Source organism: Lactuca virosa, chromosome 1, assembly GCF_052849685.1.
Source record: "Lactuca virosa cultivar CGN04683 chromosome 1, Lactuca_virosa_CGN04683_v6, whole genome shotgun sequence".
NCBI lineage: Eukaryota > Viridiplantae > Streptophyta > Magnoliopsida > Asterales > Asteraceae > Lactuca > Lactuca virosa.
In genome coordinates, this window is record NC_136426.1 from 267,234,811 (window position 1) to 267,306,899 (window position 72,089).

At 34.0% G+C, this 72,089-nt stretch overlaps 1 protein-coding gene across 1 annotated transcript; it reads right to left on the minus strand.

The window, feature by feature from the left end:
- Nucleotides 1-27,818: 27,818 nt before the first annotated feature.
- LOC145129648 (putative F-box protein At1g67623) lies at nucleotides 27,819-29,122 on the minus strand. Its single transcript, XM_079064425.1, has 4 exons — nucleotides 29,043-29,122; nucleotides 28,800-28,950; nucleotides 28,536-28,710; nucleotides 27,819-27,832 (listed from the first exon to the last, which is right to left on the minus strand). The coding sequence occupies exons 1-4, from the start codon at nucleotides 29,120-29,122 to the stop codon at nucleotides 27,819-27,821; spliced, it is 420 nt and encodes a 139-aa protein (XP_078920551.1).
- Nucleotides 29,123-72,089: the final 42,967 nt, after the last annotated feature.

Consider the following 72,089-nt stretch of genomic DNA (forward strand, 5'->3'; position numbering starts at 1 on the left):
TTGTCCAGACAGCTCCTACTCGTAGAGTCGGTCTTCCGACTCGTCGAGTAGGTCACTTAAACCCCCGATCAATAGTCGAGTCTAGTCGACGAGTTGGGCCTCCAACTCGCCGAGTCCCAGAGTAAATTTCAACATTTCTTGAATTTAAATACGTACAAGGAATCGGGTGTTACATATCACAACATAGATGGACTCTACACTTCGTAAGTCTTTTTCTAAAGTCCATGTTCGTAAATAAATCATCTAATACTTTTATAAAAAAATAAATAAACTTCTATATTTATTCATAATAATAAATATTAATAAATGAATATACTAATATTTGAAAAAATTACTATATTAATGTATGAATAACTAATACTATGTAACATATTTGAAATATATTAAAAAATGAATAAAGAAAAAGAAACCTTTACTTTTATTAAAATAATACATTGTTTTTCAACTTCTTCATTATATGTCACATAGATAATTGTTGCTTTGAATTAGGAAACATATTATCAATGACTTCTTTTATTACCGCATTTTGATCGGTTAAAACTAGTGTAAATGAGTTTTAAGAAACGCCTTAAGCAACCAAGAGTAGGACCCAATGCTTTCATTGGTTAGCAACCCCGCTCCAGCACTAACTGATTTTTTATTGTGGTAAATGGCAGTAAATGAAACAAAAACTATTGGATACCTATAAAACAAAACAAAATTGTTCATTAAAGTAAATGTTTGATGTATTCATAAGTTAATATAAAAATATTCATTTATCAATAGAGTTACAATATATAATAATAACAATAATAATAATAATAATAATAATAATACATGAATATATAATTATATTAATATAATTTCAAACGAGATAACATCACCAAATTCAGCATAATATGCATTCTCCCTTTCATTAGCCCAAAACATAGAGTCCAAAACATCATCTTGACATTTAATGTTAATTGAGTAATTTGGATAGTGAGCTCGACGGTCATTCATTGTGTTTACTATCAACTAGGTATCTTTATAACCTATAACCTTGTTGATATCTCTCCTTAAATTTTCTATAGCCAACTACTTTGGGCTTTACAAACTCATACTCACCTCTCAAACATGCCCTCAACTTATGAGCCATAGTTCGGCCTATTTTTTATGTGAAAGCACACACTAAAAGCGTTTTTTCTAAATATGACATTTGTCTTGCTTTTTTAAATCATTTATTTACTCAAGTGGATGGTTGTAAAGTTCATCAAACTGGAAAACTTTATAATATGGAGTTCAATACATAGATTCAAATATAATCTTTTCTTGACAACCAGTAACTCTGAAATTTGAATTTTGTTTCCTCCTAACACCATTTGTACCTAATGTGTCACAATATTTTCTTTTCTCCTTGCCACCACGATTACATATAACATATTTCTTATTTATAATCTTTTTATCAAACCATGATTGTGTGCTAAGTCTCATATCAAAACCACCAATTTCGGCATACTCAAAATACATTTTGATGCCCAACATTAACGATTTGAAGATTAAACCTTCAAATAGAATAAATTGAACAAGTACATCTGGCTTATACACATGTTCACCAATTAAGCTACTACAATATTATGCATCATCTACTAAACTCAAAGCTTCACTTGAAAAAAAATTATAAAATCTAAATCAATCTAGTGACATTTTATTATAATTAATAATAAGCACAAAAGCACTCTTTATTCATATATGAATAAACAAAAAAACAATGTTTATTCATCTATAAAAAAAAACAATCATATATGAATACATGAAATTCGCATGATTTAAAAAATATAAAATAAAAAATATATATATTTATATATGAATAAAACGAAAATTATAATAATTTCGAAATTAGAATTATCACATGTTTATTCATATATGAAAAATACAATTATTTATTCAAATTTACAGATTCATTATGAATACATGATAATCACCAAAATTAAAATAACATAAGAATTCAATTAGTAATACCTTCAATCAATGAGTACTCAACATCTTTTTCTTCATTCTCAAACATAGAAGAATAAAATTCAGCACCAATAACACTCGAATTTCACATAATAAACCAATTGACATGTAATAAACAACAAAAACAATCTTAATATCGATGAAAATCATGAAAAAATCAAATAGTAACTGAACGACAACAACAACATTAATATAGATGCATAATTAAAACAAAAAAAACATAAATATGAAAACCTGATCACTTTCGAATCTGTCTCACTTCAGAACGTGCCAGCGATCTGCTTGAAAATTAAATCTACTGCGAATAGAACTACACGTTCTGAATTTAAGATGTGATCCAATGATGCAATTGCAATACATATCTCAAACATCATGACAAAAATCTGATGAAACAATTACAATACAGATCTAAAACTTCACGACAAAGGGATAAAAGGATGCAAATTCAACGAATACGTGTAATTGCAAAATAATTATATAAAGAATGAAGCTTGATAATGAATTACGATATATCCGATTTAAACTAGAGAAAGATTAATGAATTCCGATTGAAAAAGAAGAAAGAATAATCGGATTAATATTCAATATCTGAGCAAATCAGAACGTGGATATGAATAAAAAAGAAGGATATTTAAAAAGTGGCAAATTTACATACATATCCTTAATGAATAAATCATTTGTGCATTTTTAAGGGTTACAACTTAGTTAAATGATTAGCTGAAAATGATTCCCTCATTCTCAATATTTTTTATTTTTTCAATTGAACATACTTTCTTTCTCTTTCTCTTTCTCTCTCTCTCTCTCTCTCTCTCTCTCTCTCTCTCTCTCTCTCTCTATATATATATATATATATATATATATATATATATATATATATATATATATATATATATATATATATTATAAATCATATTAGTTATATCTTTAATTTTAAGAGGTACAATATACAAAACTTTTTCTACAAATCAGTTATGCATAAACAAATCATTAATACTTGCCAAAAGTTTGAAGATGTGAATTAAGGAAGGTTATTAACAAATTTAAAATGGAACAAAATGACAATTTTAAAATATTAAATTTATCTATATAAATTAATTTACATTTCTTAAACTAGACACCAAAAATAATTAATTTACATAAAATATATAAATAGACAATATAAGTATAAGCTCTAAACATAAATATTTTATTTAAAAATGGTAATTTTTATTATATAATAACTAATAATAAAATCTAATAATTATTTCTCATAACAAAACTATTCGCCAAAATAGCTATTATCGTCGCTGCTTTGCGCAGTCACACATCTACTATATATATATATATATATATATATATATATATATATATATATATATATATATATATATATATATATATATATATATATATATATATATATATATATACTTGTCAAAAGTTTGAAGACTTGAATTAAGGAAGATTATTAACAAATTTAATATGGAGCAAAAATGACAATTTTAAAATATTAAATTTATTTATATAAATTAATTTACATAAATGGTTTCTTAAAATATAAGTTCTAAACATAAATATTTAATTTAAAAATTGTAATTTTTATTACATAATAACTAATAATAAAATCTAATAATTAATTCTCATAACAAAACTATTCACCAAAATAGTTATTATCGTCGCTGCTTTGCACGGACACACATCTAATATATATATATATATATATATATATATATATATATATATATATATATATATATATATATATATATATATATATATATATATATATATATAGGGAGAGGGAGAGAGAGAGAGAGAGAGAGAGAGAGAGAGAGAAAAGTTCCAAACACACAACCCTTCTAACCACTGCAACTCATCCTAAATAACTAATTTCCAGATTTAACTGCCAAACTTGACGGTTAACATACTCAATTAACGACCCATTAACCGCCTAACATTAAGACACAATGTAGTATAGTTTCTAGAACAAGTCTAGATTACAATTCTGACATTCCTCCTTAATCTAGACTTTAACCACTCTAAACTTGTCTTCATATTCATTAAACTCCTTTTTCATATCACTAACTTCTCAACCTGTGAAATTTTCTCACATTAAGCTCTTTTGAAGATAAAAAGGTCATTTTTATGATTTTCAAAATAAAAATCAGCGAATTTATATAAAAACATGCGATTTTTTCATAAAAAAAATTCAAAATTTTTTTTGTGATCTCTAAGTATTTTTTTATGCATTTTTATGATTTTTAGGGTTTTTTTTAGGGTTTTTTGTTTTCCATAGAACCTAAACATATATATATATATTATATATATATATATATATATATATATATATATATATATATATATATATATGGTGTGGTTCAATAGAGAACCATAATTAACAAGGAACCAAGGAAGCAATCGTGAGCATCGGAAATCATAATGATCAACGGCCAAGGAAATATATGTACACTTTTACATTTGACGCACACACACCGGATTATACCAAAAAATCCACCTCTTTATCAAAAAACTCACCTCTTTTTTTTGTTTAAAATTTTTTTAGGTCACATTTTTTATTAAAAAAAAACCGAATATACCGTTGTTCTCGATATTTAAGTTTATTTTTATCACATTTTTTAGGTCACATTTTTTATAAACCGATTATACCGTTGTTCTCGATATTTAAGTTTATTTTTTATCACATTTTTTTATAAAAAACTAACTTTTTTTTTTTCGAAAAAAAAAATCCACTTCATTTCGAAAAAAAAATCCACTTCAATATTTAAGTTTATTTTTATAAAAAAAAAACAAATTATACCAAAAATAATTTTTTTTACTCTATTAATAAACATCAACACCAATAATAAATAAATAAATAAATAAATAACTCGAACAGTGTAGATTCACACTGTGAATCTAAACTGTAAATATTTCAATTTCTAACATTCACAATGTGAAAAAGATCGAACAGTTCAGATTCATATTGTGAATCTGACTTACTATTATGAACACTGTGAATCTAAACTGTAAATATTTCAATTTTTAACATTTACAATGTGAAAAAGCTCCGATCAGTTCAGATTCACACTTAAATCTGACTTACTATTATACACACTGTGAACTTTTCCCTTGGGAAAAGCTTAATAGAGAACCATTATTAATCAAGGAACCCATGAACCAATCCAAAGCGTCGAAATTCAAATCGATCAACGACAAAAGGGAAGGTTGAAGACTTTTACAATGGACGCGCATGCATCGGATTATAACAAAACTCACTTCCTTTTTTTTCGTTTAAAAATTTTTTTAGGTCATGTTTTTTATCGAAAAAAACCGAGTATACCGTTGTTCACGATTTTTTGTCCTCTTTCCAAAGAGATCCATGATGAAATATAAAAAACGAATTTTTTTTTTTCGGAAAAAACTCACTTCATTTTCTTTGTTGAATAGTTAAGATCTATCTTTTTATAGAAAAAATTTAATAAATATATCAAAATTCTTGCTTTTTTGTACATTTTAAACATAGATTCATATTCATGTAAAAAAACGATATTTCAGTTCAGATTCATATTGTGAACCTGTTCAGATTCATATTGTGACCCTGTTCAGATTGACATTGTAAACCTTCTCAGATTCATAGTGTACATATCAGTAAATCAGATTTACAGTGTGAATATGAAGTGATCGGAGCTATTTCACATTGTGAATGTTAAAAATTGAAATTTTTACAGTTTAGATTCACAGTGTGAATCTACACTGACCGAGGTTTTTTTTTTTTTTTGTGAATCTTCTTAGATTTACAGTGTGCATAATAGTAAGTCAGATTCACAATGTGAATCTGAACTGTTCGAGCTTTTTCAAATTGTGAATGTTAAAAATTGAAATATTTACAGTTTAGATTCACAGTGTGAATCTACACTGTTCGAGTTTTTTTTTTTTTTTTTTTTGATCGGTGTTGATGTTTATTAATAGAGTACAAAAAATATATTTTTGGTATAATTTGTTTTTTTTTGTAAAAATAAACTTAAATATTGAAAAAATTAACAAAATGAAGTGGGTTTTTTTTCGAAAAAAAAAGTTTGTTTTTTTAGATATCAACATGGATTTCCATGGAAAGAGTATGGAAAATCGAGAACAACAGTATATTCGGTTTTTTTTTTTTGATAAAAATGTGACCTAAAAAGAGATGACTTTTTTGGTAAGGAGATGGATTTTTTGGTATAATCCAGTGTGTTGCGTCTAATGTAAAAGTGTACATCTATTCCTTGGTCATTGATCATTATGATTTCTGATGCTCACGATTGGTTCCTTGGTTCCTTATTAATTATGGTTCTCTATTGAACCTCACCCTATATATGTATAAACAACTTTAAATAAATATGAACGTAAGTCATGATTTATCGTCAATAAATGAAAATAGAAGTCATGTAAATATTATAAAATTTTATACTAAATCTGTACCAATAACATTTAATTTGTTGGCATTGTATCATTTTTGCCTAAACAACCAAAGTTTACATAACCAGGTTAGTGTTAATGTCACATCCGACCTCTTTGACGATCAAAATAATTTAGTTTTGGAAAGTTATACAATTTGATGTGATTATAAAAGTCTGTTTTTAGAAAAATGAAAACATTTAGATAAAACTATGTAAATCTCTCCACATGGTTTATCAAAAGTCACAATATCAGTCCATTGTAAATTTTTTTGATGGACATGGTCCTCGTTGTTTCTAAAACTTGCATCGTTAATTATTATTGTTTCCTTTTGTTACAAATTTCATCCAACATTACAATTTTACCTTTTTCAATTAAGCCTTTCGTTTTCATTTATGCAATTTATGTAAAAAATGAAACAAGTAGAAACCCTACCATCCCTTAAACCCCACCCCACTTCCCTTATCTTATCTTTCTCTCCTTTTCTTTGTCTTTTCCTAGGACTCTCTTCTACACATCATGCAAAGAAATATACATACGCCTCACTTTAACTTCATGTGTATTTCTCCTCTTTATTATTTATACTTGTAAAAAATGATGGTTGTGTGGTCGGTATGACAATTTTGGTGATGGATGGGGTTTACCGGTTTAGTGGTGGGATGGTTGTCTTTAAATATGATGACATCGATGATAGTGGTCTGGCTAGCTAAGGAGAAGGTAAAGCAGGGTATGGTGATGGAGATAATGATCTGTTTTGGAGATGGTAGCTTCAATGTGGATGATGGTCGGTGCGTGGGATATCCCTTAACTAAGCTCGATTGTCTTTCCATATATCTAGAAAAATTCATATTTCTAAGAAAAGCATTTTTTTTAGATCGAAAGAAAAAGAAATGATGGAGGATAGAGGAATTGGGGTGAAGGGTATGGGTAGGTGTGGGGTGGGGTGATTTTTATTTTATTTTATATTTATTTAAGTTATATTTAATTAAAAAATATAAAGGAAATTAAAAGGGTAAAAAGTATTTCAAATGGATCACTGACCAACTATGCAAGTTTTCGAGACCATTAGAATATTTTTTTTTCAAAAAAATTAACAGAGAGACTGTAGTGATGAATTTTGGTAATATAAACCGTTTATGTAATTATGTTTAAGAATAACAAGTTTGAAAAGTTACGAAGCTGATGAATTAAAAGTATAAGGTAAATTTTTAGCCTTTGGATTGAAAAAATAAGTAGCTGAAATTTAATTTTATATATAGTCAAAATCATGTGAGATGATAAGATGATTTGGTAATTATATGCGACATTTTGGTAATTTCCAATGAATGTTAATTGTCTAGAGAGTTAAAATGGAAAAAAAATCAGCTCTTTCGGACTCACACGTGCCTCTATCTCACTTTCAGCCACATGTCATCCTCCGGTTGTCTGTGTCTTTATTGTTTAATTCACACACTTCGTTTTTCGGCCATATTATTTTTTTTAAAAAAATCTAAAAAGATCAAATTTCTTAAAATTTATTCTCTACAAAATAATATATATATATATATATATATATATATATATATATATAAGAAAACCCATAAAAAAATATTCTCAAAAAATCATAATTTCTTTTAGAGATATTTCTTCACATTATACGAGTAACTTTGTAAAAATTATATTTTAAAATAAGTTATTGCAGTGTTTATATTTTAATTTATAGGAATATTTTTTATAATCCATAATGGATTTTTTCTTCAAAATCAAAAAAGCAAATCAAAGAGTTTTTTGTCTTGCTATTTTAGTGAATTTGTAATAAAAATTAAAACTTATTTTTGTTATATATATGTTTCGTTTAAATGATTCTAAATTCAATAAAAAATAGACGTGAAATTTCCGTTCTTCAAAATAAAAATCTTTTAAATGTTTTCTATATATCATATATTATGAAACTTTTCAAAAAGATATTTTAAAAAATAATGTTGTTTACATACCAACTATTATTTTAAAAGATTACAAGTTTTTTTCTAAATAATGTTAAAAATAATATGATCCAAAATAAGATGATTTAAAATATATATGACTAAAAAAATTATGGTACAACATGTTTATGATCCTTAATTTTTTATAATTTAAAAATATATTTTATCTAAATATGTTATGATGCTTAATTATATTTTATATTATTCAAAATTAAATGACTCAAATATACAATGATCTGAAAAAAATTTTGAATAAAAAATTAATCTAATTGTATATATTAAGATCCAAAATTATACGCTTAAAAAATAATATGATAGAAAATACTATGATTCAAAATGATTTGATCCAAAATTTTATGATCCGAAATTTTATAATCCAAAAGTTTATAAGCACAAAAGCACTCTTTATTCATATATGAATAAACAAAAAAACAATGTTTATTCATCTATAAAAAAACAATCATATATGAATACATGAAATTCACATGATTTAAAAAAAATATAAAATAAAAACAATATTTATTCATATATGAATAAAACGAAAATTATAATAAATTCGAAATTAGAATTATCACATGTTTATTCATATATCAAAAATACAATTATTTATTCAAATTTACAGATTCATTATGAATACATGATAATCACCAAAATTAAAATAACATAAGAATTCAATTAGTAATACCTTCAATCAATGAGTACTCAACATCTTTTTCTTCATTCTCAAACATAGAAGAATAAAATTCAGCACCAATAACACTCGAATTTCACATAATAAACCAATTGACCTATAATAAACAACAAAAACAATCTTAATATCGATGAAAATCATGATAAAATCAAATAGTAACTGAACGACAACAACAACATTAATATAGATGCGTAATTAAAACAACAACAAACATAAATATGAAAACATGATCACTTTCGAATCTGTCTCACTTCAGAACGTACCAGCGATCTGCTTGAAAATTAAATCTACTGCGAATAGAACTACACGTTCTGAATATAAGATGCGATCCAATGATGCAATTGCAATACATATCTCAAACATCATGACAAAAATCTGATGAAGCAATTACAATACAGATCTAAAACTTCACGACAAAGGGATAAAAGGATGCAAATTCAACGAATACGTGTAATTGCAAAATAATTATATAAAGAATGAAGCTTGATAATGAATTACAATATATCCGATTTAAACTAGAGAAAGATTAACGAACTCCGATTGAAAAAGAAGAAAGAATAATCGGATTAATATTCAATATCTGAGCAAATCAGAACGTAAATATGAATAAAAAAGAAGGAGATTTAAAAAATGGCAAATTTACATACATACCCTTAATGAATAAATGATTTGTGCGTTTTTAAGGGTTACAACTTAGTTAAATGATTAGCTGAAAATGATTCCCTCATTCTCAACATTTTTTATTTTTTCAATTGAACTTACTTTCTTTCTCTCTCTCTCTCTCTCTCTCTCTGTATATATATATATATATATATATATATATATATATATATATATATATATATATATATATATATATTATAAATCATATTAGTTATATCTTTAATTTTAAGGGGTACAAGATACAAAACTTTTTTACAAATCAGTTATGCATAAACAAATGATTAATACTTGCCAAAAGTTTGAAGATGTGAATTAAGGAAGGTTATTAACAAATTTAAAATGGAACAAAATGACAATTTTAAAATATTAAATTTATCAATATAAATTAATTACATTTCTTAAACTAGACACCAAAAATAATTAATTTACATAAAATATATAAATAGACAATATAAGTATAAGCTCTAAACATAAATATTTTATTTAAAAATGGTAATTTTTATTATATAATAACTAATAATAAAATCTAATAATTATTTCTCATAACAAAACTATTCGCCAAAATAGCTATTATCGTCGCTGCTTTGCGCAGTCACACATCTACAATATATATATATATATATATATATATATATATATATATATATATATATATATATATATATATATATATATATATATATATATATATATATATATATATATACTTGTCAAAAGTTTGAAGACTTGAATTAAGGAAGATTATTAACAAATTTAATATGGAGCAAAAATGACAATTTTAAAATATTAAATTTATCTATATAAATTAATTTACATTTCTTATACTAGACACCAAAAATAATTAATTTACATAAATGGTTTCTTAAAATCTAAGTTCTAAACATAAATATTCAATTTAAAAATGGTAATTTTTATTACATAATAACTAATAATAAAATATAATAATTATTTCTCATAGCAAAACTATTCACCAAAATAGCTATTATCGTCGCTGCTTTGCGCGGACACACATCTAATATATAGATATATATATATATATATATATATATATATATATATATATATATATATATATATATATATATATATATATATATATATATATATATATATATCATGGTTGTAAAAATCGGTCTATGCGGCCGATTAATCGGCGCCTAGGCGCTTGGGGGCCTCGAACCGCTTACGAATAAGGGTTAGAGCGTAAAATAATCGGCCTTGGTCAATATCGGTCAAAACCGGTCCAATTCGGTCCAAATCGAACCCAAATCGGATCTAAAATCGGACCCAAAATGGGGCTCAAAGGACCCACCGGCTTAAAGGAGACAGCTGGCCCAAAGGAGAGTTGGATATGGATTTCAATAAGCCTTCTACCCTTTTTATAGAATTGTTTTCCCTTGATATTTTATCCCACCAACGATGTGGGATACTCAATTGAAAAAACACAGGACACACAAAGATAAATCAATTTGCTTCCTTTTTCTTCAATCTCGACTCCGATCAGGTGATACTCGAAGACAACTTGATCAAGTAATACTCGAACACATACACATGTGCAAACAATCAAGAACCATGGATTGAAAACATCTAATCGTGGTGAAAACAAACACTCGTTCTAAAGAGCCTTTTCGATCGGCAATTCCCTGGCGTGCCTCTCTTTTGCTTCGCAGAAAAAACAGATTTGCAATTACAAAGACCATATATGTGAGGATTACATGGCATCAGAGGTAGAGCACTGGTTTGTTCTCATCACTGGTTATCACACCCATCAACCATCTTCGTGTACCCTATCACTATCACTCGTTCGTTCCTGCCTCCTTTTTTTGAAATCGAGATTCTATTTGGCAGTTGCAAGATCTGTAATTGTTCTAGTGGGATCGAATTTGTTATTCATTTGATTAATATGATTCGTTTTCTTGTTTATGGATGGAATCACTTTCGACTCAAATTGATGATTCGTTTGATTATTTGATTATTGTTCTTGTTCTTGGTAAAATTGATCACTGGATTGAAGGCAAACCCATAAACTCGATTTGCTATTAAAACGAATTTTAGAGAATCCCATAAACTCGATTGAAGGCAGCTTTAAATTGATACTATGTTTGTGTAAATGGTTGTTCGATCACTAGGAGTCAGAATTTCAGTGATTTTGGTCATATAATGCTTAAGAGAAATTTCAATGATATGGTTGATAATAACAAGCATGCCAAGTGTTTGTGTAAATGCTTAAGAGAAATTTAATGTTATAATGTTATACTTATTAAAATTTTAATAAGTTTTTTAATTTATAATGTTATATCTATTAATGTTATATTTAATGTAATATTATTAGGATTAATGTTTTATTTATTAATTTTTTAATAATATTTTTAATAATTAATGGTCCCCGATTAATCCCCGCCTAACCGATTAATCCCTTGACCCTAGTCCACCGATTAGCCTATATATATATATATATATATATATATATATATATATATATATATATATATATATATATATATATATATAGGGTGTGGTTCAATAGAGAACCATAATTAACAAGGAACCAAGGAAGCAATCGTGACCATCGGAAATCATAATGATCAACGGCCAAGGAAATATATGTACACTTTTTCATTGGAAGCACACACACCGGATTATACCAAAAAATCCACATCTTTATCAAAAAACTCACCTCTTTTTTTTGTTTAAAATTTTTTTAGTTCACATTTTTTATCGAAAAAAAAAACCGAATATACCGTTGTTCTCGATTTTTCGTCCTCTTTCCATAGAGATCCATGTTGATATATAAAAAAACAAACTTTTTTTTTCGAAAAAAAACTCACTTCATTTTGTTAGTTTTTTCAATATTTAACTTTATTTTTATAAGAAAAAACAAATTATATCAATTTTTTTTGTACTCTATTAATAAACATCAACACCGATCAAAAAAAAAAAAACTCGAACAGTGTAGATTCACACTGTGAATCTAAATTATAAATATTTCAATTTCTAACATTCACAATGTGAAAAAGCTCGAACAGTTCAGATTCATATTGTGAATCTGACTTGCTATTATGAACACTGTGAATCTGAGAATGTTCACAAAAAAAAAAAAAAAAAAAACCTCGATCAGTGTAGATTCACACTGTGAATCTAAACTGTAAATATTTCAATTTTTAATATTCACAATGTGAAAAAGCTCCAATCAGTTTATATTCACACTTGAATCTGACTTACTATTATGCACTATGAACTTTTCCCTTGGTTCCTTGGTTCATTGATTAATAACAGTTAGTTTAATAGAGAACCATTATTAATCAAGGAACCAAGGAACCAATCCAAATCGTCGAAATTTAAATCGATCAACGGCAAAAGGAAAGGTTGAAGACTTTTACAATGGACACGCATGCACCGGATTATAACAAAACTCATTTCTTTTTTTTTCGTTTAAAAATTTTTTTAGGCCATGTTTTTTATCGAGAAAAAAAACCCAGTATACCGTTGTTCACGATTTTTCGTCATCTTTCCAAAGAGATCTATGATGATATATAAAAAACGATTTTTTTTTTCTTTTCGAAAAAAACTCACTTCATTTTCTTTGTTGAAAAGTTAAAGTCTATTTTTTTATAGAAAAAATTTAATAAATATATCAAAATTCATGCTTTTTTGTACCTTTTAAACATAGATTCATATTCATGTAAAAAAACGATATTTCAGTTCATATTCACATTGTGAACCTGTTCAGATTCATATTGTGAACCTGTTCAGATTCACATTATAAACCTTCTCAGATTCACAGTGTGCATAATAGTAAGTCAGATTCACAGTGTGAATCTGAAGTGATCGGAGCTATTTCACATTGTGAATGTTAAAATTGAAATTTTTACAGTTTAGATTCACAGTGTGAATCTACAATGATCGAGGTTTGTTTTTGTTTTTGTTTTTTGTGAACCTTTTCAGATTCACAGTGTGCATAATAGTAAGTCAGATTCACAATATGAATTTGAACTGTTCGAGCTTTTTCACATTGTGAATGTTAAAAATTGAAATATTTACAGTTTAGATTCACAGTGTGAATCTACACTGTTCGAGTTTTTTTTTTTTTTTTTTTTGATCGGTGTTGATGTTTATTAATAGAGTACAAAAATTATTTTTTTTTGTATAATTTATTTTTTCTTATAAAAATAAACTTAAATATTGAAAAAACTAACAACATGAAGTCGGTTTTTTTTCGAAAAAAAAAAGTTTATTTTTTATATATCAATATGGATTTCTATGGAAAGAGTATGAAAAATCGAGAACAACGGTATATTTGGTTTTTTTTTTTTTTTGATAAAAATGTGACCTAAAAAAATTTTAAACAAAAAAAAGAGATGAGTTTTTTGGTAAGGAGGTGGATTTTTTGGTATAATCCGGTGTGTTGTCTCCAATGTAAAAGTGTACATCTATTTCCTCGGGCGTTGATCATTAAGATTTCCGATGCTCACGATTGGTTCCCTTGTTCCTTGTTAATTATGGTTCTCTATTGAACCTCACCCTATATATGTATGAACAACTTTGAATAAATATGAACGTAAGTCATGATTTATCGTCAATAAATGAAAATAGAAGTCGTGTAAATATTATAAAATTTTATACTAAATTTGGACCAATAACATTTAATTTGTTGGCATTATTGTATCATTTTTGCCTAAACAACCAAAGTTTACATAACCAGGTTAGTGTTAATGTCACATCCGACCTCTTTGACAATCAAAATAATTTGGTTTTGGAAAGTTATACAATTTGATGTGATTATAAAAGTCTATTTTTAGAAAAATGAAAACATTTAGATAAAACTATATAAATCTCTCCACATGGTTTATCAAAAGTCACAATATCAGTCCATTGTAAATTTTTTTGATGGACATGGTCCTCGTGGTTTCTAAAACTTGCATCGTTAATCATTATTGTTTCTTTTTGTTACAAATTTCATCCAACATTACAATTTTACCTTTTTCAATTAAGCCTTTCGTTTTCATTTATGCAATTTATGTAAAAAATGAAACAAGTAGAAACCCTACCATCCCTTAAACCCCACCCCACTTCCCTTATCTTATCTTTCTCTCCTTTTCTTTGTCTTTTCCTAGGACTCTCTTCTACACATCATGCAAAGAAATATACATACGCCTCACTTTAACTTCATGTGTATTTCTCCTCTTTATTATTTATACTTGTAAAAAATGATGGTTGTGTGGTCGGTATGACAATTTTGGTGATGGATGGGGTTTACCGGTTTAGTGGTGGGATGGTTGTCTTTAAATATGATGACATCGATGATAGTGGTCTGGCTAGCTAAGGAGAAGGTAAAGCAGGGTATGGTGATGGAGATAATGATCTGTTTTGGAGATGGTAGCTTCAATGTGGATGATGGTCGGTGCGTGGGATATCCCTTAACTAAGCTCGATTGTCTTTCCATATATCTAGAAAAATTCATATTTCTAAGAAAAGCATTTTTTTTAGATCGAAAGAAAAAGAAATGATGGAGGATAGAGGAATTGGGGTGAAGGGTATGGGTAGGTGTGGGGTGGGGTGATTTTTATTTTATTTTATATTTATTTAAGTTATATTTAATTAAAAAATATAAAGGAAATTAAAAGGGTAAAAAGTATTTCAAATGGATCACTGACCAACTATGCAAGTTTTCGAGACCATTAGAATATTTTTTTTTCAAAAAAATTAACAGAGAGACTGTAGTGATGAATTTTGGTAATATAAACCGTTTATGTAATTATGTTTAAGAATAACAAGTTTGAAAAGTTACGAAGCTGATGAATTAAAAGTATAAGGTAAATTTTTAGCCTTTGGATTGAAAAAATAAGTAGCTGAAATTTAATTTTATATATAGTCAAAATCATGTGAGATGATAAGATGATTTGGTAATTATATGCGACATTTTGGTAATTTCCAATGAATGTTAATTGTCTAGAGAGTTAAAATGGAAAAAAAATCAGCTCTTTCGGACTCACACGTGCCTCTATCTCACTTTCAGCCACATGTCATCCTCCGGTTGTCTGTGTCTTTATTGTTTAATTCACACACTTCGTTTTTCGGCCATATTATTTTTTTTAAAAAAATCTAAAAAGATCAAATTTCTTAAAATTTATTCTCTACAAAATAATATATATATATATATATATATATATATATATATATATATATATATATATATATATATATATATATATATATATATATATATATATAAGAAAACCCATAAAAAAATATTCTCAAAAAATCATAATTTCTTTTAGAGATATTTCTTCACATTATACGAGTAACTTTGTAAAAATTATATTTTAAAATAAGTTATTGCAGTGTTTATATTTTAATTTATAGGAATATTTTTTATAATCCATAATGGATTTTTTCTTCAAAATCAAAAAAGCAAATCAAAGAGTTTTTTGTCTTGCTATTTTAGTGAATTTGTAATAAAAATTAAAACTTATTTTTGTTATATATATGTTTCGTTTAAATGATTCTAAATTCAATAAAAAATAGACGTGAAATTTCCGTTCTTCAAAATAAAAATCTTTTAAATGTTTTCTATATATCATATATTATGAAACTTTTCAAAAAGATATTTTAAAAAATAATGTTGTTTACATACCAACTATTATTTTAAAAGATTACAAGTTTTTTTCTAAATAATGTTAAAAATAATATGATCCAAAATAAGATGATTTAAAATATATATGACTAAAAAAATTATGGTACAACATGTTTATGATCCTTAATTTTTTATAATTTAAAAATATATTTTATCTAAATATGTTATGATGCTTAATTATATTTTATATTATTCAAAATTAAATGACTCAAATATACAATGATCTGAAAAAATTTTTGAATAAAAAATTAATCTAATTGTATATATTAAGATCCAAAATTATACGCTTAAAAAATAATATGATAGAAAATACTATGATTCAAAATGATTTGATCCAAAATTTTATGATCCGAAATTTTATAATCCAAAAGTTTATAAGCACAAAAGCACTCTTTATTCATATATGAATAAACAAAAAAACAATGTTTATTCATCTATAAAAAAACAATCATATATGAATACATGAAATTCACATGATTTAAAAAAAATATAAAATAAAAACAATATTTATTCATATATGAATAAAACGAAAATTATAATAAATTCGAAATTAGAATTATCACATGTTTATTCATATATCAAAAATACAATTATTTATTCAAATTTACAGATTCATTATGAATACATGATAATCACCAAAATTAAAATAACATAAGAATTCAATTAGTAATACCTTCAATCAATGAGTACTCAACATCTTTTTCTTCATTCTCAAACATAGAAGAATAAAATTCAGCACCAATAACACTCGAATTTCACATAATAAACCAATTGACCTATAATAAACAACAAAAACAATCTTAATATCGATGAAAATCATGATAAAATCAAATAGTAACTGAACGACAACAACAACATTAATATAGATGCGTAATTAAAACAACAACAAACATAAATATGAAAACATGATCACTTTCGAATCTGTCTCACTTCAGAACGTACCAGCGATCTGCTTGAAAATTAAATCTACTGCGAATAGAACTACACGTTCTGAATATAAGATGCGATCCAATGATGCAATTGCAATACATATCTCAAACATCATGACAAAAATCTGATGAAGCAATTACAATACAGATCTAAAACTTCACGACAAAGGGATAAAAGGATGCAAATTCAACGAATACGTGTAATTGCAAAATAATTATATAAAGAATGAAGCTTGATAATGAATTACAATATATCCGATTTAAACTAGAGAAAGATTAACGAACTCCGATTGAAAAAGAAGAAAGAATAATCGGATTAATATTCAATATCTGAGCAAATCAGAACGTAAATATGAATAAAAAAGAAGGAGATTTAAAAAATGGCAAATTTACATACATACCCTTAATGAATAAATGATTTGTGCGTTTTTAAGGGTTACAACTTAGTTAAATGATTAGCTGAAAATGATTCCCTCATTCTCAACATTTTTTATTTTTTCAATTGAACTTACTTTCTTTCTCTCTCTCTCTCTCTCTCTCTCTGTATATATATATATATATATATATATATATATATATATATATATATATATATATTATAAATCATATTAGTTATATCTTTAATTTTAAGGGGTACAAGATACAAAACTTTTTTACAAATCAGTTATGCATAAACAAATGATTAATACTTGCCAAAAGTTTGAAGATGTGAATTAAGGAAGGTTATTAACAAATTTAAAATGGAACAAAATGACAATTTTAAAATATTAAATTTATCAATATAAATTAATTACATTTCTTAAACTAGACACCAAAAATAATTAATTTACATAAAATATATAAATAGACAATATAAGTATAAGCTCTAAACATAAATATTTTATTTAAAAATGGTAATTTTTATTATATAATAACTAATAATAAAATCTAATAATTATTTCTCATAACAAAACTATTCGCCAAAATAGCTATTATCGTCGCTGCTTTGCGCAGTCACACATCTACAATATATATATATATATATATATATATATATATATATATATATATATATATATATATATATATATATATATATATATATATATATATATATATATATATATATATATATATATATATATATACTTGTCAAAAGTTTGAAGACTTGAATTAAGGAAGATTATTAACAAATTTAATATGGAGCAAAAATGACAATTTTAAAATATTAAATTTATCTATATAAATTAATTTACATTTCTTATACTAGACACCAAAAATAATTAATTTACATAAATGGTTTCTTAAAATCTAAGTTCTAAACATAAATATTCAATTTAAAAATGGTAATTTTTATTACATAATAACTAATAATAAAATCTAATAATTATTTCTCATAGCAAAACTATTCACCAAAATAGCTATTATCGTCGCTGCTTTGCGCGGACACACATCTAATATATATATATATATATATATATATATATATATATATATATATATATATATATATATATATATATATATATATATATATATATATATATATATATATATATATATATATATATATATATATATCATGGTTGTAAAAATCGGTCTATGCGGCCGATTAATCGGCGCCTAGGCGCTTGGGGGCCTCGAACCGCTTACGAATAAGGGTTAGAGCGTAAAATAATCGGCCTTGGTCAATATCGGTCAAAACCGGTCCAATTCGGTCCAAATCGAACCCAAATCGGATCTAAAATCGGACCCAAAATGGGGCTCAAAGGACCCACCGGCTTAAAGGAGACAGCTGGCCCAAAGGAGAGTTGGATATGGATTTCAATAAGCCTTCTACCCTTTTTATAGAATTGTTTTCCCTTGATATTTTATCCCACCAACGATGTGGGATACTCAATTGAAAAAACACAGGACACACAAAGATAAATCAATTTGCTTCCTTTTTCTTCAATCTCGACTCCGATCAGGTGATACTCGAAGACAACTTGATCAAGTAATACTCGAACACATACACATGTGCAAACAATCAAGAACCATGGATTGAAAACATCTAATCGTGGTGAAAACAAACACTCGTTCTAAAGAGCCTTTTCGATCGGCAATTCCCTGGCGTGCCTCTCTTTTGCTTCGCAGAAAAAACAGATTTGCAATTACAAAGACCATATATGTGAGGATTACATGGCATCAGAGGTAGAGCACTGGTTTGTTCTCATCACTGGTTATCACACCCATCAACCATCTTCGTGTACCCTATCACTATCACTCGTTCGTTCCTGCCTCCTTTTTTTGAAATCGAGATTCTATTTGGCAGTTGCAAGATCTGTAATTGTTCTAGTGGGATCGAATTTGTTATTCATTTGATTAATATGATTCGTTTTCTTGTTTATGGATGGAATCACTTTCGACTCAAATTGATGATTCGTTTGATTATTTGATTATTGTTCTTGTTCTTGGTAAAATTGATCACTGGATTGAAGGCAAACCCATAAACTCGATTTGCTATTAAAACGAATTTTAGAGAATCCCATAAACTCGATTGAAGGCAGCTTTAAATTGATAATATGTTTGTGTAAATGGTTGTTCGATCACTAGGAGTCAGAATTTCAGTGATTTTGGTCATATAATGCTTAAGAGAAATTTCAATGATATGGTTGATAATAACAAGCATGCCAAGTGTTTGTGTAAATGCTTAAGAGAAATTTAATGTTATAATGTTATACTTATTAAAATTTTAATAAGTTTTTTAATTTATAATGTTATATCTATTAATGTTATATTTAATGTAATATTATTAGGATTAATGTTTTATTTATTAATTTTTTAATAATATTTTTAATAATTAATGGTCCCCGATTAATCCCCGCCTAGCCGATTAATCCCTTGACCCTAGTCCACCGATTAGCCTATATATATATATATATATATATATATATATATATATATATATATATATATATATATATATATATATATATATATATATATAGGGTGTGGTTCAATAGAGAACCATAATTAACAAGGAACCAAGGAAGCAATCGTGACCATCGGAAATCATAATGATCAACGGCCAAGGAAATATATGTACACTTTTTCATTGGAAGCACACACACCGGATTATACCAAAAAATCCACATCTTTATCAAAAAACTCACCTCTTTTTTTTGTTTAAAATTTTTTTAGTTCACATTTTTTATCGAAAAAAAAAACCGAATATACCGTTGTTCTCGATTTTTCGTCCTCTTTCCATAGAGATCAATGTTGATATATAAAAAAACAAACTTTTTTTTTCGAAAAAAAACTCACTTCATTTTGTTAGTTTTTTCAATATTTAACTTTATTTTTATAAGAAAAAACAAATTATATCAATTTTTTTTGTACTCTATTAATAAACATCAACACCGATCAAAAAAAAAAAAACTCGAACAGTGTAGATTCACACTGTGAATCTAAATTATAAATATTTCAATTTCTAACATTCACAATGTGAAAAAGCTCGAACAGTTCAGATTCATATTGTGAATCTGACTTGCTATTATGAACACTGTGAATCTGAGAATGTTCACAAAAAAAAAAAAAAAAAAAAACCTCGATCAGTGTAGATTCACACTGTGAATCTAAACTGTAAATATTTCAATTTTTAATATTCACAATGTGAAAAAGCTCCAATCAGTTTATATTCACACTTGAATCTGACTTACTATTATGCACTATGAACTTTTCCCTTGGTTCCTTGGTTCATTGATTAATAACAGTTAGTTTAATAGAGAACCATTATTAATCAAGGAACCAAGGAACCAATCCAAATCGTCGAAATTTAAATCGATCAACGGCAAAAGGAAAGGTTGAAGACTTTTACAATGGACACGCATGCACCGGATTATAACAAAACTCACTTCTTTTTTTTTCGTTTAAAATTTTTTTTAGGCCATGTTTTTTATCGAGAAAAAAAACCCAGTATACCGTTGTTCACGATTTTTCGTCATCTTTCCAAAGAGATCTATGATGATATATAAAAAACGATTTTTTTTTTCTTTTCGAAAAAAACTCACTTCATTTTCTTTGTTGAAAAGTTAAAGTCTATTTTTTTATAGAAAAAATTTAATAAATATATCAAAATTCATGCTTTTTTGTACCTTTTAAACATAGATTCATATTCATGTAAAAAAACGATATTTCAGTTCATATTCACATTGTGAACCTGTTCAGATTCATATTGTGAACCTGTTCAGATTCACATTATAAACCTTCTCAGATTCATAGTGTGCATAATAGTAAGTCAGATTCACAGTGTGAATCTGAAGTGATCGGAGCTATTTCACATTGTGAATGTTAAAATTGAAATTTTTACAGTTTAGATTCACAGTGTGAATCTACAATGATCGAGGTTTGTTTTTGTTTTTGTTTTTTGTGAACCTTTTCAGATTCACAGTGTGCATAATAGTAAGTCAGATTCACAATATGAATTTGAACTGTTCGAGCTTTTTCACATTGTGAATGTTAAAAATTGAAATATTTACAGTTTAGATTCACAGTGTGAATCTACACTGTTCGAGTTTTTTTTTTTTTTTTTTTTTGATCGGTGTTGATGTTTATTAATAGAGTACAAAAATTATTTTTTTTTGGTATAATTTATTTTTTCTTATAAAAATAAACTTAAATATTGAAAAAACTAACAACATGAAGTCGGTTTTTTTTCGAAAAAAAAAAGTTTATTTTTTATATATCAATATGGATTTCTATGGAAAGAGTATGAAAAATCGAGAACAACGGTATATTTGGTTTTTTTTTTTTTTTTGATAAAAATGTGACCTAAAAAAATTTTAAACAAAAAAAAGAGATGAGTTTTTTGGTAAGGAGGTGGATTTTTTGGTATAATCCGATGTGTTGTCTCCAATGTAAAAGTGTACATCTATTTCCTCGGGCGTTGATCATTAAGATTTCCGATGCTCACGATTGGTTCCCTTGTTCCTTGTTAATTATGGTTCTCTATTGAACCTCACCCTATATATGTATGAACAACTTTGAATAAATATGAACGTAAGTCATGATTTATCGTCAATAAATGAAAATAGAAGTCGTGTAAATATTATAAAATTTTATACTAAATTTGGACCAATAACATTTAATTTGTTGGCATTATTGTATCATTTTTGCCTAAACAACCAAAGTTTACATAACCAGGTTAGTGTTAATGTCACATCCGACCTCTTTGACAATCAAAATAATTTGGTTTTGGAAAGTTATACAATTTGATGTGATTATAAAAGTCTATTTTTAGAAAAATGAAAACATTTAGATAAAACTATATAAATCTCTCCACATGGTTTATCAAAAGTCACAATATCAGTCCATTGTAAATTTTTTTGATGGACATGGTCCTCGTGGTTTCTAAAACTTGCATCGTTAATCATTATTGTTTCTTTTTGTTACAAATTTCATCCAACATTACAATTTTACCTTTTTCAATTAAGCCTTTCGTTTTCATTTATGCAATTTATGTAAAAAATGAAACAAGTAGAAACCCTACCATCCCCTAAACCCCACCCCACTTCCCTTATCTTATCTTTCTCTCCTTTTCTTTGTGTTTTCCTAGGACTCTCTTCTATACATCATACAAAGAAATATACATACGCCTCACTTTAACTTCATGTGTATTTCTCCTCTTTATTATTTATACTTGTAAAAAATGATGGTTGTGTGGTCGGTATGACAATTTTGGTGATGGATGGGGTTTACTGGTTTAGTGGTGCGATGGTTGTCTTTAAATATGATGACATCGATGATAGTGGTCTGGCTAGCTAAGGAGAAGGTAAAGCAGGGTATGGTGATGGAGATAATGATCTGTTTTGGAGATGGTAGCTTCAATGTGGATGATGGTCGGTGCGTGGGATATCCCTTAACTAAGCTCGATTGTCTTTCCATATATCTAGAAAAATTCATATTTCTAAGAAAAGTATTTTTTTTTACATCGAAAGAGAAAAAAAAATGACGGAGGACAGAGGAATTGGGGTGAAGGGTATGGGTAGGTGTGGGGTGGGGTGATTTTTATTTTATTTTATATTTATTTAAGTTATATTTAATTAAAAAGATATAAAGGAAATTAAAAGGGTAAAAAGTATTTCAAGTGGATCACTGACCAACTATGGAAGTTTTCGAAACCATAAGAACATTTTTTTCAAAAAAATTAACAAGAGAGACTGTAGTGATGAATTTTGGTAATATAAACCATTTATGTAATTATGTTTAAGAATAACTTGAAAAGTTATGAAGCTGATGAATTAAAAGTATAAGGTAAATTTTTAGCCTTTGGATTGAAAAAATAAGTAGCTGAAATTTAATTTTATATATAGTCAAAATCATGTGAGATGATAAGATGATTTGGTAATTATATGCGAGATTTTGGTAATTTCCAATGAATGTTAATTGTCTAGAGAGTTAAAATGAAAAAAAAAATAAGCTCTTTCGGACTCACACGCGCCTCTATCTCACTTTCAGCCACATGTCATCCTCCGGTTGTCTGTGTCTTTATTGTTTATTTCACACACTTCATTTTTCGGCCATAATATTTTTTTTAAAAAAATCTAAAAAGATCAAATTTCTTAAAATTTATTCTCTACAAAATAATATATATATATATATATATATATATATATATATATATATATATATATATATATATATATATATATATATATATATATATAAGAAAACCCATAAAAAAATATTCTCAAAAAATCATAATTTCTTTTAGAGATATTTCTTCACATTATACGAGTAACTTTGTAAAAATTATTTTTTAAAATAAGCTATTGCAGTGTTTATATTTTAATTTATAGGAATATTTTTTATAATCCATAATGGATTATTTCTTCAAAATCAAAAAACTAAATCAAAGAATTTTTTGTCTTGCTATTTTAGTGAATTTGTAAAAAAAATTAAAACTTATTTTTGTTATACATATGTTTCGTTTAAATGATTCTAAATTCAATAAAAAACAGACGTGAAATTTCCGTTCTTCAAAATAAAAATCTTTTAAATGTTTTCTATATATCATATATTATGAAACTTTTCAAAAAGATATTTTAAAAAATAACGTTGTTTAGATACCAACTATTATTTTAAAAGATTACAAGTTTTTTTTTTCTAAATAATGTTAAAAATAATATGATCCAAAATAAGATGATTTAAAATATATATGACTAAAAAAATTATGGTACAACATGTTTATGATCCTTAATTTTTTATAATTTTAAAATATATTTGATCTAAATATGTTATGATCCTTAATTATATTTTATATTATTCAAAATTAAATGACTCAAATATACAATGATCCGAAAATTTTTTTGAATAAAAAATTAATCTAATTGTATATATTAAGATCGAAAATTATACGCTTAAAAGATAATATGATAGAAAATACTATGATTCAAAATGATTTGATCCAAAATTTTATGATCCGAAATTTTATAATCCAAAAATAGTACGATCTAAAAATATAATGATGGTTAATATTTTATCATTTGCAACATTTATAATTGTTAAACATCAAAAACTCAAACCAATATTTCGTTCAAAAAAGTAAACAAAAACTAAAAAAATAAATAAATAAATAAATAAACAAAAAAAAAACACAAGTAATTTTAAAGATGTACTAAAAACATAAAATATAAAAGCTTGCATTATGGATCCCTAAATTTCATCTAAAATTACTATTTTACATTTTTCTATTAAGCCTTTCTTTTTCATTTATACAATTTTAAGTTAAAAAATGAAATAAATAGAAATCCTACCACCCTCCCCCTACCTCCCCCCTAACCCCACCCATACTCCTAGTGTCTTCTCTTTCTCTATCTTTATCTATATTTTCCCTAGACTCTCTTTAATATATCGTGCAAATAAAAATACCCACACCCCAGTGTAACTTTTGTGTGTACTCCAATAGAGAAAAGAACGATGAAAAGTCCCCTTTCTCCCGTCTTTTAAATCAATCAAACAATCTTGTCTCCCTTTTGCCTATGATTTGTGTATGTATTTAATTTAACAAAAAAATAAGATCAAGTCCTCCACCCTCTCTGAATCGATCCAAGGTTCGTGATGCCTTGCATATTTCCCTCATTCCTTTGCCGATTTGCACGTGCTTGCAAAATCAAAATGAGAACATGTGATTTACTTTTTCTTCCTCCTACGCGTCTGTCACCTTCCTTGATTATTAGTTACAGGTCTGAAAATGGTGTATTTGAGATGTACAAATTATGATAAACATGGGAATCACAAGTGGTTATTGGTGTGTATGGAGGAAAGGGCTTAATATGGTGTTGAAGATAATACAAAGATGATGGGTGACTAAAGATATATGGGTTATAATGGCTACATAGAGTGTGATCAGATAAGTAGATATGATGGTGGCGATAGAGATGACTATTATGAGAAACAATTCGTAATAAAGAACTTCATCTATATTTCTCCTCTCTCTTATTTATACTTTTAAAACCGACAATGCTATGGTCGGTATGGCAATTTTGGTAATGGATAGGGTTTATAGGATTAGTGGTGGGATGGTTGTCTTTAAAATTGATGGTGTCGATGATGGTGGTCTATCTAGCTAAGGAAAAGGTAAATGAGGGTATGGTGATGGAGATAATGATATGTTTTAGAGATGGTGACTTCAATGTGGATGATGGTCGTGTTGGATTAGTTGTCTAAGCCCATAACTATGATTGGTATGTACTTGAATTGATAATAGCACAGTCCTTTTGGGTTGCCTTCATACTAGCAACTAGACAAGTTGACCAATTGAGAAAGAGGAAGAAGTTATTATTTAGAATAATAAATTAATATATACAATGATTTATTGATGTATTATGAAAATAATATAATAATTAGAAATAATGTTATTTATTTAATATTTAATCAGAAATTAATAGTTGTGGGTTTGGGCTCTTGGACCAACTTAGAAGGGTTAGACGAAAACCTCTAAGGTGGCCCTTCGAGTGTTCGTCCAAAGACTAAAGGAATGGGAGTCCATGGGCTGCTTAGGACTTAAGTTGGAAATTAGGGTTTCCTCCAGCAAACCCTAGCTTTGGCTCTAAGCAACCAACAACTATTTAAGGAGCCTCTAACCCTCTAGATTTAGGCAATGCTTCCTAACCCTAAGAAGAGCCAAATTTCTTGAGCTTCCTCCTCTCTCCTCTCATCCTTTTGCATAGTGTGTTTGTGAGCCATTAGAGGTGTGACACTTGTGACACTTGTTCTCAAAGTTCAAGATCTTCAAGGAATCCATTGTTATTACAATATTACAACAAAGGTATGTGTTCTAATCCATGTTTTTTTATTTTTGAAAATAATACATGCCTCATAGAGTTTCTAGTTTTTGTGTTCAATGCTTGTATGTCTAATAGAGAAAACATAGATCCAACAATTTTAGGGTTGCATGCACACATAAGATTGTTTTATGCTCAAAAACCCATCAGTGGTATCAGAGACATTGGTTTTATTTTCAGTTACATTTGATGCATTTGATTGAATTTGACAAAATTAAAGTTTATGGCAATTAAACCCTAGGCCTTGGATTTTTCACAAATTAGGGTTTCATAACCCTGTTTTTCGCAAATTAGGGTTTCATAATCCTGTTTTCCTTTGGCCTCCTAATTTTCGAGATCTAGGGTTTCCTAACCCTAGGGTTTTCGAAAATAAGGCAAGGATTGCAGGCCTTGCCCCAGTAAGGATTTCGAAATTTAGTGTTTTGGGTGGGTTGTTATTTTTTGTAATCATCTTGTTAATTGTTTACTTAGATAATTATAGATTTTGATATATCCCTCCCAAAATTTTAAAATCCAGGGTAAGGGATTAGGTTAAATTAATTTTTTTAATTTAATCGATAATCCTTAATTGATTTAATAAATTAATTAAATGTTTAATTAATAGATAATTATTATATCAAAGTTTTTGAATTTTAAAATTTAAATTAAATTTGGCTTTTAATTTTCGAAATTTTAATAGATTTAAAAACGCTAGTATTTTGAAAGGTTGAAAATACATCATTATGGATCTTATTATTAGTTTAATTAAATGATTAGTTAAAAAGATAATTAATAAATCCTTTAAAAGGTTTAAATATAATTAAATCGAAAAGTTTAATTTGTTAAGGGATGACATCAGAACCATCATGGCACCTAAACGATGTACAGTGAAAAAAGACCAAAGTGCTCTTGAAATCATTCCAAATATGTGATTACTAAGGACAGTTGTGTTGAAAAAAATTATTCAAACATTATAACCTTTTATGGGTCAAAGTGGAACTTTGACAATTTAAATAAAAAAGACGAAGGGAAATAAAAAGATTGAACGAAGTAGGATTCGAACCTGCGACTTCGGGAAAGAAGAAAGACATGTCATCCGGCTGAACTACAAAGCCTTATGTTTCTCACAATTGAATAACTTTAATATTATCTTCGTTAATGTGGATTCAAATTAATGCATGGTATTTGAAGTAATTATATATGTACAATATAAATATAGCAAATGTATCTTTACTACAAATCGTTTCACATATTATACTCAACTTATTAGACCAACTCCACTGAAAAAACATTAAAATGGTGATGTTTACATATTAAAATGGTATTTTCAATCCAATCACACACTAAAATGGTGATTTTAATTTTACTAAATTAACATATATCTCAAAATTTGATAATTATAAGACAACCATTTAATTTTAAAGGAACATACACTAAATTAACATATATGTCAAAATTTGATAATTATAACAGAACCATTTAATTTTGCTAACATAATATAAACACTAATATGTATATATATTAAAACTTGACCAAGTTAGGAATAGTAAGCTTTTGTTGACTTTCATTTTGCCACACGACTTTCCAAACTTTTACTCTTTTAGTCCCTTATTAACAACACAACATATTTACTAATCAAGTAACAACATCAAGTAAGTACTTATCAAGTAAATTACTATATATTCATATATTAAACCAAAAGAGTGTACATATCATTAATTGTCATAATATGAAAGTACATATCAACAAACTACTCATAAATGATCCCAAACTCCCTAGCAAACCTAAAGAAACAAGCATCCCACAAACAAATTTTACACCTAAACACCCATTTGTCTCCATTCAGAAAAGCGTCTGGCACATTAATCACAGACTTATGCATTACACAAGTTCTATGGAATCCATGGAAGTGTACATGTTTTCTCCGGTCTCTATTTAAGTGTAGATGAACCTTGGAACAAGTTGCTCTAAGATTCCAAGTACCTTTTGTTCTGCGGTAAGCATTGTTCAACATGTCCAAAGCTTCATGCTTCCTCTGTCTACCTTCTGCCATCATCATAATTCCCAGGACAAATGTTGAATCCAAATGTCCCAATGCAGATGCTTCTTCAAGCATCGTTTTCCCTTCATGATCAACTTCCAAGAAAAATAACTTCATCTGAAAAAAAACATTAAAAACATAATTTCCAGTGAAAGTAATGCAAAACAAATAACAAATTAATTAGTACTATGCATATAACAACGTACCAATCCATCCCTAAACACAATATTTGGGTTTCTCATCTCTTTGCATTTGTTGACAACTGCATGTTTCTGGTCAGACCAATGACAAAATTGTAATCCATCTACCTCCATCTGTTTGTATATTTCTTCCGTTTTTCCTGCCTCGTTCAAGATTCTACAAATGCAAACGAAACACAATATTTGCCCCAAACTATAAGCACAAATCAAATATACACGTGTAATAGAAGGATCGAAGACAAAACTTACACACTCTTCATCTTGAAAGCGTCGACTGCTGAAAATTTTCCTAACTCGACTATTATCTTCTCAATCACTTCCAATGGCATGTCAGTTAGCGATTTCCTTTCCTTTATTGGTTGCATCTTCGAAGAAGTACTGACTTCCATAATATTATTCCTCGACTAAGATAACGACTTTGTAAAAATGATTTTAGGGTTTTTTGACTCTCAGAATTTCGAAATTGGGGTCGATTGCAAATGATTGAAATAAGACTTAAGAACTGAAACGACGTGATTCGTCGGAAAAATTATGGCGCCTACAAGATGTTGACTATAAAATGACAATATTGCCCGCATACATACAATGACTTATATTTTATTAGTAAGGGTAGTTTTGTCAAAAATCATAATTAAAAAAATAAATAAATATATTTTAAAACACAAGCAGCACAATTGATATTTGCCTTTTTAATCTAGCAACTACCACATTGACAAATGACCCATATGTCATCCATGGGTGTTACCATGACACTATAAGCAACTACCACATTGATCCCTGACCTATATGTCATCTATGGGTATTATCATGACACTATGACCAACTATCACATTAACCCATGACCCATGGGTATTACCATGACACTATAACCAACAACCACATGACAAATGACCCATATGTCATCCATGGGTGTTATCATGACACTATAACCAACTATCACATTGATTCACGACCCATGGGTATTACCATGACACTATAACCAACTACCACATGACCCATGACCCATATGTCATCCATGAGTATTACCATGACACTATAAGAAACTACCACATTGACCAATGACCAATATGTCATCCATGGGTGTTATCATGACACTATAACCAACTATCACATTGACCCATGACCCATAGGTATTACCATGACACTATAACCAACTACCACATGAACCATGACCCATATGCCATCCATGGGTGTTATTGTTGGATTTGGTGTCTAAACCCATAACTGTAACTGGGATGTACTTGACCTGATTGCATCATGGTCCTTTTGGGTTGCCTTCATCAGTGCAATTTGATAGGATGGACTTTTGAGAATAAGGTTATTTGTGATTTATTAATATATTATAAGTATAATATATTGATTGAGAAATCATATTATTTAATTAGTATTGATCAAGAATTAATTTAGAATTAATTTTGTGATCAAAAGAGACTAATTAAATATATGGGGATTGATTATGTAAATCAATGACTCTTGTGGTGTGGGCCAATGATCCATGATTGTTTTGATGGGATAAACCAATGAGATAAATCATGGATAGTCCATGGAGGTTTAACCCATGGAGCATAAGAATGTGAAAGGTCATGGAGCATTAGGGTTTGCATGAATGTAACCCTAGCTTAGTAACACTATAAAAGCATACCCCTAGTCCCAAAATCGGCTACACCATTCTTTCTAAGAGAGTGAAGTTGATTTTGTGCTAAGTAACTTATTCTCTCAAGCCTCCTCTTGCATTTGGTGTTTGTGAACCATTAGAGGCATCACACTTGAGGTGCTCAAGCTTTTGAAGGCCAAGAACTACAAGTCCTACTAAGAGGTAAGTTATCTAACTAGTTGTATTGATCAATTGTTCAATTGTATGCTAGTTAGGGAGAATGCTTTGGAAAAATTGAAAATGCATGTATAATTAGAGAAAACATAGATCCAAAGCAGTTAGGGTTGCATCTGAACCATAGGAGTGTTATAGTGCTCAAAACCCAACAGTTATCAACTACCACATGACCCATGACCCATGGGTATTACCATGACACTATAACCAACTACCACATGACCCATTACCCATATATCATCCATGGGTATTACCATGACACTATAAGAAACTACCACATTGACCAATGACCCATATGTCATCTATGGGTGTTACCATGACACTATAAGAAACTACCATGTTATCATGACACTATAACCAACTATCACATTGACCCATGACCCATGGGCGTTATCATGACACTATAACCAACTATCACATTGAACCATGACGCATGGGTATTACCATGACACTATAACCAACTACCACATGACCCATGACCCATATGTCATCCATAGATGTCATCATGACACTATAACCAACTATCACATTGACCCATGACCCATATGTCATCCATGGGTATTACGATGACACTATAAGAAACTACCATGTTATCATGACACTATAACCAACTATCACATTGACCCATGATCCATGGGTGTTATCATGACACTATAACCAACTATCATATGGACCCATGACCCACGGGTATTATCATGAGACTATAACCAACTACTACATGACCCACGACCCATATGTCATCCATTGGTATTACCATGACACTATAAGAAACTGCCACATTGACCAATGACCCACATGTCATACATGGGTATTACCATGACACTATAGGAAACTACCATTTTATCATGACACTATAACCAACTATCATATTGACCCATGACCCATGGGTGTTATCATGACACTATAACCAACTATCACATTGACCCATGACCCATGGGTATTACCATGACACTATACCTAACTACCACATGACCCATGACCCTTATGTCATCCATGGGTATTACCATGACACTATAAGAAACTACCACATTGACCAATGACCCATATATCATGCATGGGTGGTATCATGACACTATAACCAACTATCACATTGACCCACGACCCATGAGTATTACCATGACACTATAACCAACTACCATATGACCCATGACCCATATGTTGGATAAGGTGTCTAAGTCTATAACTATATTTGGTATGTACTTGACCCGGCTTGGCATCGTCCATTTGGGTTGCATGTCATCTCAATAATTAGATAGACAAAATGAGAAAAGGACACTTATGATTTATTAATATATTATAAGTTCTAATATATTAATATGAAATCATATTATTTAATTAGTATTGTTCAAGAATTAATTTGGAATTAATTTTGTGATCAAAAGAGACTAATTAAATATATGAGGATTGATTATGTAAATCATGCATTCTTATATATTGGGCTTATGATCGATGATTCACTAGATTGGGCTAAGTCTCATTGGGTGCTCCATGGATGCTGCATGGAGGTTAAAACCCATGGTTTATGGAGGAAATGAAAAGCCATGCACATTACGGTTTACATGGTGTAACCCTACATGTGGTACACTATATATAGAACCCAGTAGCTAGCAAATTCGGTCACTAAGACTAAGAAATGAGGGCTAGCCGATTTTGTGCTCAAGTGTACTTCTCTCAAGTTATTCCAAAAGTTGTGGTGTTGTGTGAAGCATTTGAGGCATCGCATTTGGGGTGCTAGGCTCACAAGGTATTAAGGAATCCAAGCAACAACAAAGGTATGTCATTCTACTAGTTTTTATAATACAAGTAACCCTTGCCATGCTAGTTAGGATGAGAACCTTGGAAAAATAAAATTTGCATGTATATTAGAGAAAACATAGATCCAAGGTTTCTAGGGTTGCATGTACACCAAAAGAGTGTTAGAATGCTCAAAACCCATCAGTGGTATCAGAGCCTAGGCTTGTTTTCTATATACTTGATGCAAACTGCTCGAAAAAGTCAAAATTTTGCTCACTGTTCAGTGAACTCGCCGAGTCCATGGGGGGAATCGACAAGTCTAATTGAAAATTCATCCTACTCGTCGAGTAGGTTCTTACACTCGGTGAGTAGGAGGCCCTGTGTGCAGAATTTTGAGTTTGGTTGCTGGAAATGGACTGGAATCATTACCCTAAACTGTTTTGGACTTATAAAACCTGTTTTTAGTGTGGTAATGATAATGCTAATCCATTTACAATGGTTATTATCAAATTTTAAGTTTTATATATGTTTATATGATTCTTGAAATTGTTGATATGAATGTTCATACTTATGAGTTTTAGTAGATCGTAGGAATTATTTACAAATTGTTTGTTAGTGTAATTCATGATCTAAATGCCAATTAATGGAATCCATAACTTTTCCTCAAGTTATGGAATTCCAAAAGTCTTTTCTTTAAAACCATTAAAACTCATAAGTTATAGAAAGGAAAAGTCTTGAATAGTTTCAAAACTTTCCCTCAAGTTTTGGAATTTGTAAAGTCACTTTAGAAAACTTTAATTCCAAACCCTAGAGTTTTAAAAGTTAAAATTCGACCTTATACTTTATACTATTATAAGTTAATAATATATATATGTATAAGATTAAGTCAGTCTTAAGGGGGTATAAGGTTGTTGCCTATAAAATGGCAGCTTAATGGGTGTCCACTCTCACCTACCGCTTCCTTGACTGGATGAGGGTCGTTAGTCGAACGGGTAGGACAAGGACTATAATTCTCATTAAAAGTATAATGATAAATATAAAGTAACTAAACTTTTATAAATTCCCAATCTTAGTTACTTTAGGAAAATGCGAAATTGGTGCTAATCCATGAAATTACACTTTGTACCTTACCAAGTCGTTGTTGGAGAGTGTGTGGGTAATCGGCACACTAACATGGACTAGTAAGAGTGGAAAATGGTGACTTAATGTTTATCATAGATCGGTGGAGCGCGTGTGGGTAACCGACACATTGATTAGGTGATAAAGATTAAGGGTACCAAGTTAATTTGCATGGTTATTCACACCTTGTTTGTGATCCTCGGCATCCCAGTCACAAAATTGAGAGGGCACAATTGAGATTTAAACATGCCATTGAGAAGTTCAATGAATCTCAAAAGATCTAGGAGTTTCAATGCAATTAAAACCTAATAATAATTTTGTTTTTGATGGTGGAAATTGGTGAATCATCATTCGCCTACCTTCAAATATTTTATAGCTTGGATTACAACATCCCTCTTCCAAGTTATAAAGTATTGTGTTGGGTCCTAGCCTTAATATTACATTTGGGTGTCTTATTAAGGATTCTATATCTAATCTAATCTTGTCTTTCTTCTTTTCAGATGTCTTCCAACAATGCTGCTTCTGGCTTAAACCCTACCGGCTCCTTCTCTCTCATGAACCTTTGATGGTTCAAACTTTAATGATTGGATCAGGAACATCAGGATGGTCACGCGTTATGAGGACAAGGAATATGTCCTCGACAAGGAGCTGAAAGAAATTGATGAGTCTACTGCTACTCCACAGGAGATCGCTGAATTTAGGGCACATGAGAGAGATGCCACCAAGGTGGCATGTATCATGTTGGCCACAATGACAGCTGAACTCCAGAAGTCCTATGAGGACTTTTCCCTTTTGAGATGCACATGGATCTGATGGACCGCTACCATCAGAGTGCTCATCAAGAGAGGTATGAAATCATCTCTTCCATGATAACAACCCGAATGAAGGATGGTGAACCCATCACGGGCCATATGCAGAAAATGCAAAGGTTTGTGGACCGTTTGCTGAAGTTGAATCTGAACTTCCCCGATGAGTTGGCTATTGACCTCATACTGCACTCCTTACCTACTTGTTATGATCAATTCCAATTGACCTATCACATGAAAAAGGAGGAGGTCACACTCAGCAAGCTTCAAGGACTTTTGAAGACCGCTGAAAGTTGTCTCAAGGGTAAATCGGTTGTTACTAGTACTATTCCTAACACCGCCCCTGTTTTGGCAATCGGGCAAAGTAGAGGGAAGAAGAGGAAGAGCCCTTCGAAGGGTACCAAGGGAAAGTCTCTTTATGGATCCTCTTCAAGTGAAACCAAAGGTGGTTCTGTCACTCCTTCTTCCAACCCAAAAGAAGCTCAATGCTTCTATTGTCAGGAAAAGGGGCACTGGAAACGAAACTGCCCCAAGTACCTCCAAGATGTTAAGGATGGGAAGGTCAAACCTACCCATGTAGGTATTTACACTATATTGTCTAATAACTCACCACATACTACTTCTTGGGTTCTTGATACAAGTTGCAGTATTCATATATGTTCTGATTTGCAGGGCCTAAGAAGAAGTGAGGATGTGGAGCACGGAAAGATAAACTTGATCATGGGGAATAGGAAAGCTTCACCTGTCATGAAGATTGGAGTTTATTCTTTGTTTCTAAGTAGTGGGTTAGTGTTAGATTTGAATAAGTGTTGTTACTCGTCCGAAATGGCGAGAAATATTATTTCTTTTCACGGTTTGTACAAACAAGGGTTTACTTTTTCATTAGATAATGAATGTGGTGGTATTAATGCTTTTTATAATAATGTTCTTTATTTTAAAGCATTACCTTATGATGGTGTATATGAAACTGTGTCGGTTGTATATAACTTAGGAAATAATATATTGCATATTGATTTTCCACTAGTTTGGATAAAGCATCCTTGTAGCATTGTCGTCTTGGACATGTTAACAAGAAGTGCATAAACCAACTCCAGAAGGCTGGAGTCTTGGAGTCATTTGACTTAAGGTCAGATGATAGTTGCGAGTATTGTTTGCTTGGAAAAATGAAAAAGTCACCCTTCACTGGTACTTGTGCTAGGGGTGAAGGTTTGTTGGACCTCGTACACATAGATGTGTGTGGACTCTTCAGAACCTCCATAAGGGATGCTAACCGCTTCTATGTGAATTTTACTGATGATTACAGGAGATATGGTTATGTCTACTTAATCAAGCATAAGTCAGAAACCTTTGACAACTTCAAAGAGTTTAAACAGGAAGTGGAGAATCAGCTGGGCAGGAACATTAAGATGCTCAGATCCGATCGAGGAGAAGAGCATCTTAGCACAGAGTTCCTTGACTATCTTAAGGAATGTGGAATTGTTTCACAATTGACACCTCCCAGAACACCACATCTTAATGGTGCGGCTGAAAGGCGCAATCGAACCTTGTTAGACATGGTTCGTTCCATGATGAGTCGAGCTTCATTACCAATCTCATTTTGGGGTTATGCCTTAGAGACTGCCGCCCATATCCTTAATCTAGTCCCTACCAAGAAGGTTGCCAAAACACCTCACGAAATGTGGACTGGGAAAGTTCCCAATTTAGACCACATCAAGATTTTGGGTTGCGAGGATTTCGTGAGATGTGAGACTCAGGATAAGCTCGAACCTCGTAGTGAGCAGTGCATTTTCATCGGCTACCCACAAAATTCTTTTGGTTACCTCTTCAACAGACCCAGTAAGAATGTGGTCTTTGTGGCAAGAAGGGGGGTCTTGAGAGAGAGAGAGAGAGAGAGAGAGAGAGAGAGAGAGAGAGAGTTTATAAGCCAAGGAAACAGTGGGAGGCAAATGGACCTTGAAGAACTTCAAGAGTCAAGCGGTGGAGGAACCTCAAACCCTAGCAATCAACCTGAGGAGGAAACTCCTGTTGATGAATCCGTACCTCTGAGGCGTTCCACAAGAGTTAGGAATCCACCTGAGCATTACTATGGTTTTCATATTACTGCGGAAGGTGATGCATTTATCAGTGATAGTACACTGATAAATTTGGATGAGCCTAACAACTTTAAGGAAGCCATGGCAGGCCCTGAGTCTGCCAAATGGAAAGAGGTCATGGATAGCGAGATTTAGTCCATGTATGACAATCATGTTTGGAACTTGGTTGACAATGTACCAGGTCGTAAGACGGTCGGGTGCAAATGGATCTTCAAGCAGAAGACCGACATGGATGGGAATGTACATACTTATAAAGCACGACTGGTTGCTAAGGGCTTTACTCAAACTCAGGGAGTTGACTATGATGAGACATTCTCACCAGTAGCGAAGATTAAGTCTATTAGAGTTATGCTAGCCATTGCTGCATTTCATGATTATGAAATATGGCAAATAGATGTCAAAACCGCTTTCCTTAATGGAACATTGGCTGAGGATGTTTACATGAGTCAGCCAGAGGGTTTTGTCGATGCAAAGTACCCTAATAGGGTGTGTACGGTTGAGAAATCCATCTATGGGCTAAAAAAAGCATCTCGCAGATGGAATCTTTGTTTCGATGAGAAAGTCAAAGAGTTTGGTTTTTCGAGGAGCGAACACTACAAGAAAAATGCGATTTTGCTAGGGAAGGGCGCTATGGAACGTATTTTCATTGTTAATCTGCAATGAAATGTGCTATGTAATGTCGTTCCATTGCAAGATTGCTACCACATTGTCTACAAAATTTATTTTTGGTAGCGAGCATGGGACTTGGTAGGGAAAATGCTACCTACTCCATATCCGTTGGTATTATGCTACCGGTATTTCTATGGAAAAAACATCTCTAGCAATCATGGTTAAGATGCAACGGAATTGTTCAACGGAAAACAATTTCGTAGTTGCTTTGCTATGGAAGTACTATTCGTAGATATTTACCTCCGGAATTATGTTGTGGAATTTTATTTATGTTGCTTGTTTTGCTATGGAAAAAAAATTCCTAGCTAAGTTGTTAGGAATTTTGTTACGAAATTTAATTACATAGTAAATTTGCTAAGGAGCTCAAATTTATAGCTATTTAGCTATGAAAATTTGCAATGACAATAAAACTTGTGGAATTTTGACTATGGAGCTAATATCCGTTGCAACTTTTGTTACAAATTTTGTTAGGAGTTAATATTTTGTAGCTATTCAGCAACAGATATTAGCTACAAAAACCAGTTTCATAGATGATTTGCTATGGAGTAAATGTCCATTGCTATTTTGTAATGATTTTTGTTACGGAATTAAATTCGATAGCATTTATGCTAAGTAATTATAATTCATAGTTATGTTGTTGCGAAATTTGCTACCAAAATCAATTTCGTATTTGTTTTGCTTTGGAGTAAATTAATCTTTGATGTTTTGTTATGAATATTGTTATGGAGTGCAATTATGTTACCAAAATCAATAAAGAATGCACCTAAAAAAACGATCCTAATAATCATTTCTCTTTTTTGGTTGTATTAAACAATGAAATGGAAACAAGTTTTTTTTACCATGTTTATTACTTTTCAAACAACATTTTATTTTATAATAAAGCTATCTCATAACTCAAAAGATATATTATATGTGCTAGCCTTATAAACGTAATGTGATATTCAAGTTTTCAAATTTATATATAAAATCTGAAAACAAAAAGTTTAACAAATACATAAATTTAAAAACAAATACACAAAGTTTAACAAATAACATATGTATATCCGTATGTTTCTTTCTTTCTTTTTTGCTTTCTTCTCGTATGAATGATCCAAGACCACGACCTTCTTCTCACAATGACTGGAGTCATGAAGTCACATGTATTGTTTTGAATATTTTAATTGAACCTTTCCTTCAAATATAGAGCTTTTTATGCCTACAATTATGAGTAGCGACTCAACCACTTCATTAGGCTTCAAGTAACGAACAAATGCGATTCAATTCATATTGCAAATTTACCAACTATCAACATAGTAAAGAAAATATCATACTAATGCTAGCTTGCCTATGAAATATTAGAGTGAACTTAAACTTATGCTCACTAGATGAAGTTTTAAAAATCATATTAGGAAGATTCATACATACATGCATCTCAATGATGTTTCATTCAAACTCAAACATTAACAAAGTTAATATGGTAAAGGCATTTAAACAAACAGCTCGTGGGGATCAATTTTATCATCACAATCTTAAAGAAAGATTAACTATGTAAAGCTAAAAAAATGTTCAACCTAACAAGATGATCAATTTAGAGAAATCACTAGATAAATTATGTTTCTTACCAGAAGTTTACCAAGACATAAGGAAATTCATGCAATAATAGCAATCATGAAGAAATCGCATGAACAATAGCAAAAAATGAAACATATAAAAAATCAAATACATTTTGGTGACATAATCCAACTTCAAACACTAAGAACCAAATTCAAATACTATGAAGCGACATTATACAGAATAATTATCCACAAAGAGATGAAGTGAATCAGCAACAGAGAAGCATGTGGTTCTGTTAAATGGTTGTTTATGTAGGGTAACCAACGTGGGAAGGTTGCATGCGAAATCCAAGTGAAAAAATCAAGGTTGCAGAAAACGCTCGACGCTGGCCTGGGGTCAAGGGATTAATCGACTAGGTGGGGATTAATCGGGGACCATCAATTATTAAAAAATTAATAAACATAACATTAATCCTAAGAATATAACATTATAAATTGAAAAAATTATTAGAAATTTGATAAATATAACATTATAACATGAAAATATGATTACAAAAAACCCCTTTGATCCTTCTTAATACATCACATCTAAAGACTTGGTGCAAACGTGTTAACTAAATCTTACACTTATATTTCTAACTGCAAAAAGGTAGGTATATTATTCATGAAGAAACCACATTACAATTTATAATTTACAATTACAAATTCAAAACAAACATTTTTCGAAAATCAATGAATCAATCAATCTGCATGGTTTATCTTGGATCCAATTTGAAGAGTGTTGAGAAAAGAGATGCCCAAACTATTGATGCTACTCAAAATGACTTCAACCTTTACTAGCAAGCCTGCTGACCTGTAGAAATACACAGCTGCACCTGCACTCATGATGAACCTGTCTGTTTGAATGTTAATGCTACTGCTTTCAAACAAAGAAATGCCCTTTTCCACATGTCAAATATAGAAAACACAATCTTGAACGCTGCAGCCTCCAACAAATGTGAATTAAATTTCACTGAGGCAAAATATTAAACAACTGGTATGCACCTGTAATTGGGTACAAGGATTATACAGATTATACATTGGAAATGGTCGAAGATGTTGTCCATCAACACAATGGTTGCAGCAAAACATTAAGACGTTTTTACCCCCATAAGCCTCATGGCATGCTTTTAGTAAACTTGCCACATTTTTTTCCAAGCAGATGTTATCGATCTTTCCTCAACTATAACAAAAAGGTCTTCAAATTGAATAGGAAAAAACTATCCTGACACAATAAAAGATAACGGATAAATGATAAAGATTGATAATTTCAATTACTTTGAACACTTGTATTCATTAATTGGGTGCTGGTGATCTGTTGTGGCACGCAAAAGAAACACACATATTACTAAAAGTAGGAATTGATCAAAGACAGAAAATTGGGGAAGAACGGAGAAGCAAAGAAGATATATGATTTTGTTGGAGTTCATCAATCTACAACCTCCACCGCCACCAGTTCACCATCACTACCTGATACCATCTGCCAGCAGCTTCTTATCTACTCTAGCAAGAGGCGAATTACAAACAACTTCGAGCCTCTAAAACACCGTGAACATCCATCATATAAACTGCTATTGCCGAGAACTCTTGCCACCTCGAACACCTCCCACTTTAGCCCCATATTAACAGCCGGTAACCACCATCATCGTGCCACCTTCCATATCCCCTATTATACCGTTGAGTACAACCCACCACAACCAACATCAAAGAACCACCAGTCGAAACCACCAATGAAAAGCAAAACCGCCATGAAGGTGGTGCTCGGGTGGTTGTGGTAAGGAAGAAAGAACTGAGACGTGTGGGGCTTGGAGAAGAGGGAAACCTAGGTAGAGGGAGCTGGCAATTAGAATTTTTCACCACGATTCTAGAGGAAAAGGGTAAAAGCCCGCTCAAAATTTGGGTACGTCAGATCCCTAGGAGTTTCATAAAGATGATGCTGATTATTATTATTATTATTATTATTATTATTATTATTATTATTATTATTATTATTATAGTTTTTTTATGAATATGGTAATTAATTGTTTTTATTAAATTTATTGTTTTTATGTAATGAAAAATAAAAGTCTAAAATTGTTCATAATATGTTACTAATTTTATGATTTGGTTGTATTTGTATTTGTTTTTATCTAAAATTGTTCTAAATTTTTATGATTTTGTCACTAATGAACTACATGTATTTAACCGTAGTAACTTTAAAGTAAAAATCAATGAGTTAGCTATGGATTTTAATTTTGTAACAAATTTTATGGTCGGATGACCTGTGTAGGTTTAAGATATTTGTTATAGGGTTTAGGTGTAGGCCTTATGGCTTATGGATTAGAAGTATGACTTAAGGATTAGGCCTTATAGCTTAAGGCTTAAAGCGTATGGCTTATGACTTAGGTCATAAGGCTTATGTCATATGGTTTAGGTTTTGTGGTGTATTGATTAATGTAGCTTACCTCTCATGACATATTTCTTCGGTCTTGGGGTTTAGGGCATAAGGCTTATAGCTTATGGATTTGCTTTATGACATATGGTTTATGGGTTAATTGCTTGTGTATACGTGCTTAGGGAATATGACTTATGACTTTTGTCTTACAAATTAGGGTTTAATGCTTAATGTTTATGGTTTATAACTTTTGACTTATGGTTAATGGTTTAGGGCTTATGCCTTATGGCTAATGTCTTGTGGCTTATGACTTAGGGATTAGGGGTTAGATGTTTTCTTATGACTTAGGACGTATGGTTTACGAATTATGGCTTATGATTCATGGCTTAGGGCTGAAACTTAGAGATTATGGTCCATGAGTTAGGGATAATGCTTAGGGTTTAGAATTTATAGTGCATGGCTTAGTGCTTATGGATTATGACTTAACGTTTATGGTTTAGGGCTTATGGCTTATTGCTTAGGGTTTAGGTCTTAAAGAGTAATGCTCAGGGTTTAGGGCTTATGGCTTATTGCTTAGGGTTTATTGCTTAGGGTTTATGGCTTAGGGTTTAGGGCTTATGGCTTATTGCTTAGGGTTTATGGCTTAAAGAGTAAGGCTTATGGTTTAGGGCTTATGGCTTATTGCTTAGGGTTTATTGCTTATGGCTTATTGCTTAGGGTTTATTGCTTATGGCTTATTGCTTAGGGTTTAGGGCTTATGGCTTATTGCTTAGGGTTTATGGCTTAAAAAGTAAGGCTTATGGTTTAGGGCTTAGGGTTTAGGGCTTATGGCTTATTGCTTAGGGTTTATTGCTTAGGGTTTATGGCTTAGGGTTTAGGGCTTATGGCTTATTGCTTAGGGTTTATGGCTTAAAGAGTAAGGCTTATGGTTTAGGGCTTATGGCTTATTGCATAGGGTTTATGGCTTAGGGTTTAGGGCTTATGGCTTATTGCTTAGGGTTATGGCTTAAAGAGTATGGCTTATGGTTTAGGGCTTAGGGTTTATTGCTTAGGGTTTATTGCTTAGGGTTTAGGGCTTATGGTTTATTGCTTAGGGTTTATGGCTTAAAGAGTAATGCTTAGGGTTTAGGGCTTATGGCTTATTGCTTAGGGTTTATGGCTTAGGGTTTAGGGCTTATGGTTTATTGCTTATTGCTTTTGGCTTTTGGCTTATAACTTATAGTTTAGTGCTTATAACTTACTAGATTTTTTTTACACAACTCAACCCATGAGTAGCAAAATAAAAATAATTATGTTTTCATTCAAAATTTATAAATATTAATAGATATTTAGGTTTTAAATTTATGATTACATTAATAAGTTGTTAATTTTAAGATAAAAATAATAATATAAATTATAATAAAATAATATAATATAATAAACAAAATTATTTAGTAAAAACCTAAATATTTATTTTTCTAAATTTAAGATAGATAAATTTTTATAGATTTTGATATTCTCTCCTATATTTTAAAATATTTTGGTCTTCCCTCTTATATTTTTAAAATATTTGGAATTTTCTACGAACCCAAGTATCAAATTACCTACAGGCTGTTAGTTTTTTTTAAAAAAGTCTTTGACCACTTCTAAACCAAAAACCTAAAAAAAAGGAGCTTTCATTCCAAAAAAATGCCGCTCGTCTCTTCTTCCCCCCCCCCCCCCCAATCGAATCAGCCTCCTTCTCCACCGGCCTTGGCTTGGAGATCTTCGCACGTCACCGACACAGCTTCACCTTCAATCACCGTATCTTCTCATCCACTTCGTCGCCGACGTCCTGCTCATGAAATCGACAGGTATGTGTTCTTTCCCTTTTCAGAAATCGATTTTCTGATTTCTGATTCTTCTCCCTTTTCTGATTCCATGGTCGGGAACGGCTGCTGTTCAGCTGGGGACTAAATCGAAGATTAACTTGGTGTTTGAAAGGTCTCTCTTTTGACATTCTACACCTTTTTCGCAGATCAAAGCTTTCAAACCACAGTTGGTTTCTATGAAGAACGAGTCGTTGGTTAGTGAACTCAAAGAAGCTTTGGCCGGCGCTGATTACATGCCTGAAATTATTCCCGACGACGAAGGTGTTATTGAGGTCAGTAACCATTTTCCTCCATCGTTTCAAGCTTCTTCTACTTAAAAATCCGTCAGATTACTAACTTCTTCTACTCGAATTCAGGTTGTCCGTCACCCAGATTGTGTTACAGTAATCACCAGAATAATGGGTTGTGCTACTTTAAAGGTTCACCTTCATATTTCTCGTTAATCGGGTCATCTTTTAGGTCATATCATGAATCGACACATGTTGGATTTGGAAACAGTAAGTAATTATATATATATATATATATATATATATATATATATATATATATTGCTATCATCCTAATTTTAAGTTTACGTTAAAAAAATGTTGTATTGTAGTTAGAATGGTCCCAACCACAAATTCAAGGTGATTTGGTGTCTCCTAGGGCAGACCATACTGGCGTCTCTATTGATGAAAATTGGTATATTGTTAGTGTTTGAGATAATAAAAGTGGTATGAATATATATATTAAATAAAATAAGGTTTGACTTGTTTAAAATTTATAAAACCTTAATATAACCTTATGTTGCAGGTGCCTTGGAGACATTGGTGATGGATATGTCAAAATTTGTTATCTCAACTTTGACAAATGTGAAGGGAAGAGATCCACTTGCCAGCGAGGTCGCCATTTTAATTTTTGTATAAAAATATTTTTCTTTGTTATTTACAATCATATTTATTATAATTTTTTTAAATGAAACAGGGGTTGTCTTAATCATCAATGTTAATAGATGGTGAACACTATCTGGTTGCTTTTGGGGGGTATAATGGGAAATATAGCAATGAGGTATTTGTGATGAGACCAAAACCAAAGGATTCTAACCATCCAAAGATTCTAAGCATCCAAATTTAATAACTTGGTCTTCACCGAGTTGACATCCAGCTGCTCTCACCACATATGCCATGGGTATCTCTCCAGGTTCTTCATCTTCAAATCTAAAATATTGCAGATTCATTAAAACACATGAAAACTTACACATCTATAAACAAGCACATAGAAACTCACGGTATCCCCGTTCCAGTCATCCGAGATGAGAAAATGTATGAAGATGGATCTTTTATTATGTTTTTACATCTAGCTTCTGAGTGTCTTTTTTGATTAGGATGTGAAAGAATCATCTTTTGTCCCCTCCTTTTAAAACTTATATTCTTTCATGTATATAGGTCAAGGAGGAGCTTACCACATTAGTTACTTGGAAGACATGTATGAAGACTACGGGAAAAAAAGATGTGAGAGTGATATGGTTTTATCGCAGTGAAGAACTCACGAAACTATGTTATAATCCGGACAAAAATGATGGACAAAAATTATGAATCGGAAGAATTTAGGGACATTGTGAGTAAACAAAAAGAGCAAAACAAAAAACCGATGGAAATAATGAAGGCCAAATATGAACAACACAACATAAGAATCGAGCAGCTTAATAAGCAACTACAATCGACAATGTTTGTTTTTAGTGCTTTTCAACAACAACAAAACTAGTAGATCATAAAGCGTGAATTTGTTTATTTCAAAGTATTTATTTTAGATTAGCCACTTTCTTTTTTCCATGTAATAAATAATTATTGTATTATTTTATGATATAATGTTATTTGATTTTTTTGTTATTTTTGTTTTTCATATATTACTACAAAATAATTTGGATGTAATTTATAAATCAATTATCCATCGGTCGATAAGGAATCTTTATATAATATACACCACTAAAATTGCTAGGGATTCATGACCACAGAATTTGCTAGGAAATCATCAAACGGAATTTGCTAGGGATTCAGCACAACAGAATTTGCTACGGAATCACCACCATGGAATTTACTAGGGAACGACCACCACAAAATTTACTAGGGAATGACCACCACGAAATTTGCTAGGGAATCACCACCACGGAAGTTGCTAGGGAATCACCACCACGGAATTTTCTAGGGAATCACCACCACAGAATTTGTGATGGAATAACTACCACAGATTTTGTAATGGAATCCTACTACGGAATACATGACGGAATACCACCTACCACGGATTTCATTCTGTTGTCAAATTTGTGACGAAATTCTCGTTTCCATTGCAAACGCTCGCTACGACGTTTTTAGGGACAAAAATCGGTCATTGCAAATTCCATTTCTATTCGTCTTTTGCAACGGAATTTCAGCTTTTCGCAACGGATTCCTTCCGTAGAAAAATCGCGTTTTTCTTGTAGTGGAAGATGAGTCCTGTGTGTATGTTAAGGATAGTGGGAGTATAGTTAGCTTTTTGGTATTGTATGTGGATGACATACTACTCATAGGAAATGACATCCCAACCTTGCAGGAGGTTAAATCCTAGCTTGGGAAGTATTTCGCTATGAAGGACCTTGGAGAGGCTGCTTATATCTTAGGGATAAGGATATTGAGAGACAGGAGTAAGAGACTAATTGGAGTTAGTCAAAGTACCTACTTGGATAAGGTGCTGAAAAGGTTCTGCATGAAGGATTCCAAGAAAGGTGATTTACCAATCGAGAGTAATGCCAAACTGAGTAAGACTCAGAGCCCGAGTACAGAGGCTGAGATAGATGAGATGAGTCGAGTGTCATATGCTTCCGCTGTAGGCTCGATCATGTATGCTATGACTTGTACTTGCCCTGATGTGGCTTTTGCTTTGAGCATGGTCAGCAGATATCAAGGGAATCCGGGCAAGGCTCACTGGATTGCGGTGAAGAATATTCTCAAGTACCTACGGAGGACTAGGGACTGGGTCCTTACCCTTGGTGGGAGTGATGACTTGAGAGTATTGGTGTATAGTGATGCTAGTTTCCAGACTGATCGGGATAATTTCCGCTCTCAGTCGGGCTGGGTCTTTACCCTAAAATGGAGCAGCAATTACTTGGAAAAGTTCCAAATAGGAAATAGTAGCTGATTCAACTTGCGAATCAGAGTACATAGTAGCAAGCGAGGCAGGAAAGGAGGCAATATGGCTAAAGAACTTCATTGGAGACCTTGGAGTTGTACCAGCTATTAAGGAGCCTATGGATATTTTCTATGATAATGAGGGTGTAGTTGCCTTAGCTAAGGAACCAAGGGATCACGGCAGATCCAAAACACATCGACGGAAAATACCACTTCATTAGACATCGGATAGAAGAAGTACTCCTCGTGGTAAAGAGGGTATCATCGGATGAGAACCCAACAGATCCCCTCACGAAGGGACTGTGTAGGGTTAAGCATTTGCAGCATGCGAGGCGCATCGGGATGAAGGATGATATTAGTTTTACAGATTAGATAGCTATTTCTGAAACTTGTAAAATGTAATTGACATTTGATGAGTAAATAAAAGTTGTCATTTATTTATAAGTAAAGTGTTATTATCTTGTGTCAATTGTTTACTATTGTTTCAATTTTGCATGTTTTGACTTCCAAAAAAATTACTTTATTCAAACTCTCCACAGTCAGTCATATGTTGGAAGTAGGTATGAATCAAGACTGTCATGAATTGGGTTTGTAGATGTCTAAGGTGTTAGACATAGCAAAAGTTGCTACAACATTCATGAGTGCTCATAAGTTCTGAGTATTGGATTCAACCAACGCTTACTTGTATCACTTCATGGAATTTATCTCGAGTGATCATGAGACGGTAATATCATATAAGTCTTCAAACCTATAGATATGAGTTGTTGATTATGAGTTGGTTGTGCATTGATTGCACGAAAACGCATCAGTAACTTGATGTTATAAAACGTGCTTTTGTGTATGATTCAACAAGTAGTTAGTACAAGCATATGAGTCAAAATTTATCTATTCCTTTTAGTCATTGGAGGATTAAAAGCGATAACTGGGCCCCTCGATGATTTTGTTTTGACCTATGTGTCGTGCCCAGTCAGAACCAAATTGATGTGTTCAGTTTAGTTCTAAGTCAAGCATATCGGAAATCGGGAAACAAACTGCTGGACAATAAGTATGACATTGTTCCATGTATTTGTCTGGCTAATATCTAGAACAGAGGATTATATGATCACTTATCTTAAATGGCGCATCATCATCTTAGTTCCGAGAGACTTTGAAAGAACTACGATTGCTGGTCGGATCCTGAAATCATACCTGTAACTACAGTTATTAGACTTATCCAAGTGGGAGACTGTTGGATAAGGTGTCTAAGTCCATAACTATATTTGGCATGTACTTGACCCGGCTTGGCATGGTCCATTTGGGTTGCATAGCATCTCAACAATTAGATAGACAAAATGAGAAAAGGACACTTATGATTTATTAATATATTATAAGTTCTAATATATTAATATGAAATCATATTATTTAATTAGTATTGTTCAAGAATTAATTTGGAATTAGTTTTGTGATCAAAAGAGACTAATTAAATATATGGGGATTGATTATGTAAATCATGCATTCTTATATATTAGGCTTATGATCCATGATTCACTAGATTGGGCTATGTCTCATTGGGTGCTCCATGGATGCTCAATGGAGGTTAAAACCCATGGGCCGTGGAGGAAATGAAAATCCATGCACATTAGGATTTACATAGTGTAACCCTACATGTGGCACACTATATATAGAACCCCATAGCTAGCAAATTCGGTCACTAAGACTAAGAAAGGAGGGCTAGACGATTTTGTGCTCAAGTGTACTTCTCTCAAGTTATTCCAAGAGTTGTGGTGTTGTGTGAAGCATTTGAGGCATCACATTTGGGGTGCTAGGCTCACAAGGTCTTAAGGAATCAAGCAACAAGAAAGGTATGTCATTCTACTATTTTTTATATTACAAGTACCCCTTTCCATGCTAGTTAGGATGAGAACCTTGGAAAAATCAAATTTGCATGTATATTAGAGAAAACATAGATCCGAGGTTTCTAGGGTTCCATGTACACCATAGGAGTGTTAGAATGCTCAAAACCCATCACCATATGTCATCCATGGGTATTACCATGATACTATAAGAAACTACCACATTGACCAATGACCTGTATGTCATCCATGGGTATTACCATGACACTATAAGAAACTACCATGTTATCATGACACTATAACCAACTATCACATTGAACCATGACCCATGGGTGTTATCATGACACTATAACCAGTTATCACATTGACCCATGACCCATGGGTATTACCATGACACTATAAGCAACTACCACATGTCGACCCATGACCCATATATCATCCATGGGTGTTACCATGAGACTATGCAACTACCGTATTGACCAACGACCCATATGTCATCCATGGGTATTATCATGACACTATAACCAACTACCACATGTCGACCCATGACCCATATGTCATCCATGGGTGTTACCATGACACTATGCAACTACCAATGACCAATGACCCATATGTCATCCATGGGTGTTACCATGACACTATATGCAACTAACACATCGACCCATGAACCATTCGTCTTTTATATATTAAATTTGGTTCAAACATAGCATCATAAAGATGTATAGTTTATTATTGTTTAATTCTCTTTTATTATTTTAAATTAAAATTATGGTACGAACACCTCGTTACTCTTTCCGCTAATTTGTACTGTTCGAATTTTTCATTAGTGGAGCTTCAAAATATTTCACAATTCCTTTCCCTCTAACCTACACACGTTAAGGCTGCATATTAGGGTAAGTTAACTAATTTGAAATAGGTTTTACATTTTCAGTAATCATCTCCGGCGGCTAATTGATCGAAATCTTTGTTCTTTACGTGTGTGCACTGACTTTGGCGATATAGGTTGTCACTCATCTAAAATTTATTTTTATTTAATTTACTATTGTCGTGATCATTGTTTCTTGTTCTCTGATCATCTTCATGTATATTATCATGTTAAATTACAACTACATTGGTTTTGATTGTATTCAATAGTATGCATGCGTAGTAATGCCTTCATTTATAATTTATTTTTATTGTATGATTGTTCTCTGTTCATCAATAGTTTATCATCTTTAATACATTGGTATTGACTATAGTTTTTTGTTTATTTTAAATAAGAAAGATGTCGAACTTGAAACCAAAAGGAGCATCAGGTGTGAAGGCAACTAAATTCATTACACCACAGGTTTTGGACCGCAACAGGACTTCAAATGTAAAATTCATAAGCAGAGAATTACAAGATGAAGAACTCGACTTCCCAATATCAGCAACCACATACAATACCCCTATAACATCTAGCACCAAAACCACTAAACCTAAATTATTAATACCAACCATGACTACCACTTCCTCGGCATCACTTACAACATCCACACAATCCTCAACAAATACATCTAAAACTTCAGTAACTGGAAGAATACAATCCTCAACACCTACATCGACAACCAAAACTTCAGCACCTACATCATCGAAACCATCCTCAACACCGACATCCACTACCACTTCATCAACAACTATATCTACAACCACAACCGCAAAAACTTCATCGAAACTACCATTCTTAAGAACTACAGTAACTACCACATCCTCCTTAACTAAAGGAACTACCACATCCTTAACATATACGTCTAAACCAACACCTACCCCAGAATATACCCCATCAACAACACCTATCACAGAATCTACCCCATCACCAACACAACCAACCGTGAATGGATCTATTGTGGAAAATGTAGAAGATGAAAAAAATTCCTCTGAAGATTGTGGACCAGATGGACGTTTAACTATTCATGTTTGGAAAAAACATGAGTTAGCAATCATATCTTACAACTTTTTTCTATGTATAACCTTTTGGTGTACACGTATATATGAATTCAAAACTAAACCAAACACATGATTATTTGTAGGATCATGCCACCAGGCCCTTGTGCACACATTATTAGTCGGTCCTTTTTACAAAGAGTAGATCCACAAGGGTACACTTGGGGAAAAGTAAGCAAAGAAATGCACGAATGATATTGGTAGGAGTTTCAGGTAGTTAACTATATGTGATAAATTGCTGTTTGGTAAAAATTTACATTTAAACTTATGTTTATATTATTAATGTATTGAAAAAATGTTGTTGGAATGAAAAAATAGACTCGCTGGTTAGGAAAGCTTGGGCAAGTGAAGTGGCACAAAGTTATGGACAATATCTCTACAACATGCGGAGCCCACAAAGAAACCCACATGCCTTTAAAGCAGCTCATATTGCACATGAAGTCTGGAACTCTTGGCAAGTAAAATGGAATACAAATGAATACAAGCTAAACTCCGAGCAGAACAAGAAAAATATACGTAAAAGTGTGGCTGATGGAGTAGCACAACCTACCCATAACGCTGGATCCGCAAATCATTTGAAGATAGCTTCTGATTTGGAAAATTTTTAATGGTACATCCATGTTTATGTTTATCTGTATATTTGACATTTTTATGGTATTTATGCATAAGAGGAAATTAGGACGTGATCCACCCCATAGTGAATTGTTCCTATATACACACATGAAGAATTACGATGGAGTCACTTTCACAAATGAAAAACATAGACAAATTCATGTAATATTCATTTCAGTGCAATTAAACTTTTATATTTTATCTACTCTATTATGTCATTCATAACTTTGATATCTTTTAACTTATATTATTTTTATTTTGTAGGCGGTGTATACAGAAAAACAGGAAGAGTTGGAAGCTAAAGGTGCTGAATTTGAGGAGGACAAACTATTTTATGATGTTGTTGGTGGTCATTACAAAAAAGAAGACTTTATGGATTAGGCTCTTTTGCAAAGGCGGTTCCCAATATTAACGGTAAAATGGATGTATCTTACATTCCGGAAAAAATGATGAAATAGAAGAAATGAGTGAGATTGTTGCTAAATAAAAAGAGCAAAATGAAGAGCTTAAAGAAATAATGAAGGCTCAAGAAGAACAAAACAACGCAAGAGTCGGGCAACTTGAAAAACAACTTAAAACGACAATGGATCTTATTAATGTCATTAGAAAACAACAACACTTGTAGGTCATAAAGTGTTGATATGTGTATTGCAAAGTATTTATTTTAGATTAGCCACTTTCCATTTTCCATGTAATAAATAATTATTGTATTATTTTATGATATAATGTTATTTGATTTTTTTGTCATTTTTGTTTTTCATATATTACTACAAAATAATTTGGATTTAATTTATAGATCAATTATCCATCCGTCCATATGGAATATTTGATATGGAATCTGCTATATAATATACACCATGAAAATTTCTAGAGATTCACCACCACGTAATTTGCTAGGAAGTCATGAAACGGAAGTTGCTAGGGATTAATCACCACCAAATTTGATAGGGATCCACAACCGTGGAATTTGCTAGGGATTCATCACCACAGAATTTGCTAGGGAATCACCACCACTGAGTTTACTAGGGAACCACCACCACAGAATTTACTAGGGATTCAGCACCACAAAATTTTCTAAGGAGTTATCACCACGGATTTCCCTAGGGATTAACTACAACGAAATTTGTGATGGAAGAACTACCACATAATTTGTGATGGAATCCTACTACGAAATACATGACGGAATACCATCTACCACAGATTTCATTTTGTTCTCACAATTGCGACGGAATGATTGTTTCCTTAGAAAACGCTCGCTACGGGGTTTTTTGGGATGGAAATCGGTCGTCACGAATTCCGTCGCTATTCGTCTTTTGCAACGGAATTCTAGCTTTTCGCAACGGATTCCTTCCATAGCAAAATCACATTTTTCTTGTAGTGCAGGACTGTCATGAATTTGATTGTAGATTGTCTGAAGAGTTTTATACACAGAAATGGTTTTGCTATAATGTTCATGAGTACTTGAAAATGGGGATCTAAAGTATTAGATAAACCCACGTTCAGAGAATTGCTTCATGGATTATATCACGAGTAATTTTGAGACGATAATATCTTATATTCTTAAAACAGAGATATATAAGTTCTGGTTTACGTAAATACATTGGTAACTTGATGTTATAAAACGTATTGTTGTGCGTGATTTGACGAGTAAATAGTGCAAGCATATAAGTCGAAGTTTATCCATTACTTTTGCCCTAACGGGAAAATCATAAATTGGGAAACAAATCTTAGGCAGAGACATTGATTATAATCCATGTCTCGTGTCCATACGATATCTTGTCGAATGGAGGAATATTTGATCATTTATTTTAGGACACGTTGCTGACTAGGTCAGAGTTCGACAGCGGCTTTGAGAGCTACAATTTGCTACTCAATTTTGAAGTTATACTTGCAACTATAGTTATTAGACTTATCCAAGTGGGAAACTGTTGGATTAGGTGTCTAAGCCCATAACTATAATTGGTATGTACTTGAATTGATAGTAGCACAATCCTTTTGGGTTGCCTTCATACTAGTAACTAGACAGGATGACCAATTTGGAATAATAAATCAATATATAAAATGATTTATTGATGTATTATGAAAATAATATATTAATTAGAAATCATGTTATTTAATTAATATTTAATCAGAAATTAATTTGGAATTAATTTTGGGATTAAAGGAATTAATTAAAAGTACAATGGCTATTTAGCAATTAATTAATACCTGTGGTTTTGGGCTCTTGGACCAACCTACAAGGGTTGGACGAAAACCTCTAGGGAGGCCCTTGGAGTTTTCGTCTAAAGCCTAAAGGAATGGGAGTCCATGGGCTGCTTATGGGTTAAGCTGGAAATTAAGGTTTCCTCCAACAAACCCTAGCTTTGGCTCTAAGCAACCAACAAGTATTTAAGGAGCCTCTAACCCTCTAGATTTTGTCCATGCTTCCTAACCCTAAGAAGATCTGAATTTCTTGAGCTTCCTCCTCTCTCCTCTCATCCTCTTACATAGTGTGTTGTGAGACATTAGAGGTGTGACACTTGTTCTCAATGTTCAAGATCTTCAAGGAATCCATTGTTATTACAATATAACAATAAAGGTATGTGTGTCTAATCCATGTTTTGTTATTTTCGAAAATAATACATGCCTCCTAGAGTTTCTAGTTTTTGTGTTCATTGCTTGTATGTCTAATAGAGAAGACATAGATCCAACAATTTTAGGGTTGCATGCACACATAGGATTGTTTGTATGCCCAAAAACCTATCAGATCGGTGCATGGGATATCCCCCAACTAAGCTCGATTGTCTTTCCATATATCTAGTGTAACGCCCCGATTCTCAAGTATCAATTTATGGTTAGAAATTCTCAGGATTTCAAGGTCTACTCGACGAGTTGGTTGCCTGACTCATCGAGTAGTAGCGGTTTGGTCCACATGTTTAAGTGACCTACTTGCCGAGTACAAGAAGGGACTCGACGAGTAGGAGCTGGAGGATGAAACCCTAATTTCCAGGGTTTTGCACCCTATTTAAAGGATCATTGGCCTCCTCAGCCTCCCGTTACAGCCTCTTGATAGTCCATAAACCCTAATTCATGTGAGTGTGCTCCATTTGTGTATTTTAAACTTTGGAAGAGGATTCTTTATAAGAATAGCTTAGACAGCAAGTGGCTAGAAGCAAGGAATGTGTGGGGATTTGTTATCTACCTCAGTTAGCATCTTTTGGAAGGTATCAAGTCGTTACCTTGACCTCATTTCATTCTAGATCTCATTTGGTTAATGATTAGGGCTTTTCTAGCATACTATAAAGTTATTCTTGGGTATCAACTCAGATCTGAAGTTGTAACTTCAGATCTGAACTCCCTTTGGTCTATAAGTTCATAAAGCTCTCAGCTTTGGCAAGTATGAACCCCTACTTATGTGTAAGATTCCATTGCAATCTTGGTTTTGTCATTATAAGACTTTAGAGCCTTGCATGCACGTAAAGTTTGCAACTTTACGTGATAAACATGCCTTGGGAAGTTGGATCTGCAATATGGAACCTTAAGATGGCTTAATAAGAATCTGCTTGGATTTGGACTGAAGGGACTCGACGAGTTGAACGGTCAACTCGGCGAGTCCGATGAAGATTGTCGTGGACTCGGTGAGTCAGCTGCGTGACTCGGCAAGTCAGTTAGGGTTTTCATGGCTTTTGGCACGCATGAACTTGGCGAGTTGCAAGGGAAACTCAACGAGTTGGCCAATGAGTTTACGGCCGCAAACATTAGGAACTCGACGAGTCACTCAAGTGACTCGGCGAGTTCGCGAGTTATGCAAGGAACTCAATGAGTGGCCTGTTGTACTCGACGAGTCCGGCAACATGGACTGTTGACCTTGACCATTAACTTTGACTTTGACCAGGGGTTGACTAATTGACTTCTGGGGGCATTTTGGGAAAATTGGAAATTTATGAGTATGGTTCTATGGTGATTATAGGTGGTGGAGTTTGTGGCAGTGATCCGAGAGTTTGAGCTTACCTTTTCGAGTCGGCAGTTGCGAGGTGACCTCTCCTCACTATATCAACAGGGTCTACGACACCAAGGCCGACCCTTTATGATTTGCATCCTGGTTTTAGGATGTTGCTATGCTATGTGATCTGTTAGATCCGTATGATTATCTGTACATATGTTAGTGACCTGGTTAGGTCGGTATCCTGGTTTTAGGATGTTGTTATGCTATGTGATCTATTAGATCCATATGATTATCTGTACATATGTTACTGACCCGGTTAGGTCGGTATCCTGGTTTTAGGATGTTGCTATGCTATGTGATCTGTTAGATCCGTATGATTATCTGTACATATGTTAGTCACCTGGTTAGGTCGGTATTCTGGGCATAAGATGATGCTATGTTAGTGACCGGTTAGGTCGGTATCCTGGTTATAGGATGTTGCTATGCTATTTGATCTGTTATATCGGTTGACTGTTATATATGCTAGCATACGATATGTATGTGCACAATATTTTTTGATTGGGGTCTAGGTTGAGGCAGTCATTCTTAGTGCTGAAGGCCAACATACCCAGGGCGGTCCAGATAGACTACAGACCCATGAGGGTATGATATTCAGACCGAAGGCCCGTCAAGCGGTCCAGATAGGGTGAAGGCCCTACGAGGCGGTCCAGACGTGCCGAAGGCTCGGAGATCTGTCAAGATAGACTGAAGGCCTGCGAGGCGGTCCAGTCAGGCTGAAGGCTCATTATGCATGCATGTTCTGTATTTGTTGATATGATATGATTATGGTTATATGAGGTTGGTATTTTGGGGGTAACTCACTAAGCCTTCGAGCTTACAGTTTCAGTTTATTGTTTCAGGTTCAGCGGATGACCACGGGAAGGCGAAGGCGTGACCGTACACTTCCTCGATTGATGATTTTGATTTTTGGGAACTCTGATGTTTAAACTATTTTGAAAACAAATTGTAATAACTGAATGGTTTTAAATGATTTAAAAAGTTTTAAATTGGTTGGAATTTTATGGATGTTACAAGTTGGTATTAGAGCCTTGGTTTGAGTGAATTGGAGGAACACTCGTGTGAATCCAGTCTCAAATCAAGGAAAGATTTTCGAAATGATTTTTTTTAAATGGTTTTAAAAATAAGTAAAAGGAGGATGCAAGTGTACGGTCAGCCGGAGCCAGTAAGTAGACCCAAAAATATCATACGATCATTTAATTATGTGATATGATAGAACAACATGCTAGTACTAGGCTAGGGATCTTCTGGAGTTACATGATAGAATTTCCTGATTACATGATGCCTGCTAGCCTAGGGTTTTCTTTATGTGAGATTGACATCATTACCATAGTTAATTGTGTATGTATCGCGACTGTACATAATTAAGATCTTATAGCCCAAGAATGTTTGATTTGGCCTTATGTTCTGTTCTTATTGATTAGGGCTTAGGGTAGGATCAGATATTCAAAAGTCTATAGGGTCCAGCGTTATGTATGGTTAGCATACATTAGTGCTGCAGGGTTGGTGGAAGTTTCATGGATGGGTGGGTTGTGAGAGGCCGGGAGGCCAGTTATGTGGTATTTAGCATTCCTTTAGGAGTGAGGATTGAGCGCTCGCTATGATTATGTATATTGTTGGGGTGTTGTGATGATACTTGAGACAAATATGGGTAGGTGTGGAAGGTAGTATGGGCCCGTACTACTGAAAGCACAGGACCCATACGCGTAGCAAGGAAGTCACAACCACTAGGGTTGGGTTGGGAGTTGGTTCCCTATCATTATATAGGTTATCAGAGATGTTCTGGTGGTTTACCAGAATGGTGGTTACAAGACGTCTTGATACCGGATCTAGGTTAGGATCGGGAGCGCGCAGCCAGGATAGGCCATCATTTTCAGGGGATCGTGTTAGTGAGATCATCCGGGAGGAGGTGATCAAGGTTGTCTGGGAGCAGTTGCCGGAGATGTCGGGTCTATTAAGACTGCCATGGTTGAGTATTTCAACGAGCGCTATACAGCCATTGCCGAGACGGTTGCCACGACAGCTTTAGCAGTTGTAATGACGGCAAAGGGAGGAGCTGGTCGAGCTTTCCAGTACTGGGACGTATTTTGATGAGCGGAGGGATGCAGTTACTCGAGATCAGGGAGTTATTATGTACTCATTATTTTTCGCGGGCTGAGCGGGAGTGGCTATCACATGCATGTATGGATTTGAGGTTTCAGGGGTTTTACTCGAGGTCGGAATGTGAGTCGCGGTTGAATCTGGAAAGGAGTGATGATTATGTCCGGCTGGGGTTTTGACAGATGGAAGTGGAGTGGTTAATTCATGGATCGAGCTATCGTTTTATAGGGCAAGGATTGTGCGCTTTCAGTTATTTCGAGATCGAAAGATTGAGCGGGCTTGTGACCCAGGAACAGGTTGTATTCCAGCTCGGGGTCAGTTGGTTGCAGGGATTGGCGACATCATTTCAGCGTCGGTGAGCGCAAGTGGGTCGATGTGGCATAAGTATTTGTGAGGTCCGGGTTTCCTTGGATCTCTTGTAATGGACGATAAGGATTGATTGTGCGACCTTTTGCACTTTCGGGATCATAGACTATGTCTTGGGAGTAGTTTATATCCCGGTTTAGGGCAGAGGTTGCTTCAGCTACTATAGTTCAGCTGTGGACGTTTGAGCGGGTAAGTGAGTCAGGGTGCAAACCCTGAATGGAATGATTTCTAGAGCCCGAGAGCTGGAGATTTGTTTGAAGCACCTTTGGAAAAGGGGTATTATGTGGGAGGTTTGCGGATAGGGTCCCACAGAAGGGTTATTAATAGTCAGGGATCAGTGGTTTTAGCAACCGTTCGTGATGGACAGACGAAAGCACCAAGGGAAGTAGCTTGTCGCCGAGGTATTAGTTGGAGCATCTATCTTTTGGTCTTCAAAACTTGAGTGTGGGGTCATTGAAGCATTTGTGACTGTCGGTTTCACTGGGATTCAGGAACTGTTCATCTGGTTCTTAGAAGTGTGTGGCCAATTACGATTGGCTAGTAATGGAGCGCTAGTTAGTAGAGTTGGTTGTTATTGGATCGATCGTTGGAAAGTGAGAAAGATTGGGAATTCTCCAATTTATATTTATTGTGAAGACTTAGTCGAATCTAAGTGGGGGAGAATCGTCCCGGGATACAAAAGCACGAGCGGTGTTGAAAATGGGTTAAGTTCCAAATCGTGGTGAGGAAGGAAGACAACCCAAGTGGCTATTTGGTTTGAGGGTTGTGTGAGTTGGGAGTTCGGTAAAACTCCCCATCATGTGTATCGCGTCTTCTCGGTGCTTGATAGCAAAATGTGGGGAATCGGTTTGGGGTTCCAGTCATGAATTGAGTTCAGTTCGGGTGTTCAGTCGGGTGTGTGATAGACTCTGAGGGTAAGTGGATTGATAGATTGAGGGTAAGGTATCGAACTACGGTTGTGTTAGAACGAAAGTTTTGTAATACTGCGGGGGTGGCCATAGCATTCACAAGCAATCGGATTGTATGGAAAGTGTTGTAAAACTGCGGGGGTAGCCGTAGCATTCACTAGGGGTCAGATGGTGTGGGAGGCGTTGTGAGGGTGTGAGATGATTCGTAGCATTCACGGATTCTTATAGATGATTAGGTCAGGGTGGGCCTGTTCACAATATTGGGGGTAAACCATAACATAATCGGAATCAGGAAAATGATAGGTCGTTGGAGACCGGACATGATGCAAGACTACAGTATTCTGGTAGCATTCACTTTTCGTATATGATTCGATGATGTCAGGTTGTCAGGCTGTTATGATCGAATGGATCAGAAGGATTGATGGAGCCAGGAGTGGCGATATAGTTAGGGCGGTTATTAGTAGTCGAAGTTTCCTTCGGGAGTCGTGTGGGGCGACTGTGAGATTACTAATGGCTCAGCAACCGGACATGACTTCGGTATTCCAAATAAGTTGGGATCGGGGAGGTTTCAGTGGACTTCGGAAACAACCAGAAGACAGCATACTGTTTCGGTCTGTTTCTGTGTTCAGGGCGGTATTGACGACTCGGGTTCTCAGGTGTGCGAAAAGTATCTGTATGTGTTTGTAGATCTATGTGCAGGTATTGAGTATGCTGCTATGCTATAGCAATCAGTAGGTCTGTCCTCAAGTATGGAGCATGCTGATGGAGTATGCTGAAGACATTGTATGGGTTTTGTTAGTTATGTGATCAGGTTCTGAGAATATATGTGTTATGGGGTAGCTACTTGTTCTGTAAGTGGATAGCGTAGGGTGAGGTTTCAGCACTGTGACACTTGTTGGTGTTGTGAAGGACAATGATTAGGCCTTCTTGGGCAATGGAGGAGGTGAGGATCTCCAGGATGGAGCGTTGGGACAACTGAAGTGACGACAACAGTGTCGATAGGTTATAGGGAGCATTCAAGTCATGAGCTGAGGGCCGAAGTGGGCATGCCAGACTCGTACTGTGGGCTCAGAGGCAATCCAGACCTATGTTGAGGACCATGTAAGGGTATTACAGTCATAGGCTGTGGGCATAGAGATTGTGTTGATTATGTCTTTTGTAGGATCACGTTCGGGTTAGATATTTCTCCTGATCATCTATAGCGACACATTGTATGTGGGTAGGGTTGAGGTGGTCCTGCTCTATGCAGTAGGCCAAGATACCCAGTGCGGGCCGAATGAAAGTCATAGGCACGGAGGATCAAGAGGAGCAGTAGGGTTGAGGCGGTAAGCTAAAAAACCCTGAGAGTTTCAACTCGATGGTTGAATTTATTCGACATGTTGGTATTCCAATCTAGGGTATTCCATCCTAGGGATGATTGGACCCGTCGTAGGCATGCCTGGTATTCCAGCCCGAGGCTGTTTGGGCCAGGAATGAGTGTTCGTGATTTAGTGGGTTGATTTTGTATGATATTGTGGGACAAATGTCCTGTCAGCACAAAGGGGTTCGCCTCAGGAAGAGGAAAAGTTGGGTTTCCGATTCTTTGGATCATCATGATTTTGTCAATATGGCAAAGTGGCATGTAGGATAGACCTTTTGAAAAGGTTCGATTGGGATTCACATCACCTTTCATGTTTCGAAGTTGCGAAAGTGCATCATGGATCACGAGGCGATAATATCGTTAGATGACATTCAGGTTGGTGAGCACCTGGATTTTGTTGAAAGGCTTGTGGCCGTACTGGAGAAAAGGGTGAAGGTTCTGCGGAACAAGGAGGTACCTTTGGTAAAGGTACAGTGGGAGCACCAAATAGGGTCCGAGTGGACGTGGGAGCTGGAGGCAGAGATTAGGGAGCACTATCCGAGGATGTTCACCGCAGCAGACTTCGAGGATGAAGTCTAGTTTAAGTGGGGGAGAATTGTAATGCCCCGATTCTTGAGTATCAATTTATGGTTATAAATTCTCAGGATTTCAAGGTCTGCTCGACGAGTTGGTTGCCTGACGAGTAGGAGCTGGAGGATGAAACCCTAATTTCTGGGGTTTTGCACCCTATTTAAAGGATCATTGACCTCCTCAGCCTCCCCTTACAGCCTCTTGATAGTCCATAAACCCTAATTCGTGTGAGTGTGCTCCATTTGTGTATTTTAAGCTTTGGAAAAGGATTCTTTGTAAGAATAGCTTGGAGAGCAAGTGGCTAGAAGCAAGGAACGTGTGAGGATCTGTTATCTACCTCAGTTAGCATCTTTTGGAAGGTATCAAGTCGTTACCTTGACCTCATTTCATTCTAGATCTCATTTGGTTAATGATTAGGGCTTTTCTACCATATTATGAAGCTATTCTTGGCTATGAGCTCAGATCTGATGTTGTAACTTCAGATCTGAAATCCCTTTCGTCTCTAAGTTCATAAAGCTCTCAGATTTGGCAAGTATGAACCCCTCCTTATGTGTAAGACTCCATTGCAAGCTTGGTTTTCTCATTATAAGACTTTAGAGCCTTGCATGCATGTAAAGTTTACAACTTTACGTGATAAACATGCCTTGGGAAGCTGGATCTGCAATATGGAACCTTAAGATGGCTTAATAAGCATCTGTTTGGATTTGGACTGAAGGGACTCGGCGAGTTGGATGGTCAACTCGGCGAGTCCGATGAAGATTTTCGTGGACTCGGCGAGTCAGCTGGGTGACTCGTGGAGTGAGTTAGAGTTTTCCCGACTTTTGGCACGCATGAACTTGGCGAGTTGCAAGGGAAACACGACGAGTTGGCCAAGGAGCTTACGACCGAAAACATTAGGAACTCGACGAGTCACTCAAGTGACTCGACGAGTTCACGAGTTATGCAAGGAACTCGATGAGTGGCCGGTTGTACCCGAGGAGTTTGGTCAACATGGACTGTTGACCTTGACCATTGACTTTGACTTTGACCAGGGGTTGACTAGTTGACTTCTGGGGGCATTTTGGGAAAATTGGAAATTTATGAGTATGGTTCTATAGTGATTATAGGTGGTGGAGTTTGTGGCATTGATCCGAGAGTTTGAGCTTACCTTTCGAGTCGGCAGTTGCGAGGTTTGTTCTCCTCACTATATCAACAGGGTCTACGACACCAAGGCCGACCCTTTATGATTTGCATCCTAGTTTTAGGATGTTGCTATGCTATGTGATCTCTTAGATCCGTATGATTATCTGTGCCTATGTTAGTGACCTGGTTAGGTCGGTATCCTGGTTTTAGGATGTTGCTATGCTATGTGATCTGTTAGATCCGTTTGATTATCTGTACATATGTTAGTGACCTGGTTAGGTCGGTATCCTGGTTTTAGGATGTTGCTATGCTATGTGATCTGTTAGATCCGTATGATTATCTGTACATATGTTAGTGACCTGGTTAGGTTGATATCCTGGGCATAGGATGATGCTATGTTAGTGACCGGTTAGGTCGGTATCTTGGTTATAGGATGTTGCTATGCTATTTGATCTGTTAGATCAGTTGACTGTTATATATGCTAGCGTATGATATGTATGTGCACATGATTGTTGGATTGGGGGTTTGGGTTGAGGCAGTCATGCTTAGTGCTGAAGGCCAACATACCGAGGGCGGTCCGGATAGACTACAGACCCATGAGGGTATGATAGTCAGACCGAAGGCCCGGCGAGCGGTCCGGATAGGCTGAAGGCCCTACGAGGTGGTACAGACGTGCCGAAGGCTCGGAGAGCGGTCCAGATAGACTGAAGGCCTGTGAGGCGGTCCAGTCAGGCTGAAGGCTCATTATGCATGCATGTTTTGTATTTGTTGATATGATATGATTATGGTTATATGAGGTTGGTATTTTCGGGGTAACTCACTAAGCCTTCGAGCTTACAGTTTGAGTTTATTGTTTCAGGTTCAACGGATGATTGCGGGAAGGCGAAGGTGTGATCGTACACTTCCTCGATTGATGATTTTGATTTATGGGAACTCTGATATTTAAACTATTTTGAAAATAAATTGTAATAACTGAATGGTTTTAAATGATTTAAAAAGTTTTAAATTGGCTGGAATTTTATGGATGTTACATCTAGCCAAACCAAAATTTCTAAGAAAAGTATTTTTTTTTTTCGATTGAAAGAGAAAGAAAAACGATGAAGGATAGAGTAATTAGGGTCAAGGGTATGGTTTGGTTTAGGGTGGGGTGATTTTTATTTTATTTTATATTTATTTAATATAGATTTAACTAAAAAAAGATAAAGGATATTAAAAGGGAAAAAAGTAATATCAAGTGGATGACAGACCAACTATGCAAGTTTTCGAAACCAAAAGGACAATGTTTGCAAAACAATTTGTAACGTCCAAAAAATAATGATATATGAAATTTTCGTTTTTAGATTAATAACTCGTTAATCAATATCACTTCCATAAAACCAAGTTAATCGAGATTTATCAAAACATCATCAAATCAGAGTAAATCATAGAATTCGGAAACATGTGGTGTGTACTCTGCAATCATCCCGGGCTCTTCTATTTGAAAATTCGAAGTACCTGAAATATAAACTAAAAACCATAAGCCCAAATCTTAGTGAGTTCCCCAACATACCGCATACCATACATAATAGCACATATATACACATAATGGGCCCCGCCCCGCATCGGAACCCGTCCGGCGTCGGGCCCCGCCCGACATCGAGCCCCGCTCGATAAACAGATCTGTCAGTCATCAAGCGACGCTTGGCATCCGACCCTACCCGGTAAAAACATATAAACATATAAACATAAAAACATAGAACACACGCCATAATCACAGAGATAAATAACATAAATACTAGCCTTCGAGCCCCGCTCGACATTGGGTTATACCCAGTAATGATAAAGTACATACACATAACTAACATACAATATACTCATCAGGCCTCGTCTGGCATCGGGCCCCGCCCGGTAAACATAAAACACATAAAACATGCAAGAGTCGCACAGACAACAAAGATACTAAGCATAGCAAATCATGGGCCGACATTGTTGACCCTGGCCCGCTAAACATAGTGAGGAGACTCACCTCGCACTGGCGAATCTTGCAGAAAGAATCTTTGGCTGCGGGCCCGTAAGAATCCCCGCTCTATCAATCACAAGATAACCATCCATCAATAATCGGATCCGACTCATAGTAAGTTCCCCAACCAGGGTAAAATACCTTTTTACCCTTTTTTATAACTTGGCCCATTACCAAGGCTCAAAATATCCCATGGACAACCATGGCCAACCTTTTGGTCAAAGTCAAAGTCAACAGTCCATGTTGACCAAGCACGCCGTGTTGTCTTGCCAACACGCACTGCTTCACCATTAACTAAATAGTCGGGAAAATCCCAGCTAACATGCCATGTTGACTTGCAAACACATCGTGTTTGCCTGAATTCCAATAGTTTAATACATTAAGCTACTCTCTCCGATTCCAAGAGCTCCAAAGCTCAGATCTAGACCAAAATGAGAGTTATAAGGGTAAATTTTCCATCTTTACCCATACGAATTACCAAGAAGGGTCCAACCCAACAAAAAAGGCTTGATAGAGCAAGGCCTTAACCAATAAACACTTAATCCTTGAAGACATAGCCCCAAAACATAGATTTGACTTCCTTGAGCTGGAAACTATGTAAAGTTGCCAACATTACGTTCATGCATGTCGAAATGAAGCTCTTATGCCTAAAAGGGACTAATAATTTACTTAATGCATACATGACACAAATGATCTCATAAAGTTTGCACCTTTATGCTCAAAGGGACCAAAACAAACTCAAATCTGGAATAATAAGCCCTTAAACCGACTTCAATCTCTCATCAACCCAAAAGGGACCAAAAGAATAACAAAGCACAATATGAGGAGATCTAAACATCTATAAGTCAAGGTTCAAACTTGATACCTTAGAAAGCTTGCCCAAAAGAAGATGATTATGTATCCAAATCCAATCCACCAAGTAAGACAACTTCAAGATCTCATCTTCCTTCACAAAGGCCAAAAATGAGGACCAAGAACTTCTTACTAGCTCAAGAACACCACCAAGAGACTTAGGGATCGATCTTAGGGTTTTAGTGTCAATGGAGGCTGGTAAGGAGACCAACCCTTGGGTCTTAAAGAGATTATATAGGGTGCATCATCATAAAAAATTAGGGTTTCCTTCCCAGCTTCCAACACGTCGTGTTCAGAAACCAACACGCCATGTTGACCTTACTGAGAACCGCCTTTTTCCTTAACTAGACACGCCGTGCTGGTTCCTCCAACACGCCGTGTTCAGTCCTCAAAATGGGATTCATTCCTTACAATTGCTCCTCAAGATTCCGGGTGTTACAACTCTCCCCCACTTGAATTAAATTTTGTCCTCAAAATTGTTCCTTACCATCCCAGGCGCCCAGACAGCCTGAAGAATGCAACCACAACCCCAAACACACATGACCTTCCCAAGGCTACCGAAACCAACCAAAGCAGAACTCTCCAAACCCGAAGAAGATGAATCAGTAATCCCATGCAAAAAACTAGCCCTACCTTACCTGAAACCCGAAATCTCAAATTCTCGAATTGGTCTGACTCCCGGACAGGCCGCCCATACTGAATCACTACCATACCGAAACCTTAATGAATTCCAGACCAATAAAACACTTCCAATCCTTGATTATCTTGATACTTCTACTGGGAACAAAATCACTGGCCAGCTACTGTTGTAGAACACTTATACTTGACAGAAGGCTTAGATAACCCTTCTGGTTAGACTCAGACGAGAGTTGCGCAACAGGGTCAAATCACCTACTCTGAGATTATTTAATCCAAAATGAGAGTGACTGACGCATCCTCCGAATGACAAAGGACTCCACACACGAGTCCCAAATCACTAAAACTTCCTTGACTTATCTTGATGTTCCCTAGCTGCTTTCCAAAAGCATTTAAGACCTCCCTGGTCCCAACTTGTCTGCCACTAACTAAAACACCGGATTCCCACCCGATTGTTTATTCAAAAGACACACACAATCGCCCCATGCGACTTCCGAATCAAAGCCTCATCCGGAAATACTTGCCTATGTTATCTCGCCACTTATGGCTCCAACCAATCATAACAGCCTGACAAAAACCTGACGCCACAAAATCCAATGCTAAAAGCGAATGCTACAAGACCAACTGTAGTCCTATATCACAACCGACATCCATCGACCTACCACTTCCTGATTCCATACATAATGTGGTCTTCCCACAACCTTACGAACTATCCTACCCTGGTCTAATCCATATGAAGAAACCCATGACCAATCATCAAATGAAATCCATCTGAAATTCTGAAACCCCATACTTGCCAGAGTACATGAGTACGCCCAGCGTACTCGGAAGCAAGGTCTCGCATTGACCACGCATCCCCTTTTCTTCGCAAGTGACACGTATCTCGCTCAATCAACACGTCCGAAGCCAGATAGCCACTACGCCCAGCGTACGAAAAGATTACGCCTAGGGTAATGAGACTAGCCTCGATGCGTGCCTCGTAGCCTCACCACGTCCGAAGATCAGATAAGAATCGAACTAGTACGCCCTGCGTACAACACGTACGCTCAGCGCACTGAGGTTTTGAGTAGTACGCCTAGCGTACATGAATATTACGCCCAACGTACGGAGGGCCAGACCCCTCCTATAAATAGGATGCGAGACCTCCGTGTTTTGTTTAGAAATTTCAAATCCTCTCTCCACTCAAACACTCCTTTAAGCCTTTCTAAACCCTCCGAAGTCCTGGATACCTCCTTACCACCTGAATCAAGCCCCGAAGTACCGAAGTCCTCAATTTTAAGCTGAAACTCTGCCCGAGTGAAGTCGGCTTTTCATCAATAACTCTCAATTTCATCAAAAAAACTCTCTTCTAAGAAACGAAACGCTGCCTGAACCACCACCTATCCAGTGAGTTCATACCCCTACATTTAATAATTTTTAACTATTTTAGGGGGGGGGGGGGAATACAAGTGACACACCATAAAATTGTTTTAATATCTCAAAAGATTTTTAAATGTTTTAGTATATTTCAAATTATTACAATTGTTAAAAATTACATTTTTATATCTAAGTAAATTATATAATTTGGATTCAGAAGATCTACTTAATAAAAGATCTACTTAATAACAATTATATAAATATTACATTTATATAAAAATGGTTTTCAAACTATTTGATAATACATGGGGTACAAACAGAGAATTTAATGGAATACTAGTATTACAAATTTTTACAGTAAAACAAACAACTAAACTATAATAGGTATAGTTTATAGGACTCATTCATTGGTTTCAAGTTTCAAAGTACATAACAGGAAAACTAACATAGTACATAACAGAATACAAATAGAATACATGATGGAAAACAAGCAGAGAACATTATCAGAAAAAAACAGAATACTTTACTAAGAGACAAACATATAAAACTATATTTTATATAGTTTATGAAAATTACTTTCAGTATAGTTATTACAAAGTAACTTTTTATTATCCTACATGTAATCATCGATATAGCACTTGTGAGACACGCTTCAAGTACTTACTTAAGTATAAAACAAAAGTCCTAAAAATTATAACCAGAGTCTCCTTGTGTGAAAAGTGTGACATTTGTGTATAAATCTATACGGGACTTACAATCCCGCACCTAAGCTGTTTGCAACAGCTAGGCCGGCAGGCCTGGGGTGACAACCGTCGTACCATATTTCGACGCCTGAAGAACGTCGTGTTTTAGGCGATCCTAGGTCATCAAGCATGTTTATGATAACTCACAATTTGGTATTGAACAAAATGATTAGTGTCTGAATAAGTAACACTTCACGTAGTTTTATTTAATTATAAGACTATAATACATTATTTTACAAGTATAAACACAAATTACTATATCAATAGAGAGAAAACACACTTGCATGGTTTTATAAGAACTAAACTAATTTTTACAAAATCACAGTATAGAAAGTAACACACATTTTGCCTACATAATAACATAGCAGGAAATATATGATTTTATGGGAAAAACATGTTTACTTTATCAATGAACAAGAAAACAGATTATAATTACAAACATACTTATGAACTCACCAACTTAATTGTTGACACCTTTTCAAAATCTACTTGTATTCTCAGGGAAACAGTGATACAGGTACAACCCCAACTTTTTGAGAAGACGGAGATCAATGAACTCATGTCATTTAAACTTGTACTTTTGAGTTCATATACATTATGTTTTGAACACAGTTGTACAACTTATAACTTTGTAAATACAATCGTTGTTGTTGTACTTTGATTACTATTGTGCATTGTTGTGATACTACATGAAGTCCTCCACCCTCGAATGTTTCTGCCGTTCTGGTTTGGGAGTGTGACAGATTCGTATCAGAGCATTGTTTATAGTGAACTCAGTATATCAAATCATAAAAGATATACAACTATAAATACAATGGGGCCGGAGTGCTCTGGCTACAGGTATACTTTTAAAATATAAGTATTTTATAAGAAGTATCCTAACACTCACACATACAGAAATAGTATCACTACATAAAAGTATTTGGATGTTAGACACTACAGTTAAACCTGGACAGTTATGTAATCATATATGGGATCAATATAGCCTGATCAACTATATTTATTTGAGATATGATCAACATGTGTTTGGGAGTAATGATAGTGTTGCAACAAGTCTAAAACTTACCAAACTCTACTCATATAGAAGAACTTTAGAACATACAACAAATTTAAAATACTATAGGAGTATTTTGTAAAACTACATTATTTCTATACATCTTACCTTTAAATTCCTCGTATAGACCTTATGGCAGGATATCCTCCGCCTGGAGATCCCTAGTTCCCTAACCAAGGGAATAATGGTTGGATAGAAGATGATGATTTTGAAGAGGATCCCGAGGAGGATAGTGAAGAAGAAAATTCAGATGGCACAGACTTGGAACAAGAGGTATATAATCCACCGCAAGACAACATTTTCATGGTCCGACCCCAACATGGGGTGAAGAACTACACAGATGGAGTCACCAACAAGGACAACGTCCTCCATTTGGTATGAACATATACTTTTATGACATCGGTAATGGAGGATCGGCTGACAGGGCTCTCCCTGTTATAGTGCGCCAAATTTCTCGTCAAGTTGATCAATCCCGTATATCGATCAACTGAATTCTAGAAGTCACAGCTTCCTCCCAACAAAACGCCGCAAATATTCATTGTCTAGACGGAGATCACGATGAAACCAGACACCACACAAACTTGCTCCATGTAGAAATGATTGTTGCTCAAATTGAAATGAGAGCACATCAAGAGCGTCAGACTACATTGGAGAGGCGTTTAAGGGAATCCGAATCCCATGTGGCAGAGCCCAGTAATAGAAGCCGTACTTGCCGCAAGTAGTGTTTACACTACTTCTATTTTCTATATTAATGTAAATTAAGATATCGAATGTATATACTACTTTTTACTATATGTAAAACTCCATCCTACGATTAAGTGAATACACTACTCGTAGGTTGTAATACTGTCTAATTTCCCTTTTTGTTGATGTAATATAGACCTATATCTAGGTCAAAATTTTCCCAACTTCATGTATAAAATAATATATCAATGAAAATGATAAGCATTTTACTTCATTAGGAGTTATTACAATTTTCATAAACATTTTACTTCATGAATTTTGGTTAACAGACTCATCATGTTCAACTATACAAATTCATTACAAGTGTTGCTATAAACAAAATTGGCAAATGTTTACTTATATTAGTAGACTTTTCGCTTAGTAGAACACTATAACAAGTCAGGAAATGATACATTTAGAATTGAAACTTTTCATGTTAAAATATTACCTGACTTGTGATCATTATTGAGTAGTTATCATTATTTTTCTCAAATTATTATAGATAAAGATGCCTCCCAGTAAGAATCCAAGACATACCAATGTCAATGAAGCACCAACACCGCCTCCACCGCCACCACCTCCTCTACAATTTGACGCTATTGTCTTTCAGGCAGCAGTGGCTGTTGCCATGGCACAAATCAACTCCGGTGGTAACAGTGGACAAGGGAATGGTGCTCCAGTTTTTGGTTATGGCGAAGGTCTTGGACACCCTCATGAGTGTTCATATAAAGATTTTACAAATGCAAAGCCCAGAACTTTTGATGGCACTGGAGGTGTCATTACTCTGACATGCTGGTTTGAGAAAATAGAATCAGTGTTTGAGATTTGTGCATGACCTGAAGCAAGCAAAGTCAAGTTTGCAGCATGTACCTTGCTCGACATAGCCCTTTCCTGGTGGAATGGATATGTCAAATCCTTATCCCTTCCAGTCGCCAATGTTATGGGCTGGGATGATCTAAAAATCCTGATGCTAGCGGAATATTGTCCCCGCGGTGAAATTCAAAAGCTAGAGGAAGAACTTTGGAGTTTGACGATGAAAGACTCCGATATAATTGCATATACTGCCAGGTTCAGTGATCTGGTTATTCTGTGTCCTGGGATGGTTCCCACCGAGAGCAAGAAAGTTGAGAGGTATATTTGGGGACTCTCTCCTCAGATACAAGGAAATGTTATAGCTGCTAACCCTCTCACCTTTGATAGTGCCAAGCGTTTGGCACAGACACTAGTAGACCATGGAGTTCGTCATGGCTCTATGGTACCTATCCCGGAGAAACCCAAGGAAGGGAGCGGTAATAAGAAGAAATTATGGAACAATCGAAAAGGGCAATCGTCTCAAGAGCCCTCGAAAAAGCAACAAACAGTGGCAGCACACACTGCTATTGTTCCTGCTGCGGTTCAACCTCCTGTTCCTACCACTTTGTCTACCACTCCAGCAACCCCAAGTAGATATGTTGGATCTTTGCCAAAGTGCAATAAATGCAACTTCCACCATATTGGGGCTTGCAGAGAAATGCACTGCAAGAATTGTAAGAGAAAGGGGCATATTGCCCGTTTCAGTAGGACACCAGCGCAACCTATTTCTCAAGTCCCTACTGCAGGAGTGGGCCATGCATGCTATGAATGTGGGGAAAGAAGACATTTCAAGAAATTTTTTCCTAAGTTAAAGAACGCTGGTGGCACTGGAAGAGTCTCGACGATTGGCTATGAAGAAGCAGTAGCGAATCCTAATGTGGTGACCTGTACGTTTCTTCTCAACGACTCTTACGCATGCATTATTTTGGATACCGGTACAGAGAAAAGTTTCGTAAGCCATAAGTTCAAACACCTTCTATAACGAAATCCCAAAGCACTAAAAGATACCTTTACCGTTGAGATGGCCAAAGGAAAAACCGAAAGTACCAATGACATATACATAGGATGCACACTTACTCTAAATGACCATTCATTCCGAATAGACCTTATGTCGGTCTCAATTAAAATTTTTGACATCATGGATTTTTTAAGTCTTCATTGTGCTGATATCCTGTGTTATGAGAAATCCATCCGTCTTAATCTGGCAAGTAACGAATCTCTCGTTATTTATGGCGACAAATCAAGTGCGAATCTTCAAATCATTTCTTGCATCAAATCTCAGAAATATCTTCGTAAAGATTACTGCGCCTTCTTAGCTCACGTTGTTGATAAGACACAATAAGTGAAAAGCATCAAGGATATCTCTGAAGTCTATGATTTCCTTGATGTGTTCCCTGAAGATATCTCAGGAGTCCCTCCTGAACGCCAAGTCGAATTTCGAATCGACTTGATTCCCGGACCTACCCCTGTAGCTAAATCCCCATATCGTCTTGCACCTTTAGAAATGCAGGAACTGTCCAGCCAACTGAACGAACTACCCAGTGAAGGCTTCATTAGACCAAGCTTCTCACCCTGGGGAGCGCTTGTCTTATTCGTGAAAAAGAAGGACGGATTTTTTCGCATGTGCATAGATTACCAAGAATTAAACAAACTTACCGTTAAAAATCGATACCTTTTACCACGGATAGATGACCTCTTTGATCAACTCCAAGGAGCTAGTTTCTTCTCCAAGATTGACATGAGATCAGGATACCGCCAATTGCGAGTCCAGGAGACAGACATTCCAAATACTGGTTTCAGAACTCGCTACGGTCATTACGAATTCGTAGTGATGCCCTTTGGTCTAACGAATGCACTTGCAGTATTCATGGACCTTATGAATCGAGTGTGTCGACCTTACTTGGACAAGTTCGTCATAGTCTTCATTGACGATATACTAGTCTATTCTCAGAGTAAGGAAGAACACAGCCAACACTTGAGACAACTCTTGGAAACTCTGAGGGAAGAGAATTTATATGCGAAGTTCTCCAAATGTGAATTTTGGATCAGAAAGGTGGAATTCCTAGGTCATGTAGTCAGCATGGATGGTATACATGTTGACCCTTCCAAAATCAACGCTATCAAAAGTTGGGCGACCCCACGAACCCCAACAGATATTCGTTAGTTTCTAGGTCTCGCTGGCTACTACAGGAGATTCATCCAGAACTTTTCAAAGATCACGACGCCACTCACCACCTTGACTCAAAAAGGTGTGTCATTCGAATGGGAAGAGAAACAAGAAACTGCTTTTCATACCTTAAAGCAAGCCCTATGCAGTGCACCGATCTAATCAAGGGCTAGGTTGTGTTCTTTTGCAACGAGGAAAGGTTATATCCTATGCCTCAAGACAACTTAAGAACCACGAAGTCAATTATACTGCGCACGACCTCGAACTAGGAGCAGTGGTTTTTGCTATAAAGATCTGGAGGCATTACCTGTACGGTACTAAATGCACAGTCTTTACTGATCATAAAAGCCTTCAACACATCTTTGATCAGAAAGAACTCAACATGAGACAAAGACGATGGGTAGAGCTACTTAATGATTACGAATGTGAGATTCGTTATCACCCTGGCAAGGCCAATGTGGTAGCAGATGCCCTGCGTCGGAAAGAGTACTCGGGCTGCCGAGTAAAGTCTCTAACTATGACTATACATTCCCACTTATCTGCACAGATTAAGGAGGCTCAGTTGGAAGCCTTGAAACCTGAGAACATAATAGGTGAAGCCTTAAGGGGGATGGAGAAGAACTTGGATACTAAGGGTGATGGAGTACATCATTTCATGAATCAAATATGGACACCAAAGTTTGGTGGCTATAGAGACGTGGTCATGAATGAAGCCCATAAAACTCGATACTCTGTTCACCCGGGTTCAGACAAAATGTATCTGGACCTAAAGAAGCTCTATTGGTGGCCAAACATGAAAGCCTAAATAGCTAGTTTTGTGGGCAAGTGTCTAACTCGCGACAAGGTTAAAGTAGAAAATCAAAAGCCCTCAGGTTTACTTCAACAACCAGATATACCTAAGTGGAAGTGGGAG

Coding starts and splice junctions, on each gene's coding strand:
- LOC145129648 (XM_079064425.1), bottom strand. CDS start 29,122: ATGCCATTGGAAGTGATTGAGAAGATAATAGTCGAGTTAGGAAAATTT. Junction 28,951..29,042: donor GCTTTCAAGATGAAGAGTGT/GTAAGTTTTGTC, acceptor TTGCATTTGTAG/AATCTTGAACGAGGCAGGAA. Junction 28,711..28,799: donor TTGTGTTTAGGGATGGATTG/GTACGTTGTTAT, acceptor GTTTTTTTTCAG/ATGAAGTTATTTTTCTTGGA.